General features: G+C 42.9%; 1 protein-coding gene and 1 long non-coding RNA gene across 4 annotated transcripts; one reads left to right on the top strand and one right to left on the bottom strand.

Moving 5' to 3' along the window:
* Window positions 1-16,882: 16,882 nt before the first annotated feature.
* On the top strand, window positions 16,883-30,718 carry LOC134808959 (uncharacterized). Of its 2 annotated transcripts, none has more exons than XR_010153256.1 (4): window positions 16,883-17,045; window positions 18,896-19,048; window positions 21,256-21,347; window positions 27,425-30,718. It is a non-coding gene; the product is annotated as an uncharacterized LOC134808959 (long non-coding RNA). The 2 variants fall into 2 exon arrangements; XR_010153255.1 differs by having other exon boundaries at window positions 16,913-17,831.
* A 1,124-nt stretch (window positions 30,719-31,842) lies between these two features.
* Window positions 31,843-52,912, bottom strand: ZNF287 (zinc finger protein 287). Of its 2 annotated transcripts, XM_054670427.2 has the most exons (7): window positions 52,609-52,871; window positions 51,700-51,811; window positions 50,986-51,586; window positions 50,182-50,279; window positions 47,349-47,475; window positions 46,796-46,882; window positions 31,843-34,962 (listed from the first exon to the last, which is right to left on the bottom strand). In XM_054670427.2, exons 3-7 carry the CDS (start codon window positions 51,386-51,388, stop codon window positions 33,392-33,394), a joined length of 2,286 nt encoding a protein of 761 aa, XP_054526402.1. In that variant the 5' UTR covers window positions 51,389-51,586; window positions 51,700-51,811; window positions 52,609-52,871; the 3' UTR covers window positions 31,843-33,391. The 2 variants fall into 2 exon arrangements, with proteins under 2 accessions (XP_054526402.1, XP_003318148.1); XM_003318100.6 differs by lacking the exon at window positions 51,700-51,811 and having other exon boundaries at window positions 52,609-52,912.
* Between the last annotated feature and the right edge of the window lie 19,177 nt (window positions 52,913-72,089).

Genomic DNA, 72,089 nt, shown 5'->3' with positions numbered 1-72,089 from the left:
CTCCCCAAGCCCTGGTAACAAGCTTTCAGCTTTCAGCTTCTATGAGGTTTTTTTTTTTGTTTTTTTTTTTTTTTTGCTTTAGATTCCATATAAATGGAATCATGCAGTATTTGTCCTTGTGTGACTGGCTTATTTGACAACAAATGTCTTCAAGGTCCATTCATGCTATAGTATGTGTCAGAATTTTTTTCCTTTTTAAGGCTGAATGATATTCCTTTGTATGCATGAACCACACTTTCTTTGCCCATTCATCTATTAATGCACTCTTGGGTTGCTTCTGCCTTTTGTCTACTGTGAATGATCCTATTATGAATGTGGATATACAAATGTTTCATTGAGACTTTGCTTTCTATTCTTTTGGGTATATACTCAGAAGTGGGAATGCTAGATCATTTGATAATTCTATTTTTAATTTTTTGAAGAGTCTCCGTTTATCTATTTATGAGACAAGATCTTGCTCTGTTGCCCAATGGCTTGATCATAGCTCAATGTAGCCTTAAATTCCCAGGCTCAAGCCATCCTCCTACCTCAGATCCCCAGGTAGCTGGAACTACAGGTGTGTGCCATCACGTCTGACTAATTTTTTATTTTTTGTAAAGATAGGGTCTCACTGTGTTGTCCAAGCTGGTCCTGAACTTCTGGGCTCAAGCAATCCTCCCGCCTTAGCCTCCCAAAGTGCTGGGATTATTGGCTGAGCCACTGTGCCCAGCCCATACTGTTTTTATAGTGGCTGGGCCATATTGCAGTCTTACCAATGGTGCACAAGGGCTTTGATTTCTCCACATCCTCATCAACCCTCGTTTTATGATTTTTGTTTTGTTTTTCAATAATGGCTATCCTAACAGGTATGAGGTGATTTCTCATTGTGGTCTTGATTTGCATTTCCCTGGTGATTAGTGATGTTGAGTACATTTTCATGTGCTTGTTGGCCACTTGTATATCTTCTTTGGAGAAATGTCTGTTAAAGGTCTTTCCTCTTTTTTCTTTTTTTTTTGAGAGGAAGTTTGACTCTTGTTGCCCAGGCTGGAGTGCAGTGGCGCGATCTCGGCTCACTGCAAGCTCCGCCTCCCAGGTTCTAGCTATTCCTCTGCCTCAGTCTCCTGAGTACCTGGGACTACAGGCACACACTACCACACTTGGCTTATTTTTTTTGTATTTCAGAGGAGACTGTGTTTCACCCTGCTGGCCAGGATGGTCTTGATCGCCTGACTTCGTGATCTGCCCGCCTCGGCCTCCCAAAGTGCTGGGATTACAGGCGTGAGCCACTGCGCCCGGCCAGGTCTTTCCTCATTTTTAGGTTGGGTTGTTTGTTTTTGTGGCTATGTATTAAATTTTCGATCCAACTTTTGATTCTGCCATTTACAGAGCACTGTATGTCAGGTATTGTGGGAAGCCCTTAACACACACAATCTCATTTTATCCTTACAAGAGCCTTGAAACATAGATACAATAAGAATTCACATGTTACAGATGAGGCATCAAAGCACAGACAGGTTAAACTACATGCCCAAGGTCACATAGCTAGTAAGTGTCCGAGAGGGTCATCAGACCAGACCAATCTGATCCTAGTCCGGATCATAATCTAGAAGCCCTCACTGCATCTCACCACTGTGCAGGTTGATAGGGAGGCTGGGGCAGGGTCCTGTAGCAAATCACAAGGGTGTCTTCTCTATAGTCCAGTGTGCTGGGAAGACAACAGGTTGGGAGGTAGGATCCTGGGATCTGCTGATCTCAGTGCTGCTCCGACTGGCTGGGGAGCTTCTGGCACAGTCACCTCGTGGCGCTTGGCCTTAGTGAGAGCATTGAGTCAAGGGGTGGGATGATGTTTTGAAAAAATAGTGTGTCAGAAAGGAAGTACTGCTAGGAGTCCCAAGGCTGGTGCATACATCATGCCGTCGTCTTCCCTCATCTCAGAACCCAGAGCCTGTCTCCTGGCTGGGGGCTCACAGAGGGTCCTGGCTGGTAGAAGTCTTGCTTTTGGTGTGTTAAACACCCACAGAGTTGGAGCAGAGAGGATGGGGAGCCTAGTGCTGGCCTCCTTGTTGGGACTGGCCTCTGCTGTTCAGGGGTCTTCAGGAGGCAGAGGGATGGGGTGGAGGGGTTATATGGGTATAGAGAGTTGAGGCTTCCAGGCCCCACTTTGCCATACTAACCCATCAGACTGCAGGCAAGTTAAGCTCCAGGACATCTGATTATCACCAATTCTTTCCCTTCCCTGGTTCCCTCTCCGCTTTGCCCCGTCTCACTCCACATGAGTACAACCCTAATGGCACCTCAGGAGAACACCTGTCTGCCTTGGAGGAGGCTCAGCCTGAATCTGAGCCTGTCTGCTCTCTGAGTCCAAACTAATGTTTAACCAGGAAGTACATTTCTGTTAGGAAGACTCTTCACTAAAGATGCGGACATCGAAGTTCAGGCAGGGCAGAGAGATTTGCCAGACTGGACTGTCCTGCCATCTAGTGGTGGGATAAGAGGATTAGCTAGCGTCCCCTCCAGCTGTGGCTGCCCTGGAGAGAACAGCAATTTTTTTGGAGGTAAGAGAGGGAAGAGTGGTTTGGTAAATGCACCGTCATTACTTTAAGGCAAAATCCATGGCAGTACGCTCTTAGTTGCTTGAGATATCTAACCAACTGTTGGGCAGAAAGCCGCATAAATTTTGGCACCTGCGAGAACACTATAAGTTTTCTCTAAGGGGTCACCTACAAATGCCATCAGAGGTGGGACTTTGGAAATGTTGAAGTTTGGAACTCATATACTCAGAAGTCACTGGTTCTTGCTAACTTATATTGACACATCACATAGAGATGGATTCTAAAGATTCACTCTAGGCCAGGCACAGTAGTTCACACCTGTAATCCTAGCAGTCTGGGAGGCCAAAGTGGGAGGATAACGTGAGTCCAGGAGTTTGAGACCAGCCTGAGCAACATAGTGACACCTCCTCTGTACTATTAAATAAAATTAGCTTGATGTGGTGGCATGCACCTGTAGTCCCAGCTACTTAGAAGCCTGGGTGCTTGAGCCCAGGAGTTCAAGGTTTCAGTGAGCAGTGATTGTGCCACTGCACTCCAGCTGGGGTAACAGTGAGAGACCCTGTCTTAAAAAAAAATTAATTCTAGAGATGTGCTTTCTCTGATTTGATTTATTTTGGGAAACAAGTAGCTCTGAAACTAAAAAATAGTTACAGTGAAGACTCTAGAAATTCTGAAAATGATTACTGAAATTGTCCTACTGTTTCCATTTATTGGGAGCTGTATTCCTGAAATTGATGCAATAACGGAGATGTAGTGGAGAAGGGAAGCTGGGAGAGGGGGAAAGAGAAAGAGCTCAGGCTCCTCCAGAAATCATCACCTTCGGCAATAATAATAAAAAGAGTAAGAATGACAGCTAACTATCAGTCAGGAGAGGTTAGGTTTTGTTATGACACTATCCCAGATAAACGATGCCGACCGACACTGGTCAAGATGGTGAACACAGGTTTTATTCAGCAATACTATGGCAGCAAGGAAGAGAGACCAGTGTGGATTGAACTCAACTTCTCCAAAACAAAAGGCTGGAGACTTTTAAAGGTGGGGTGTGCTCAGGGAAAGGCACTAAAGGTGTGAATGGGGTTAGGCCGTGTCAGGCCACCTGGGTTTGTTGACTGCTGTCTATCTGAAGGACACACACACTTCTCATGTCTTTGTGACGGGGCAGTAGTGCAGGTTGGAGCAAGGTGCCCACAGTTAGGCCCTCAGCCTCCCCTACAGACTAGGAGAGACAGAATTATCTCCCTGAAGCCTTGCATTTTAAAGAGAAGACTCTCAGGTCCTGGAGGAAACAGTTTTGGGTGGTAGTTTTACATCCCAAAGAGCAAAGAAAGGCTTTATAATTGCAAGCTTTCTAAAGTGATGGCTCTACAGGGAGTTGAGGGGTGATGGTGCAGAGCTCTATCTGCCTATCTCTTGGTATTGGCTGGAACAAACAGTCAATTCTCCTGGCAGCCTTGAGCTTTCTCGGGAAGGCCTTTATTTTAATTTTCAAAAATTTTTTTGAGACAAGGTCTCACTCTGTTACCCAGCCTGAAGTGCAGTGGCATGATCATAGCTCACTGAAGCCTCGACCTCCCAGATTCAAGTGATCCTCCCACCTCAGTCTCCCAAGCAGCTGAGACTAAAGTTGTGCTGTGCATCACCACAGCCATCTGATTAATTAATTTTTTTTTTTTTTTTTTTTTTTTTTTTTTGTAGAGATAAGCTCTCCCTATGTTGCCCAGGCTGGTCTTGAACTCCCGGGCTCAATGGCTCCTCCCACCTCAGCCTCACAAAGTGTTCAGATTAGAGGTGTGAGCCACCATGCACGGCCATACGCAGGCCTTTAGCTGGGGTTAGGGTCATCCTAGAGACAGGGCCTTATGCTTCTAGAAGCCATGCTAGAGTTCAGTTGTCTATTAGTGCAGAAGTTAGGATGGAGCCATTATATGCTGTGAGTTCTGCAGTTTTTATTTGTTTCTGGGAAAACTTTAAAAAATTGTTGAAAACATACATATCATAAAATTTATCATTTTAACAATTTTTAAATATACAGTTCAGTGGCATTAAGTGCATTCACATTGTTGGGCAACCAACACCACCCTCCACCTTCAGAATATTTTCATCTTCTCCAGCTGAAACTCTACCCCTCAAATAATAACTCCCCATTCCTCTCTCCTGCCAGCCCCTGGTAAATAACATTTTACTTTCTGTTTTTATAAATTTGATTCCTCTGTCTACCTTGTGTAAGTGGAATTATACAATATTTGTCCTTTTGCAACTGGTTTATTGAACTCAGCATTACGTCCTCAAGTTTCATTCTTGTAGCACTTTCTTCAGTAGGCTAAGATTCCACTATATGGGCTGGGCTCACGCCTGTAATCCCAGAACCTTGGGAGGCTGAGGTGGGCGAATTGCCTGTGGTCAGGAGTTTGAGACCAGCCTGGCCAACACGGTGAAACCCCAACTCTATTAAAAATACAAAAATTAGCCAGGTGTGGCGGTGGGCGCCTGTAGCCCCAGCTACTTGGGAGACTGAGGCAGAATTGCTTGAACCCGGGAGGCGGAGGTTGTGATGAGCCGAGATTGTGCCACTGCAAGGAGATATGACAGTTTCAGATTTGACCGTGTTGGGATGATTGGGCACCCAAGTGGCTGGTTGTAGAGAACCGATCTCAAGAATGCAGGGAACCCACACAGGAAGATTAGATGATAAAAATTACCAACAAGGTAATCATCAGAGGGACAGTGTTATAAGGAAATACAGACTAGATAGAATAACAGAAGGAAAAGGTAAGGAATTAGGCCAGAAAACAAGCTCTCATCACTCTAAGCTTTGATTAATGGGTCAAAACCCTAATGAGCATCTTGCCTTTCAGTTGCTTTCCCGATTCTTTTGTGCATTGCACACTGCTATAAAACCATTCTTTCTAGAGTACCAATTTCATTCCCAGTCGCAGGGGGTCATGCTTGTAATCCAAGCTACTTGGGAGGCCAAGGCAGGAGGATCGTTTGAGGCCAGGGGTTAGAGACCAGTGTTGGTAACTTAGTGAGACTCTGTGTCTTAAAAAAAAAAAAAAAAAAAAAGTGAAAAAAAGATTGCCATGTCTTTAGCTAAAACTTAAAGATTTTTTAGGATAAAAAGTACTATATGTTGCATAAAGAAACAGTCATGGCCGGGCGCGGTGGCTCACGCCTGTAATCCCAGCATTTTGGGAGGCCAAGGTGAGTGGATCACCTGAGGTTGGGAATTTGAGACCATCCTGGCCAACATGGTGAAACCCCATCTCTACTAAAAAATACAAAAATTAGCCAGGCGTGGTGGCATGCGCCTAGTCCCAGCTACTTGGGAGGCTGAGGCAGGAGACTCGCTTGAACCCTAGAGGTGGGGTTGCAGTGAGCCGCGATTACGCCACTGCATTCCAGCCTGGGCGACAGAGCAAGACTCTGTCTCAAAAAAAAAAAAAAAAAGAAAAAGAAAAAGAAAGAAAGAAAGAGTCATACTACTTGAATAGACATCCCTCCAAGGCATACAAATGGCCAAGAAACACATGAAAAGATGCCCAACGTTATTAGTCATTAGAGAAAATGCAAATCAAAACCACAATGAGAAACCACTTCACGCCCACGAGGATGGCTATAATAATTTTTTTAAAACAGTGCAAAATAACAAGTGTTGGCAAGGTTGTTGAGAAATTGGAACTCTCATGCATTGCTGGTGAGAATGTAAAATGGTGCAGCCACTGTGGAAATCAGTTTGGCATTTCCCCAGTAAGTTAAGCATAGTTATATGTCCCAGCAATTCTACTTGTAGGTATGTACCCAACAGAATTGAAAACAGGTATCCAAACTAATTTTTTTTTTTTGAGATAGAATCTCATTCTGTCCACCAGGCTGGAGTACAGTGGCATGATCACTGTTCACTGCAGCCTCGACCTCCTAGTCTTCTTCTTCTTCTTCTTCTTCTTCTTTTGAGACAGAGTTTCATTCTTGTTGCCCAGGCTGGAGTGCAATGGCGCGATCTCAGCTCGCTACAACCTCCACCTCCCGGGTTCAAGCGATTCTCCTGCCTCAGCCCCCCACGTAGCTTGGGATTACAGGCATGCACCACCATGCCCGGCTAATTTTGTATTTTTAGTAGAGACGAGGTTTCTCCATGTTGGTCAGGCTGGTCTCCAACTCCCAACCTCAGGCGATCCGCCCACTTTGGCCTCCCAAAGTGCTGGGATTACAGGCGCAAGCTCCAAGTCTTAAGCTATCCTTCCATCTCAGTCCCCCAAGTACTTGGGACTACAGGCAGGTGGCACCATTTCTGGCTAATTAATTTTTTTTTTTTTTTTTTTTTTTTTTGTAGATACAAGATCTTGCTATATTGCTAGGACTGGTCTCAAACTTCTGGGCTCAAGCAATCCTCCTGCCTCGGCCTCCCAGAGTACTGAGATTACAGACATGAGCCACCATGCCCTGCCTGAACAAAAATTTGAATGTGAATTTTCATAGCAACATTATTCATGATAGCCAAAAGGTGGAAAAAATCCAAATGCTCATGAATGGATGAATAGGTAAGTAAAACATGGTGTATTCATACAATGGAATATTATTCAGCAATAAAAAGGAATGAAGTGCTGATACAGTGTCACAACATGGATGAAGCTAAAAAATGTGCTAAGAGAATTAAGCTGGTCACAAAAAGCCACGTATTATATGATTCCATTTATATGAGATTCCCAGAATGGGTAAATCCATAGCGACAGAAAGCAGATTAATGGTTGCCAAGGTCTGGGGGAGGGGAGAGTAGGGAGTGACTCTGTAGTGTTTACGAGGCTTCTTTATGGGGTAATGAAAATGCTGTGGGACTAAGTAGTGGCAATGGTTGCTCAATATTGCGAATACACCAAAAACCACTTCATGGTATACCATTAAAATAGTTAAAGTGATGCATTTTATGCTATATGTGTGTAAACACACACACACACACCCACACACACACAAAGAAACACTCATAATAGGTTTTTTTGGGCAGTTGTCACCTGATAGATGATATCAGAAGAAATTAACATCACAGTATCATGGAAACTGGGACATTTTCCTATTCTGGTTGATTGATTTCTGAGCACAGTTTTGATTACAAAACATTTCAAACATACTGAAACCTATAGAAAATAAGACACCCACACATCTGTCACATAGATGTAGCAGAGGATAACATTTTGTCAGATTTGTTTTTGGTTAAAAAAATCGAACATTACAAATACAAATTTAATCTGACACAGATACACACACATATAATAGATGCTAACAACAGGATTATTTGTCATAGTAAACTAAACAGCTGGGGACAACCTAAGCATCCACGGGTAGGAGACGGGAGTCTGTGTTCCAAGTTGTTAAATAGGTTTCCTTAAGTGGGGGTGACAAGAAGCTGTGATGGTGAAATCACCGAGGGACTTTTATCTCTGCTTTTTTTTTTCCTTTGCTTTCTTTCTTTTTTCTTTTTTCTTTTTTTTTTTTTTTTTGAGATGGAGTCTTACTTTGTCACCCAGGCTAGAGTGCAGTGGTGCAATCTTGGCTCACTGCAACCTCCGCCTCCAGGTTTCAAGCAATTCTCCTGCCTCAGCCTCCCAAGTAGCTGGGATTACAGGTGTCCGCCACCACTCCTGGCTAATTTTTTGTATTTTTAGTAGAGATGGGGTTTCTCCATGCTGTCCAGGCTGGTCTTGAACTCCTGACCTTAGGTAATCTGCCTGCCTCAGCTTCCCAAAGTGCTGGGATTACGGGCGTGAGGCACCGCGCCCAGCCTGTCACTGTTTTGCTTTAAAAATTTCAATGATCATCCTTGACTATAAACTCCCACTTGCATTGGTTTTCTAGGGCTGCAGCAACAAAGTACCATAAACTGGGTGACTTAAAACAATAGAAATTCTTCTCTCACTGTTTGGAAGCCGGAAGTCTGAAATCAAGGCGTCAGCAGGGTTGGTTCTTCTGGAGGCTCCGAGGGAGAGGCGCTCCATTCTTCCCTTCCAGCTTCTGGGGCTGCCAGCAACCCTTGGTGTGCCCCAGGCTTGCTCCCTGGTCTTTGATCTCTGCTTCCATCCTTGCCTGGCCTTCTTCCTGCATGTCTTCATAGGGTGTTCTCATCTCTGTGTGTCTCCGTCCAAGTTCCCCTCATCTTACAAAGACACTAGCCATTGGATTAGAGCCCACCCTAATTCAGCAAGACCTCATCTTAACTGGATTACATCTCAAAGACCTGATTTCCAAGTAATATCTGATTCACAGGTATGGGGATCAGGACTGCAACATCATGTATCTTTTTGGGAGGACACAATTCAACCCACAACAATCAGGTACAATCAAAAACAATAAAGATACTTCCGGTGATTAAATGGTAAAAAAAAATTAGAAAATAAAGAGAAAAGAGAACGTAAGCAAAGCCAATTCAAAGGAAGAAATAAAAATGGAGAGGAGATGAAATGGGGAGATGTCGGTCACAGCGTGCAAACTGAGTTACAAAAGGAACCAGCTCTGGATCTCAGGTGCAGCAAGGGCAGTGAGGGGTGTGTTCATTAATTGGATTCTGGTAATCATGACACAATGTATACCAATCATCACGTTGTACACCTTGAATATATGCAACCTTCATTTGACAATTAAATATTTTAAAATTAAAAAATTAAAAAAACAAGGCACATTCTGGACACTAAAATCCTGCTCCAGTGGGTACCATTCTTCCTGAATCCAGCTCCTTGATTATCCAGGAATGCCATGATTACAAGGTAAATTTTCCTGCAAATTTTTTTTTGTTAAACTGATATGTGCCGTTTAAAGTTTCTCAAACTAGTCCTTCCTTGCTCGAAAGTCTCTTGTACTTAAAACACTGGGAGGAGAGGGGCTATGGGTAATGAGAAAGGGGAGGGGAAAATATATTAAAGGTGAGACAGTTCTTTCTACATTAGATGGACTATCAGGTGACGCCATCCCATAGGCAGGTGGGAAAGACGGGAGTAGAGCCTAGAAGAGGCCACAGGACCAACACCGGGAGCTGCCCGCAGAGAATTGAGGACTGAAGTGGCCATAAACGCCAAGCTCTGCAAGGGAGTGACCACAGAGAGAAAAGAGCAGAGGGTGGACCATGAAATCCTCAGGAGAACCTTGGAAAGGGGAACAGGGAAGAACTGATGTGAAGATGCCAGATGGGGGGTGGGGACCTGAGCTGGGCAGGTCTCCAAAGTGAGTGGAGGCAGGAGTGTCAGGGGAAGGGAAGTCCACACCACATCCTACACACGCGATGTCAACAAAGTCAGAGAAGAGGTGAGGAGCCAAAGACCCTACAATGTCACTGGGTTCAGCTGGGAAGTTGGTGTTGATTAGAAGAGAGTACTTTGGCGGACTGAGGGAATTAGTGTTGACAAGTAGAAAGAACTCCTATAATTTGATAAAGACTCTGCTTGACCAAACTTTAGTCAGGCTCCTGAACCTTGTCCTGGGCTCATCTGTGCGGTTACTTGTAAATCTAGTTTTAGCAAAGAACCCGGCCAAGTCCGTTCAGCCAGTGCCGCCAGCCTCTACGCTCTGATCACCTGGATATCTGATCAGATTCCTCACTCTCCACCATCTCCCAGGTAATGTTGGGTCACCCTGGACTGTCTTCAGCCAGAGTCCCATTAGGTGTGTTTAGCCTGAATACTCCTTACCTGTAATGTTTCCTTTTAGTAATTTTCCACCCACTGACTGCCACCCTGCTCCTTGGTTATAAACTCCCACTTGCCCAGGCAGTATTCAGAGTTGAGCCCAATCTCTGTCTCTCACCCACTCCAAGACCCCGTTGAGCGGTCCCTATGCCCATCCACATGGTCCTGAATAAAGTCTTCCTTACTGTGCTTTAACAAGTGTCGTTGAATTATTTTTTCCTTAACAAATTCAATATGAAAAAGAAGACTCAATAGAAAGATGGGCAAAGTATATAAAATGACACCTACAATAGACTTCTTTCCAGAAGTTACAGTGAATAAACAGGAGCTATAGGAATCCACATGGATAAATCTGAAAAAGACGAGATAAGACAAATTGCAGAAAGAAATGCACAATCTGGTACTTAAAGTTTTTAAATTTTCATTTTTTACTTAACAGGTGAAATTTCACATATTATTTGTACATACATGCACATATAAAAGTGTAAAGACATTTAAAAAGTGGTTACACATACAGAAAAAGACAAGGGAATGAGATTCAGGCAGGAGAGGTTCATAGGGGATTTTAATTGTATCTATCATGTTTTAAAAACATTTTACATTTGATTAAGGATATTAGACATCATAAAATAAGCCAGCCTGCTATTTTTGGTATCTAATGAAAATCTCTTTCTTGGTCAGGCATTGTGGCTCACGCCTGTAATCCCAGCACTTTGGGAGGCCGAGGCGGGCGGATCACTTGAGGCCAGGAGTTTGAGACTAGCCTGGCCAACATGGCAAAAAGTGAAAATTGTATTTTTTCTCTTCTTGGGGACCTTCAGCTGTAACAGAAGAGAGAAGAGCTGACTTCTGGAATTAACCAAATGTGAGAGGTCCAGGTTTAGATGCATCTGGGAAGGTGGGGGGCTGCGCAGAGGGACACTGTGTTTAAATTTGTCTTGTTACATCTGGCTGACGGCCTGGCCAAAGCTACAACATTCTTGATCACACAGGTCCATTGTGACTGCATTACTGTCTCATTGCAATTTCCGCAGCCCTGAGGGCCGGCTGGAATTGCCACCAGGGAAGTTAGAGAAACTAGAAGGTGCTTTGTTCCTGGGGCTGGACTTTTCTACTGGAGTTAATATTCAGAAACTCTGGAAATGATACTGAATCAAATTTCCAAATCCAAATCAAGTTAATTGTACTCCCTATTCTCTTTTACAAATTATCAGCAGCATGCATTAGAGCTGTCAAATCTTTACCCACTTGATGGAAAAGACCAACAAAGCTGCTCTTTTTGAACATTGCTGATTTTTATTTGCTTTTACTTTTTCTAGCCATAACAAGACATTTTCTCAGAACGCCTTATACTTGGTAAAAAGATTTTTACAGACTTACAGATGTGCTTTTCTCTTAGATGAAGTGTGATTGGATAAACAGTGAACTACTCCATTTTATTTCAATTCTCCAGCATGAAGCCATTGAAAAATACAAAAATTGCATTTTTTTATTTTTTTGAGATGGAATCTCGCCCTGTCGCCCAGGCTGGAGTGGAGTGGCACGATCTCGGCTCACTGCAAGCTCCGCCTCCCGGGTTCACGCCATTCTCCTGCCTCAGCCTCCCAAGTAGCTGGGACTACAGGCACCCACCACCACGCTCGGCTAATTTTTTGTATTTTTAGTAGAGACGGGATTTCAGGATTTCACTGTGTTAACCAGGATGGTCTTGATCTCTTGACCTCATGATCCACCAGCCTTGGCCTCCCAAGGTGCTGGGATTATACAGGCGTGAGCCACCGCGCCCAGCTGAAAATTTCATTTTAAACATTCCCTTAATTTTCTTACAAGTTTAAATATCTGAAACATGAAAAGCTGCAAATATCTACATTCATTGTACATCATAAATATTTTATTACTCCTTCGAGCTGCCATTTCTATGATGTACATAAGAGGAATTCCCGGAGCACAGAAAATGACGAGAAAGTTTAAGCCAAGTTCAACATGAAAATGATTGGCTTATTTTCCTTTAAACCTCATGGCACCCAGGATGCAGCTTCATGCGCACCTTGTTATTGTTGCTCACAAACCCACCGGTCACTCTGCTTCCCACTTATCTTCTAGAGACTTTTGTTCACAAACCCCAAGCCTTAGCTTCATGCTCCATGAAGTCAATGTCCACAGGATGATAGTTCCACTTACCCTGCTGTTCTTTGAACCTCTTATCTCCACCCCCCGCCCCCCCCTCCCCACACACACTGGCATCCCCATGCCTCACCAGCACCAGCACCTCTACCTCTGGAACATTCACCCCAGACATCTCCTCTCACCACCACCAGTACGTCAGCTACTTGCTCGAGAACTCATAATGTTCAAATCCTTTTACCCCTGGGAGAGCTCTGTCCTGAGTGCACATGTTCCTGTTGCCAGAAAAGAGGGTCCCGATCCAGACCCCAAGAGCAGGTTCTTGGATTTCACGTAGGAAAGAATTCAGAGTGAATCACAGAGCACGGTGAAAGAAGCAAGTTTATTGGAAACTACCCTGTTACAGAGTAGGGCATCCTCAGGAAGCAGGAGGAGGAATGCATCGTCCTTTGTTAGTGCTTCTACTTGTAAGAAACTTCAAGGAAGCCAGGCGCAGTGGCTCACACCTGTAATCCCAGCACTTTGGGAGACCAAGGCGGATCACCTGAGGTCAGGAGTTCGAGACCAGGCTGGGCAACATGGTGAAACTCCATTTCTACTAAAAATACAACAATATAGCCGGGTGTGGTGGCGTGAGCCTGTAGTCCCAGCTACTCCGGAGGCTGAGGCAGTTGAATCGCTTGAACCTGGGAGATGGAAGTTGCAGTGAGCCGAGATCATGCCACTGCACTCCAGCCTGGGCAACAGAGCAAGACTCTGTCTCAAAAATAAAAAGAAACTACAAGGAGCTATGACTAAACTTGGGACGTGCCTACGTACTCACTAAAGGTAGGGGCTATAGGCATTATCGATTTTACATGACCATTATAATCCTTCAACCTAAGCCTGTTCATTGGCATTATCTCCAAGTAAAGAGTGCTGCATTCCGGCCGGGCGCAGTGGCTCACGCCTGTAATCACAACACTTTGGGAGGCCGAGGTGGGCGGATCATGAGGTCAGGAGATTGAAACATGGTGAAACCCTGTCTCTACTAAAAATACAAAAAATTAGCTGGGCGTGGTGGCATGAACCTGTAGTCCCAGCTACTGGGGAGGCTGAGGCAGGAGAATCGCTTGAATCCGGGAGGTGGAGGTTGCAGTGAGCTGAGATTGCGCCACTGCACTCCAGCCTGGGCGACAGAGCAAGACTCCATCTCAAAAAACAAACAAACAAAAAGAGTGCTGCATTCTGAGGACATCTGGCAAGCTTGTCCAACCCATTTGATTTTGTTGTTGTGTTGTTCTGTTTGTTTTATTTTGTTTTAGGCTTTTAGCAGCCTGAAGCCATGGTTTTTAGTTTCTGTCTCTAGTGATAAGCGGAAAAGAATGAGGAAGGGGCTTTACTGGCCCAACCAGAAACAGAAACTAAGAACCCATGACTGGGCCGGGAGAGGTGGCTCACGCCTATAATCCCAGTACTTTGGGAGGCCAAGGCGGGCAGATCATGAGGTCAGGAGATTGAGACCAGCCTGGCCAATATGGAAACCCATCTCTAATAAAAATACAAAAATTAGCTGTGTGTGGTGGCGGGCACCTGTAGTCTCAGTTACTCTGGAGGCTGAGGCAGAAGAATTGCTCAAACCCAGGAGGTGGAGTTTGCAGTGAGCCGAGATCGTGCCACTGCCCTCTAGCCTCGGCAATAGAGCAAGACCCTGTGCAAGACCCAGGCTGGAGTGCAGTGGTGTGATCATGGCTCACTGCAGCCTCAAACTCCTGGCTCAAGGGATTCTCCTGCCTCAGCCTTTCAAGTAGCTAGGACTACAAGTGTAGGCCTGCATACTCAGCTAATTTTTATTTTTCTATTTTTTTTTGTAGATATGGGGTCTTGCTGTGTTACCCAGGCTGGTCATGAACTCCTGGCCTCAAGGGACCCTCCCACCTTGGCCTCCCAAAGTGCTGGGATTACAGATGTGAGCCACCATGCGTGCCCTAATCACATTCTTTAAACTGTGTATACTTTTACTGATTTTTTAAATCTGTTTATTTTACCAGTTACTGACAGAGGTATGTTATCATATTATGATTCAGGATTTACTTTTCCTTTCAATTCTGACAGTTTCTGCTTTATATATTTTGAGATTAAGTTATTGGGTACATTTTAAAGGTGCAGTTATGATTATCTAGTGGATTAATGCTTGTATCATTATATTATTCTTCATTTCTAGTAATACTTCTTGCCTTAAAATGTCTTTTGCGTGATATTAATATAGCAACATTAACTTTCGATTAGGGTTAGTGTGGTATACCTTTTCTCCAGGCTTTCACTTTCTACTTTTTGTGCCCTGAAATTTACAGTGCATCTTTTATAAACAAAGTAAGTTTTAAAAAATTCAGTCTGACAGTCTTTGATCTTCTCTTATTTATCCATTTATGTTTAATGTAATTACAAATGTGTTTGGGTTTAAGTCTACCTTCTTGCTATTTGTTTTCTATTTGTCCCACCTTATCTATGTTTCTTTCTCTCTCCTTATTTTCCACCTTTTGGAAATTCTCCAAATGTTTGTCATTAAAGGACTGCTTGGATACACTGTAGAACAACCAAACAATATGGTAATATGCAACTGTAAAAAGGAATGAGAAATATCTCTGTGATCCTTAGGATTTATTTTTATGTGGGAAAAACAAGATGGATGGATGCGTGAATAGTATGCTACAGTTTAAGAGAGAATGGAAGGGATAGAAATATATATGTACACATTTGTTTATGCTAAAAAGTGGAAGAATAAACCATAAAATTTAAAAGTGATTAGCTACAGGAGAGGGAATGAACTGGGTAGAGGGCATAGGAATAGAAGTTGGGTTTCTCTAATGTACTTTGTTTTGTGGATTCTACTTTGATAGCATAAAAAACTTTTCCTAGTTTTAAAACCAAAATATATTAAGGAAAAAACAATCCATAAACCTTGAAAGTACAATGAAACAAAGGAACTTGTGTGTATTAGTTTCTTGTGGCCACTGTACAAAGCACCACAAACTTGGTGTCTTGGAACACTTTCTCAGTTTGGGAGGCAAGAAATCTGCAATCAGTTTCACTGGGCCAAAATCAAAACGTTGTCAGGGCCGTGCTCCCTCCAAAGGCTCTAGGGTAAAATCCATTCCTTGCCTCTTCCGGTTTCTGATTACTGGCATTTCTTGGTTAATGACTGCATCACTCCAATATGTGCCTCTGTGGTCACATTATCATCTTCTCCCCTGTTAAATTTTCTTCTGCCTGTCTCTTATAAGGCATTTGTAATTTCATACAGAGCTCCCCAGGAAAAACAGGATAACCTCCCCATCTCAAGATCCCTAATTATGCACACCTAAAATCCATTCTGACATTATAAAGTAACATTCACAAGTTCTAAGGATTAGGACCTGGATATCTCTGGGGGCCATCATATGGTCTACTACACTGTGGAGTTGGTGTTATAACACCCAGAGAAAAATTATTCCAAGTTACTTTAAGTTTCATTGACTTGACTGTACATCTCTAGTAGGGTATACTCTAAGGACAAAAATAATTTTTAAAAAATCTTGAACTTTTCCATAATAATGGTGGTGGTACTATTATAATTGTTCTGAAATTTTTAAAAATGTGTGTATTGTTTGATAAAGTAAATGAGTAATTATATTGGCATAACTGATAATATTTGGGTTTCCAACATTGGAGAATAGAGATACAGATATAAGACTGATGAGGTTAAGTAAAAATCCTGTTGTTTGAATTTGAATTGGGAGTATCGGTTTGAACTGTAGCTCTATTTGGGAGAGGTCTAGACACATCACTATTCAACAGTGATGAGTAGCCCTTGCACCTAGATTGTGGTTTGTAAATACCATCTCCCACCAAAAGGAACCAGGGCCTCCTGAAGAAATCATTAAATCTAGGTATGGGGAAAGAAGTGTGCCAGTTGAACCTGGTATACCTTATCATTTCAGAAAACAAAGAAGTATTGACAACTAGGGTGATGTTAAAGGCCTCAGGAATCAACCTAAAAAGGCTTCCACAGGTCAAAGACGGAACAATTTGAGTATCAATAGGAATAATAACTACAAGGATTTGAAACACACGTCACATGAATTTGTTATATAACAACACTTAAGAAGCAAGCAAATAAACAACTAAATAAACAAAACCTCATTGGTCAGTTTGAGTATCCTAGGGAACAAATTATTAATTTGAAAGATGTTAAATAAAGGAATAAAGCAAGCATTTATTATTGCCAGTGTGTGGGTGCGCACCCAAGGCAGCGCGCGACACATTCCGCTGCCGATCTCCCCCTTGGGGTGGGAAGATCTTACAAACTGCATGTCTCTCCCACTTAAATTCGTAGTCAGCCTTAAATAAACCCGGCCGCCTTCACCACAACACCGCCACCGAGACCGGTAGGGCCTGCCTCAGCATCCGCCACGCCTTCTCGTACCCCGGCAGGGTGCGTGCGCGCTCTCGGGGATAGGGGTCTTCAGCCGAGCGCGCGTGGAGCAGGGCCACGGCGCCTGCGCAGCGGAGGCTGTGGACCACATTTCCCAAGAACACTGCGTTCCTGGGCCCGCCCAGTGTCCCAGAGTCCCTTTCGAGGCGGAAGCTGGGCTCCTCCCTGCGTCTCTTTCTGGGCCGTGGAGCTGTCCGCTCTGAAACCTGAGGAAGTCGTAGTTCGGGGAGGGGTAGCTCTTGCACCTAGGCCGTTAGGAACGAGTTTTAGGTTCGAATCCCATCTTACGGAAGGTGGTATTGGTCCCTTGGGTGTCCCACCCGTCTCAGCCAAACTGCGGGCCAATTCCCGGGGCGAGCAAGGGGAGTTACCGCGCCAGTGGGTGGACTCGCCGCCTCTCGGAGTCGGGAGGAAGTCGAGCTGGGGTGCAGTTACGAATCTCAGTTAATAATGAATAGGGTGGCCAATGGTGGGCTAGGCACAGTGGCTCACGTCTGTAATCCCAGCACTTTGGGAGGCCGAGGCGGGCGGATCACGAGGTTAGGAGATAAGAGACCAGCCTGGCTAATATGGTGAAACCTCGTCTTTACTAAAAATAAAAAAATTAGCTGGGCATGATGGCGGGCGCCTGTAGTCCCGGCTACTCGGGAGGCTGTGGCAGGATAATCGCTTGAACCGAGGAGGCAGAGGTTGCAGTGAGCCGACATCGCGCCACTGCACTCCAGCATGGCGACAAAGCGAGACTACGTCTCAAACAAACAAACAAACAAAAAAACAAAAAGAAAAGGAAAAAAAAGGGTGGCCAATATAGTGAAACCCCCTCTCTACTAAAAATACAAAAATTAGCTGGGCGTGGTGGCGCGCGCCTGTAGTCCCAGCTACTCGGGAGGCTGAGGCAGAAGAATCGCTTGAAGCCGGGAGGCAAAGGTTGCAGTGACCCGAGATTGCGCTACTGCACTCCAGCCTGGGTGACAGAGCGAGGTTCCGTCTCGAAAAAAAAAACAACGAAAAGGGGACTCACTTCGGAGAAGCTGTCCTCTCTGCAAACTTATCTGAGTAAGGGACTGAAGACTGAAGTTAGGGAGAGGAAAGGGATACACGTCTGTTAGTGCGAGTTGCGTGTCTTGTTAGTGCGAACTGGAACCCAAGTTTCCTTTGGGAAGACTTTGGCGAAAGAGTACAGGAACACCAGCCACTCCAGAAAGAGAGACCGCTCCTCTTCAACCCGCCCACTTAACTCCTCCCGCAGGCTCTACGTTCGAATGCTTCCACCCTGATTTTATAAGGTTATAGGCGCACAATCAAGGAAATGTCGACAGAGGGCGTCCTTGCTCTAAGCAGCATTGTCCACCTGCTTCCTGAGCCGGGTTGAATGATTATTCTCTGAACCTGGACTTCTGGCGTTGTGCCTCTATACTCCATTTCCCTGCTTCAAAGCTCTCCTAATTGACTTTATTTTCTGACACTCCCCCACTTTACCCCCCAGGAGTGTTGCTTCTTTTATTTCTTTGCCTGGATGGTTGTTTGGCTTAGTAAATAGACCTAGACCCCACCCCATGGTGTAGAAGCAGTTGGTGAACTTCTATAAAGGGCCAGATAGTACACATTTTAGGCTTTGCGATCTCCTTATGGTTGAAAGTTCTGCTGTTGTAGCACAAAATCAGCCTTGGACAGTAAGCAAATAGGTGTGGCTGTGTTTCAAAAAAAACTTCACTGAAATTTGAATTTCACTGTAATTTTCACGTGTCACGAAATATTTTTTTTAACCATTTAAAAATGTAAAAATGTGTGTGTGTGCGCGTGCTAGCTTGGGCCGCCAGCTAGCAGTAGTTTGCCAATTCTTGGTAGAGAAAGAGAGCAGTCTCCACCTAGGTCTGGGAATTCAGGGAGAGAGGTGCTGGCCAAAATAACAGTTCATGGCCTGCTTTTCTAGATCTGGGAGTGAGTAGGAATACTACTAGACTCTCATTTGACCTCTCCTTTGGGAATCGCAGGGTATATAGTGCCCACTGATTGGTGGGAATTTTGTCAAGGTGGGTCTGATAAACTGGCTTCTTTCCCTTCCCAGCTCTTTATAGTCTTTCTTTCTTTTTTATCGTTCTCTCCCTCTCTCTTTCTAGAGATGTGGTCTTGCTATGTTGCCCGGGCTGAGTGCAGTGACTATTCACAGGCCGGATCTAGTGCACTGCAGTCTTGAACTCCTGGCTTACAGTCCTGCTGGTTCTGAGAGGCAGGGGAAGAAACGGCCACCATGCTCTGCAGCTAGGTCTCAGGTAGGTTTGGGCCATCTCTCTTCTCTGGTTTCTAGGCACATCTCAACTCAGGATGCACCTTTCCAGGGAGAGGTGCATCCTGAGTTGAGATAAGTATTCATCCTGGTTGCAAGATGAATACTTTTCATTCTTCCACTACACAATCATTTTAAAGTTAAGTTTCATCTATGATGGATATTCTGGGTCCTAGAAGAGAGGTGGTACCTGGGTCAGTCCCTTTCCAGTCTGCAGTCTAACACATACAGATTAAATTAATGTGAAAATATATAAATGCTTTGTAATTACAAAGCACTCTGCAAATACAAATGTTGCAGTAAAGAAAAAAAGTATGGTTGACATCTTTCTTTATTCTAGAAAGTGCAAATCTATCTTTTTTGAATACTTGGCACTTCTCTGAACTACTGTATCTTGCCAGCACTTTGCACAGTGCATATTAGAATACCACATTCAGTTAATATTTATTGAGTGCCTACTTGCCTATTATGCATCTCTTAGTGCCTTTCTGGTTTTTATTTTTATTTTTATTTTTTTGAGACGGAGTCTCACTGTGTCACCCCAGGCTGGAGTGCGGTGGCGTGATCTCAGCTCACTGCAACCTCCTCCTCCCGGGTTCAAGTGATTCTCCTGCCTCAGCCTCCTGAGTAGCTGGGACTACAGGTGCGTTCCACTGTGCCCGGCTAATTTTTGTATTTTTAGTAGAGATGGGTTTCGCCATTTTGGCCAGGCTGGTCTTGAACTTCTGACTTCAGGTGATCCACCCGCCTTGGCCTTCAAAAGTGCTGGGATTACAGGCATGAGCCACCACACCCGCCCCCTTTCTGGTTCTTAAGTGAATCTTTTCCATTACTGCTTTCTTTTGGTTCGAGAAAGGGCAGGACCAGAAATTGGCCTTCTCAGCATCCTTGATCACCTCTATTTTAGTGGTATTAGAGTCTCCTTAGCAGGTGGGACTTCCCAGGACCCTAGGGTAAGGTATTATAGAGTTGGCTCTTGTCCCTTGGTATGCAAATGTTCTGCTTTTTTTTTTTTTTTTTTTTTTTTTGAGACGGAGTCTTGCTCTGTTGCCAGGATGGAGTGCAGTGGCATGATCTTGGCTCACTGCAACCTCCGCCTCCCGAGTTCAAGCAATTCCCCTGCCTCGGCCTTCCGAGTAGCTAGCACTACAGGCACGTGTGCCACCATGTCCGGCTAATTTTTTGTATTTTAGTAGAGACGGGGTTTCACCATGTTGGCCAGGATGGTCTCGATCTCCTGACCTCGTGATCCGCCCACCTCGGCCTTCCAAAGTGCTGGGATTACAAGCGTGAGCCATGGTACCTGGCCATGTTCTGCATTTCACCCAACCACAGATTGGAAATATTGAGCAGAAAACCCTCAAAATAATGCAATAAAAAATGTAAAACTATCTACATGGTATTTACATTGTATTAGGTATTATAAGTAATCTAGAGATGATTTAAAGTATTTGGGAGAATGTACATCAGTTATTTGCAAATACTATGCCATTTTTATATCAGCTACTTGAGCATCCAAGGATTTTGGTATCCATGGGAGTCCTAGAACCAATCCTGGAACCAATACTGAGGGATGACTCTAATGTAAAATATAGTGCTCAGCATGAATATTCCAGGTATAGTTTAAAATCAGTTTACAGTGGAGATCATTACTTTTCAACTTCTGGATGCAGATCTTATTTTGATATGGCCCAAAATTGTTCTTCAAGAAAAAACCTCTACTCTTGTAGGCATGAAACAGCCAACTTTCTTGTAAGACCAATAGGACTAAGATGATTATTGGTGAATAAGAGAGTGGCTCCTAGCTCCCCTGTCAAAGTTATAATGAATTTAGAAAGAAGAGGTTTGGGGATGAAAACAATTTAGTTTTAGGTTAAACCACATAAAGTACTTATGAGATAGTTTTGGGTGATCACTGACTATATGGCTTTGAAACTTGGGATAGATCTGAGTGAAAAATTGGTAGGAGGAGGTGCATCCTGAATTGAGATGTTCTCATTTAAACATTTGAATTTAAGAAACTGTATGGGAGGGGGACCTCTTTTGGCTTTGGAGCCTCCCACCACCCCCGTCTCTGTACAAGGGAGGTGCTTATTTCTTCCTTCTCCCTTCTTTCTTTCCTCTTCTTGCCTATTAAACTATCTGCCCCTTAAAACCACTCCACATATGTCCATGTTGTTTTATCTAAACCAGCATGAGGACCAAGAACCCTGGTGTTCCTCCCCTCATCGGAGCCGTATCATTTTGGTGCATTGGCCGGGAAAGGAAATTCAATCATGAGACTGGTGAGTATGGAGCGGATTTCAACTTTAAATCTGTTCTTTAGTCTCAAGGCTCTCTTCCAGCTACCCTGTCGCCAAAACTTTCTTTCTATCTGTGGTCTCTCTGTGTGTCTAATGTGCAGGATTCTGTCTGTTAGAAAAGATCGTGAATCACGGCAGGCAGTAACTCAATAAGTGTCTCTCTCTCTACGTTTTCTCTGGCAAGCACATGTAATTTCTAAGCCACCTAGTAGAAATCAGGCTGTAGGCCTCTTCTAAGAATGGGAAGTTTCTGCTTTTAACAGTTAGGAGTAGGATGTCTTCCACGGCCAAATTTTAGTCTCAATATTGTCCCACTGGCAGGAAAACGGCCATTCAGTTCCTATGTTCCTTTAAGCCATCTATTCTGGCTCCTACTAAGACGGTGCTTAATTAGTAAGGGGATTTTAAGTTCAGAAGTCAACCGGAACCATTCTTCTATGGGTAAATGCTTTAGCATGGGCTATAATGGCAGGATATAGAGTTCAATCTATCACATCCCCTCCCTTAAAGGGTCTCTTCCCAATTACATGGTTTTTCTTCAAATCCATTTTTTGGGAGGCACACAGGCCACCCAAGTCTAGGAGGTCAAAGGTAAATAAAAGGCAGATAACTGATTGCTTGGGAACAGCGTGACTATGGCCCCAAACTCAGATCCTCTGGTGCCATGGCTTGGAGGGTCACACCTGCAGTCATGGGTGGAACATTCAAATGAGTGCTGGGAATCCAGGAACAAAGGAGAGAAAATAGTTGGGGGACGCCTCCTACTGCTTTCTTCTCCATCCTGGATTTCATACCAAAAGGAAGGAGACTAAAAGGACGCTTTTATTCTCACTTCTCTTTCTAGATGGGTAACAGACCGTCTTCAACATGCACTCCTCTTGAGTGTATTTTGAAGCACTGGGACTCTTTTGACCTTGAAACTTTGAAGAAAAAGTGGATTATTTTCTTTTGCAGTCATATCAGGCAGGCCCAGGGAAAACAGTTCCCCAAAATTAAAAAAGTAACTTTCAGGGAAGTCATCTGAGGGTCCCCCTTATTTGGGGCCCCTTCAAGTTCCCTTCTCATTGCAGGACCTTTGGCAAGTAAAGGGAGACTTAGGCTGGTTTTCTGATGACCTTAATAAGTATATAGAAGCTTTCCAAAATTTAACTCAGGTATTTAACCTCTCATGAAGGGATGTTATGTTGCTGCTAAGTCAAACCCTTACTGTACGTAAAATAAGCAGCTCTGCAAGCAGGAGAAAATTTTGGAGATAAGTAATGTCTCCTATAGAGGCCAAAAGGGAAAAGAAAAAAATAGGGAAGGCAAAGGGAAAACACCATTCCCAATAGGAAAAGAGGCAATACCTCCTGACAACCCTAACTGGAACTCCTTTCTGTGGTGTTTTTCCTTGTCTTGCAGTTTAAAATGGCTTCTCTTTTATAATGTTCTTCCAACATGGAAAAGGTTAATTTTCCAAACCTTAAAATGTTTGGCATAGAGTTGAGCTAGGGGGAAGGAAACCCAGCCCAGAAGCCTGATATGCTGGCAAAAGGGTAAAAATTTCTTACCAGTCAGGCTTTTGGCTTCTCTCTTCCTGTGGAAACCGGCAAAAGGGATAATAAAGATCGTTGTTTATGTTTTCTTTAAATTTATAGTTAATGAAAAAGGATTTGTGAGGTTGGTCTTAAGCTGTAAACAATCTGCTCTTCTTTGTATGTCTTTCTGTATGGTTCTGTTAAAGAAAAGGTATCTTAGGTCAGGATGCAGGCCCAGAACCCCATAAGCCTGCTGTTCAAACCAGCCCAGCAAAGTATCCAGTGGCAAACTTGGCTACAGGCCTCCATCTTGTTTCATGTCATGGGAACATAATCTGTAACCGTGTGGCAATACTTTGTTTTTGTCTCCGCCATTTTACAATGGTGGCTGTCTTCTTGTGCGAAATCAGATAAGCCAGTTTGTCAGTCTGGGCTGCGTCAGCTGATCCACCAAGGGCAGGGTTTACAAAACATCTTAAGCACTGATCATAACAGCCGTTTAGTGAGGGTCAAAATCTTGTAGCCTCCAATTGCATGGCTCTTGGGCCATGGTTTCTAATCCTGTAGCTAGTTTCTTGGTCTGGTCCCCAGGCAAAAGGGAAGTATATCTTGAGAAGCAGCTGCTATCTTCTTTGTTTTAGACTATAAACTGTAAACCAAGCTCCTCCCAAAGTTGGTTCAGCCTGTGCCCGGGGATGGGCAAGGACAGTTTGGGGGCTGGAAACAAAATGGAGTTGTTTGGGTGAGATCTCTTCCACTGTCTCAGTCACAATTTTGCAGTGACAGTTTCAAAAGCTGCCTGTCCGGGTGGATCACGAGGTCAGGAGTTCAAGACCAGCCTAATCAACATGACGAAACCCTGTCTCTATTAAAAAAACAAAAATTAGCCAGGCGTGGTGGCATGCACCTGTAGTCCTGGCTACTCGGGAAGCTGAGGCAGAGGACTTGCTTGAACCCAGGAGGCAGAGGTTGCAGTGAGCCAAGATCATGCCACTGCACTCCAGCCTGGGTGACAGAGCGAGACTCTGTCTCAGGAAAAAAAAAAAAAAAACTGCCTGTCACTCCTTTAAAAATACCTTTTACACTCCTGGTTAAGTCATAACCTAATTAAAGCTCTTTAGTTTTACCTGTGAGGTTACTTATTGTAAAGTTCAAAAGCCAAAAATCTTAACTGCTTGGCATGGCTAAGTTCAAGTGACAAAGGATTTAAAAGAATTTTCTTAAAGAGTGCTCAGCTTAATTAAAAGTGGAAAATCAAGTTATAGGTATATTAAAAGGCCTTTATGTTTTTTCTTGAATCTTGTTTTTCTGGAAAAAGGCTCATCTCAGCCGACTGAATTATTTTTCTCCATTTTTTGTCTTACTACTCTTAATGCATGTATAAAAGGCCCTAAGATAACTTCTGGTAGCATGGGACTCCTCAGGAAACACAGAGGAGGCGCCACAGACCCCGTTTTGGGAAAAAACCCTCTGTTTTCCTCATGAAACCCCAGGAATTAAAAGCAAATAGTTCCCTCTCAAAATCAAAGGCTCTGTTCTGTTTTGCACTGTGTTATCTGATGGTTTTGAGTTTTGGGGGTATCAGAAATTACTTCGCATTTTTACAAGAAAGCTTTGGTGTGTAATAATCAAGTAGAAAATACACTGTAAGGGCTGGCTAATAGTTATAAATCAGGGATGCTCTTGGCCACCTGGAAGATAAGGAAACATCCTCACCCTGCACTGGGAGATGAGACTCCCATCAGGGATGGGCTAATTACAAAATAAGCCAATTGGCTTTGGGCTGCCTTGCAATGCAATGCATGGTAGAAGCACTACACCATCCTCTCCCATAGTATCTATATGGTCTTTTCATAAATTAAGCATTAAAATAAAAGCATAGCAAGGAGGTCTTAAGACACTAATCTGCCCCTTAGTAAAAGGGTTATAAAAGGTTTGTAAAGATTTCACCTTGGCCGGGTGCGGTGGCTCACACCTGTAACCCCAGCACTTTGGGAGGCCGAGGCGGGCAGATCACCTGAGGTCGGGAGTTCGAGACCAGGCTGACAAACATGGAGAAGCCCTGTTTCTACTAAAAATACAAAATTAGCCAGGGATGGTGGCACATGCCTGTAATCCCAGCTACTTGGGAGGCTGAGGCAGGAGAATCGCTTGAACCTGGGAGGCGGAGGTTGCAGTGAGCTGAGATCATGCCCTTGCACTCTAGCCTGTGCAACAAGAATGAAACTCCATCTCAAAAAAAAAAAAAACAAAACAAAACGATTTCGCCTCATGGTCAAATTGGTTAGGATTTGATGGAATAATCTATAAGGTTTCATGTAAACGAATTGGGGTTAACATTAATAAACTAATGCAAGGGTAAAATTTTGCTTTGAACAAGATTTTCATTTCATAATAAAGGCTAATGAAAGGATTTTGCCTTTTGAGTCATCATTTTGGCAAAATAATTTATGGCAATCTGGAAATTGTCCTTCCTGATACCTAGTTTTTTGAATGGTTCAGAGGGCCCCTGAAACATTCAGAAAAGAGGTAAACAGGATTATTTGACATGTTTAGTCACATGAGATTGCCAAAATGATGTCCAATCTTATTTAAGTTATAGTTTGGTGAATAATACTAATATATGTTTCAGAATTGTATGGGATTTCTAAGATTCTAATGTCTAAGTATATGCTATCAATCATAATTAAGGGTAAAGTTATTGTAAACCACGAAGATAAATAAACTTCTTTGTCAGTCATGTTTTTAACTATCCTGAAAAATTTGTCATTCACAGACAATTGTTGTCCTGCTTTGTTCCTTTTCAAAAAATGGTTTATAATCAAGCTCTATTAAGGAGTTTAACAGGTGTTCTCAAATGCAGGTTTTTAATAGCTTTAAAGATTGTAACATTGGGATAGAGAATGTATGGGACTCATAAAGAACTAATATGTTCATAAATATCAAGCAAAACAAGAGTTAAGTAAATGGACTGCACTCAGAAAGTTAAAGCAGACTTTTTAACTTTGCTTGGAATATTGCTGATCCTTGTTTTGTTTTTCAGAGTCAAGAAAAGTTTTAAACTATTTATGGCCTTTAATAATTGAGTAAGGTATACTCCTGTGAACAAAATTTGGAGCATATTTATTTGTCTCTGCCTGGTTCCTCTAGAATTTGGAGACTAGCTGTACTCTTAACTTACGGCAATATAGCTCTTTGCATCAGTGCAATAAGAATCCATTTTTCTTTGTCAACAGGACACATTGGAAAAACTGGTTATTTTAACCAAGGCTTGAGGGTGTGTTTCCTTTTAAGGAATCAAGCTTGACATGCAGAGCAAATAAAAGCCCCTTGGGGAGAACTGGCCTCATACCTTGTCTGCACAGTCCCCGCACAAGATTCCTAACCTGTGGTCAGTAAAGAGTGTCACTTTCTAACAGGTCTGGGAGCTCCGAGTTTATCTTGGGGCCTCAAGAGGAGAGGATCACCCAACTCACAGGTATTTGAGGATACAAACCCATGGCTGGGCTTGGCTTTAAAAGGTCTTATCTGAGATTCCTTGTAGAACAGTTTCATCGAAGCCAATCCAAAAGGCCTGTGTAGAAATAACCTTTCTTGCTGCACTTTATGCAAACAATGAGGCCATGTATAGGACTAAAGTTTATTCTACGGACAACACACACGGGCCTATCATAATTTGTTTTTATCAAAAATGAGGACTGGAGAGAAAAACTGTGCTCCAAAGCTTATCATACATTTCTCCAAAACTTGCCATACATTTCTCATTAAATCCTAGTCTCATCAATTGTTTTTAAGCTTTTTGCCTACATATTATACTAACCCTGCTTATTCCTGTGAATCAAGTGGTAATCCCCTACAGTTTGGAAGAAATAAAAAGGGATGGGTAATGTAAAAATCTGAATCAATATGCTAGTTCTGGGCAGTTATCCTGCAAATTCTGCCAGTTAATGAAAGTGAGTATGATGCCCATTAACTCAGGTTTTTTTTTTGTTTGGGAAAATAAAACCAAGGCTTCATAGACCACCAAAGGAAAATTCTGTATCTTGGCAAGTAAAATTTTACATGGAAATTATCTACTACATCACACTTGTGGAAGTTGCTATACTCACTCTGCTATTTGCAAGAGGGTTATACATGGTAGCACCTTCTAACTGAAATATTGGACAGAGTTTCCATTGCTGTTGTATTTTGCTTAATTATTATCCTTATAGCAGGGATAATAGTTACTGACAAAAAGGAAGCATGAAAGTTTTACTATCACCGAGTCTGCTAGCACTTTTTATTGGGTTTAGTAATGATTAACACCTCTAGTAGAGGAAAATCTACAGGTACTTAAGAATGAAATCAAAATTATTAACAGGCTCAGGGAAAATGCTGGCTTCAGCCCTGGATGGCTACAGTCCCTCTTTAATGAATTCCAATCTTCTTTATGGAATTGGTCAGCCCCTTTATCAAGCCCTCTCTTGCTTATATGTCTTGTATTGATATTTGGACCCTGTATACTCAGTACTATAACTTGAACTGTTTCTTCTCGCCTCAAAGCAAACTCCAAATGGTGCTGCAAACTGAACCACATATGGACACGCCATTCTCCTGAGGACCCTAAGTTGACCCTAGGAGGAGCCCTCACTGCTGTTCCCCATTTGATGCCCCTTTTCAGCAGGAAGTAGCCAGAAAGAGTCGTCACCCAAAACCCCCTAACAGCAGTTAGTGTGATATCACCACAGGGAGGAATGTGGTAGGAGTTATTAAGAAATTATTTTAGGCAGAGAGGCAAAGGGGTCCTTGGGAAGTTTTAGTTTTTTAAAGCATCTCCAGAAAAGTTTCTTGTAAAGCCCCGACTCTTACAGTCAGGCCATCAACCTTTGATATGCAAATGCAGGCCATTAGAAACTGGGTCCACCCAACATGTCAATTCCCACAGCCTTCTTGCCCTTGCCCCACATGTTCCTGGCAACATGGCCACCCCCACCTATCCTCACGTGTGTAGAACATCATGGCGCCCCATATTTGCATATGGGTGGGAGGGCCAGCTCTTTCTCTGGCTATTTGAAGACATGCCTAGTCAAACCAATCCCCTGAGCCCTATGCAAATCAAACACTGCCTTCTCCAGCCTCTGTATATATACCTAGCTGGTATCCGTGGCAGGTGGGGACCTTCTCTTTCGGCTTTGGAGCCCCCTCTCCTGTCTCTGTACAGGTGAGCTGCTTCTTTCTTCCTTCTCCCTTCCTTCTAGCCCCTTCTTGCCTATTAAACTCTCTGCTCCTTAAAACAAAAAACAAAACAACAAAAAAGAAACTCTATGGGAAAGAAGACAAAAACAGATTTAAAAAACTTTCAGTGCTCTAATCTCATAAAAATACATAATTCTATAAAATTGTAGGTACATACTCTTTGTACTCAGAATTTCCATTTAACATTATTTTACAAGAAGAACTCAACTAAGTGCTGGAGCTATGCGGTTCCAATCCTTATTCTGTCATTATATGACATATGACCTCAAGCATGACATTTCAGCATCATGGGCTTCACTTTCCCCATTCATACACAGTGCAGTGCTCGATGCTGTTTACACACTTACGCATTTGTACATATCACTGTAGTGCACATGCTTGCCATTTTTAATGGTTATAGTGTTCTAAGGGGCTAATAATTGTGAAAGATAGAGCCATGGGGAGAACAGAAACAGAGGAGTAAGAATACATTTTCGGGCACATGCAAGTGAACTGACACCAGAAGACAAAGAATGAAACATAACAGCCTTAAAGTTTTAGAGACCAAATAAAGGTTTAGTAAGAAAAACTAGTACTTAGATTTGCATGAAACAGATCCTTAGGATTAATATTTAGATCTTACCAGAAATCTGCCTTAAGAGATGTGATGGGAAAGGAGGGCTATTAGCTTATAAACACCATAAGTTATAAAGACATATAATAGTTAAAACACAACGTATTAGGTATACATCTAGTTGCTTTCTTAATTGCCCTCTACTTAACCCGCTTGGCAGATTAACTGACAAGTTCTATTCCCTTGTAAATTTCCTGATGGCATTGTCACAGGCCTTTTGCAGCTAATTTGCTGCTTTCTAGTGTACATAACATGGAAGTGTTCTCTCCAATTTAGGTGCATGCTTAACAAGATTTAGTTGTTTGCACCCGAAAGTTTATCCCAGTTATGTAATTATATCCCTCATTACACAGATTATTAGGTAACTGATGGCATGAGTGAAGAGTTGTCTTTATGAAAACCAACTTGAATGGTTGGAAAGAATTGCCAGTGACACTCCGGGAGCAGTGATAATCCCTAGTGCCCAGATCTTGGTTTCTAAATAGCTACCTATTAAAAGGAGCCAGGGATTCTTGGAAAAAGGTTTCATTCCAGGCCTGGGGCATTGAAAATGCAAGGTCAACTTGAGATATCTTATGTTAGAAGGCAATCAAGTGTCCAAAGACTAGAGAGTGAATGTCAAAAGGACATAAGAGATACTTGAAGGGCTCCACCTGGCCAAATTTGGGACAATCTGAACATCAGAAACAATGATCATAAATGACTTAACACATTGAATCATGTGTTATCACTGCAGATGAAAGCATCAAACTCTTTACTGGTAATTAAACTCCTACACTGGTAATTAAGGTAAAATAATTGCTGACTGTGCCTCTAGTGCATTCCTAGTTGATGAGGGAACGTTATACAAGAATGCCACTCGACAAGTGTAGAGTGATAGAATTAGAAAATTGTCATTTTGCAAACATTGATGAGACAATGGATTCAGGCAACGATCACCATTGGTTACTTTTTACCAGGTAAAAAGTTGTTGGCAATCAAAATATCCATGTGCTGCCAGTGTCAGTCCACAGATTAATTGCAATAGGAAAAACTACCTTTATATTGGGAAGATCTGGTGACCTCAAATGAGTGATCCATTGATAATGAGTCAACCTGATATTAATGAGACTTTTGATATGATGCACTATGAAATACATCTGTGAGGTGTTATCATTAAAAATGTTTAAACAACCCAATCAAGCCTTTTGCCCTAACTTCTAATTTATGCAAACTACAGGGGGTACCGGAACAACCCACATGTAAATAATCAGTTGAATCCTGAACATGAGACATTTTTCAAGACAACTGACCTGCTCTCTTAAAGAGGAAAAACTGTCCGGGCGCGGTGGTTCACGCCTGTAATCCCAGTACTTTGGGAGGCTGAGGCGGGTGGATCACGAGGTCAGGAGATCGAGACAAGCCTGGCTAACACAGTGAAACCCCGTCTCTACTAAAAAAATACAAAGAAATTAGCCGGGCGTGGTGGCGGGTGCCTGTAGTCCCAGCTATTCGGGAGGCTGAGGCAGGAGAATGGGGTGAACCTGGGAGGCGGAGCTTGCGGTAAGCCGAGATTGCGCCACTGCACTCTGGCCTGGGTGACAGAGTGAGACTCCCTCTCAAAAAAAAAAAAAAAAAGGAAAAACCAAAGTGGGGACTGTTCTAGATAGATGAAACAGATAATCAAATACTATGTGTGAAAACTGACTGGATCAACAGAGGAAATTTAAACACAGACTAGGTCTTCAGATATTAGGGAATCACTGTTTTTTTTTTAAAGATATGTAAATGTATTGTGGTTATGTAAAAGACCATCCTTATTTTTGTAAGATGCATGCTTAAGTATTTAGAGATGAAATGTCATGTCTGTAAGTTACTTTCCAATGTTTGATTAAAAAAAATACGGCAAAATGTTAGTTTTTAAATTTAGGTGGGTATACAGTTAATTTTATGATTTTTAAAACTTTCTGTATATTTGAAAACTCATAATAAAAAGTTCTGGAAAATAAGGCTATTTGCTAAAAACTGTTGAATAATTTGCGGGTCAGACAACTGTAAAAGTGGGAAAAATACACAAAGATCTAGGGTTCTCCACTATTACTAGTCTGTTATTTTATAAGGGCATCAATTGCCTCTGTTTATCAGTGGAAGACTTTATAAATGCATTATTTACATAAAACATACAAAGGCAGGAAATACAGAGTAATGCAAAGGAAGGCGCTATGGACTGTCACATGCCACATGCTCAACCAAGGGAAATAAGTGCTGTGTGAGGGATGAAGCAGCATCAAAAAAATAAGATTTTCAAACAACTGTTATTTTAAAAAACATAGCTATATAAGCACAGTTTGAGTATTCTGCAACCTGTACTTTGTGCAGGATGATACTATGAAATCAAGGTTAACTAATGTAAGGGAAATGGAAATCAAGTTTTTTAAAGAAAACACTCAATAATATAGCCTTTAGGATGCTAGCATCCTGGGTCTTTCCTTCAGTACCTGTTTGTAGGATGGTTTTATAAACAGTAATGTCCAAAGGAAGTTGCATGGTTAATACATGCTTAAATTGATATTTATAGTACCAGAATTGATACCAATTTCCCCTCATTTAGCTCAGGAAAACTTCCTGTACAAAGATGTCCCAGGAAACCTGATTCACGATTTTAAGCAGTTCCCAAGTAAATGTTATTTGTTGAACATTTCTTTGATATATGCACAAAAATATTTTTAGTTATACCAATTTTCACTCCATGCCAGTCAATTCTACTTTATTACTGAAATCTAATTTATATAATTTATTCATTAATTCAACCATGTATTGACCATGCACTATTATGCAAGGGACTGGAGAAACAAGTATGAGCACAATGAAATCTCAGTTCTCAGAATATGACCTTACATTCTGGTAGTGGAATGCTGTAAATATGAAATACAGTAGTATTTTTATCTATTTCTATTTGCATTTCTGCCAGTTTTCCTTTTGAGACCCACAAACCCAGTTATCATTGTTTAATGATTACTGCATCAATGCTTTTTCCAATTAAATTTTTTCCTGACATGTTAAGAGTAATCTCTGTTTTACTTGTATGTATGAAGGAGTGTCAGGCTTCCACTTATTCTTTAAAAATCAGTCATTTTGTTTTTAGTTTCTTCTAATAACCAGGCTGAATTCTTTTTTATTTAGCCACTCTCATTTCATAGGCAAAGCAAGTCCAATTACATTTCATGTTATAGCAATTATCTATATGTTTTCCTCACTCCATTAAAATTTCACCTTTTCCCCTGACCCACATTCTGCAGTGAACTCAAATCTATTTTCCATTATTTTTTTCTCACATTATTTATATAGCTACACTATTACTTCCACTTCCTTCTCTTGGGATATAGGTAGCATTTGGCAAACCATTTTAGCAGGTTGCTTACGCTCAACCCATGACAAAATATCACATCCTCACTTTCTCATCACTCTAGAAATCTTTCTGTTGTGTAAACCACCTGTGATTTTCAGCACTGTAACAAGCTTGAGAGGATCCAATTAGGAAGTTTGGGACCTGAGCATAGTAGACACTCAAGAAACGTGTTTCAGTGGAAGAAATGAACTTTCCATAGTAAAACAGTCACAGAGAAACCTAAAGTATAAATTTAGGAGTCAGGTGAAAAAAATGGGAACTGTATACTTTATACCTGCTTTTTTCCTTCAGGATGACCTTGAATGTCAAAACCTAGTGAAATCAAGGCTAATGTGTATTGAAAATTCATTTAAGCTTGAGGCATTTAATTTTTGCCTGTTTAACTAAATCTCTACACATCTAATGTTATATACACATTAGTTTCTATCATAACATATCTTTCATTAAGCTTCTCTTTAATATTTCCATATCTGAGGGAAGGTGTAACCAGTGGTCACATAGAAATCTTTAAGATACTTCCAACTGTTTTTTTTCAAACCTACTGGCTCCATATGGCAGTTATGGCATAACAGGAGAAGGGGAAGTAAAACAGGGAAGGGAGTCCTTTACATATTTTAAGGCTTCAAAGCTGGGAATAAAAGGCCTGAAAGCAGCTTTCTCTTTTCTGTAATTTTAAGATCACTCTCTAGTGTGAAATCTCTATTTGATGGACACCTTCCTAAGTTACACTCATAAGGCCTCATTAGGATGTACAGTTGACCCTTGAACAACACGTTTGAACTGTACAGATCCATTTATACTGGAATTTTTTTTTCAACTGAACAGAGTTTGAAAGCACATTATTCAGGGATGGGAAACCTGCATAGATGTAGGGCTTTTCATATACACAGGTTCCACCAGGCTGACCGTGCAACTTGAGTATGGGTAGATTTTCGTATACATGGGTGGTCCTGGAACCAATCCCCCGAGTATACCAAAGGATAAGTGTACTTGAAATAGAGAGTTGATGAGTTACATTTTTGAATACCCTTCACAGGGTTTCTTTCTGTAATGAATTAAACTCATATCAAATTAAGGTTAAGAAGTCAAGTTTCCTTCTTAAATTTCACATTAAATCTAAATAGGTTATATCCATACCACTACTTCTGATACTTCTGCTGAGTATTTAACATATTGCACTTCTTCAGACTTCTTCTGAATGTTCTGACACATAGAATGCACAAAATAAAATTGAAACAAAGTTGTAAAACCGAATTGAAGTTTCCTTTACCCATTAATTACGATGTTTGGCACCTGTATGAACACGTTGATGCTGAATAAGGTTTGTACTCTGGGTGAAGGTTTTACCACATATACGACATGCATAGGGTTTCTCTCCTGTGTGAATTCTCTGGTGTTGAATAAGGCATGTTCTCTGGCTAAAATCCTTATCACATTCATTACATTTATAGGGTCTCTCTCCAGTATGAGTTCTCTGATGTTGATTAAGTGATGAGGAATAAATGAAAGCTTTCCCACATTCATTACATTTATAGGGTTTTTCTCCAGTATGAATCCTTTGATGCTGAGTAAGATTTGCACCTTGTCTATATGCTTTCCCACATATATTGCATTTAAAGGGTTTTTCTCCATTATGAATCCTCTGATGTTGAGTAAGGTGCACACTCTGGCTGAATGCTTTCCCACACACACTGCATTTATATGGTTTCTCTCCAGTATGTGTTCTATGATGTTGAGTAAGATTTGCACTCTGGCTGAAGGCTTTCCCACATATATTACATATATAGGATTTCTCTCCAGTGTGAGTGGTTTGATGTTGAATAAGGGTTGAGGAATGAGCAAAGGCTTTTCCACATTCATTACATTTATAACACTTCTCTCCAGAATGAATTCTCTGATGTCGAATAAGGTAAGTACTCTGACTAAACACTTTCCAACATTCATTGCATTTATATGGTTTCTTCCCAGTATGTATTTTTTGATGCTGAAGAAGGTGTGTACTCTGACTGAAAGTCTTCCCACATTCATTGCATATATAAGGTTTTTCTCCAGTATGAACTCTCTGATGGTTAATCAGTGATGAACTATGACTGAAGGTTTTACCACATTCCAAGCATTTATATGGTTTCTCTCCAGTATGTGTCCTTTGATGGATGGTAAGGTGTGCACGCTGACTGAAGTCTTTCCCACAGTCATCACACTTATAGGGTTTCTCTCCAGTATGAATTCTCTGATGTATAGTAAGGTGTGCACGCTGGCTGAAGGCTTTACCACACTGGTGGCATTCATATGGTTTTTCTCCAGTGTGCATTCTCTGATGTGCAATAAGGGATGAGATATGCCTAAACTCTTTCCCACATTCTTCACATTCATACGATTTCTCTTTGGCATGGGTACTTTGGTGTTTCAGGAGGGATGGGTATTTCCTAAATTTTTTCCCACACACATTACACTTGTAAGGCTTCTCTCCAGGAAGTATTTTCCTATGTACAATACCATATGAGACATGATTGAAGGTTGCCCTGCCTTCATTATACACAGAAGTTTTATTATCTAATTGGGTATCAAACTGTACAATTAGGTTTGAATGCTTTTCAAAATTATTTCTATATATATCATATTTACTAAGACATTCTTCTGTAGGATCATATTCTTGTGAAAGGACTGACTTCAAACTGAAACCTCTTTCATTAGTGTGAATTTTCCAAAAGCCACCTGTTCCTCGCCTCTCTAGTCTATCATCGTAGTCATATGAGTCTTCTAATTTGATGGTATGGGTTTCTTCCTTTGTGAGTTTAGACATATCCTCCACTGGAGTACATGCTTGGGCTTTAGTTTCCCATTCTGAAATAAAAAATATATTTAAAAATCTTCATTTATTTGGAGAAAGGAAACTGCCAAAATAGAAACCAAAGAATAAACATAGATAAAATGCCCAAAGACAACAGCTCTGAAAACCTCATCATCATGGTCTTTAAAACTTGGGAAAGGAGACTAAAGGGGCAAAAAAAGGGAGACTAAGTTGTTGAAAACAGACAGGTTCTTCATATTCAACATGGACACAGAGGGAATAAAACAGATTAAGTCAGGTGACAGAGCTAAGAGAAGTCAAAACAGTGATAACACTGTGTGGGATAACTTGGGATGGCCTCATGGATTAATTTATGTAATGTGTTCATAAAGTAGACATGCTGACTCTCATCACTCTCTCTTCCAATCTGCTCCACACAATCCCACATAATATTCCTAAAGCAATTTCACCGAGTGCTTTCTATGCTCAAATATCTCTAGTAAATCTCCCACAGCCTAAAACAATGGTTCTCAAGGCAGTCCTCCCACTAGCAGCATAAGCATCACTATCATCTAGAAATGTGTTAACATTATTGGGTCTCACCCGGACATACTGAATCAGAAACTCTGGCAGTAGAGCTGAGTAATCTGTTTTATTAAACCCAGCAGTTTTGCTACATACCAAAGTTTAAGGACTAGTGGCTTAAAGTATAAAAGTTAAAAAGTTTAAAATACCTCCACTTGGCACTCAGTCCCAAAATAATTCAGCCCTTTCTATTCTATTGTCTCCTACTACAACTCATGTTCAGCTTAATTTAGTTATCCACTACCTTTTTTTTTTTTTTGAGACAGACTGTGCCATCTTGGCTCACTGCAACCTCTGCCTCCCAGGTTCAAGTGATTCTTGTGCCTCAGACTCCCGAGTAACTGGGATTACAGGCAGGAACCACCATGCCCAGCTAATATTTCTATTTTTAATAGAGACATGGTTTCACCATGTTGGCCAGGCTGGCCTCAAACTCCTGGCCTCAGGTGGTCTGCCTGCCTCAGCCTCTCAAAGTGTTAGGGTTACAGATATGAGCCGTCACACCTGGCCTAAAGTTATCCACTACTTCTTCATAATCTTCTCTAGATGCCATGCTAATCCTAGACTCTAGGCCTTCTTTTACGATGCCTTCTCCACCTATTAAAAAAGATGTTTATAGTCCAGCTCATATTTCTCTCTACAATGCTTCTTTGAATTTAAAATACAGATTAGAGGCCAAGCTCTGTGGCTTACTCCTGTAATCCCAGCACTTTGGGAGGCCAAGGTGGGTGGATCACTTCAGGTCAGGAGTTTGAGAGCAGCCTGGCCATCATGGCAAAACGCTGTCTCTACTAAAAATATAAAAATTTAGACAGATGTGGTGGTGTGCACCTGTAGTCCCAGCTACCTGGGAGGCTGAGGCATGAGAATTGCTTGAACCCAGTAGGCGGAGGTTGCAGTGAGCCATGATCGCCCCACTGCACTCTAGCCTGGATGACAGAGCAAGATCCTGTCTCCAAAAAAATAAAATAAAATACAGATTAGGTTGAATTATGTAGGAAATTGCCTTTTTTTATAGGTCAAAATGGCTGAATGTCAGCAACCTTATATGGTTCAACCCAATATAGTATTGGGCTCATGACAGAATTTGGCTTTATATGAGTACAGTCATGGATTTCTTAACAATGAGGATACGTTCTAAGAAATGTGGTGTTGGTCGACTTCATCATTGTGTGAGCATCATAGAGTATACTTACATGAACCTAGATTATATATATGTATATATATATTTTTCCTTTTTTAAATATGGAAAGCTAAATGTACCAGCACTATTACTGAATATCAATCATTTCCCCTACTTGATCTGCAATACAAATATTAAGTGCTTATGCATCAGGCTTCTATATATGCTCCATTGTTGTCTTATGGGACCACTGTCATACATGCAGTTTGTTGTTGACCAAAACATCATTATACAGCACATGACTGTAATTCACAATTCTGTACATTTCTTATATTTCCAACCTAGATGCAAATTCTGGAAATAGCTTATCCTTCTTTCACATTTCGTTTAGAAAAAGACTCTGGATATGGTGGCGACTCAACTGAAATGGTAAAATAAATGACATTAACATTTAAAAAGGAGAACTCAGATGAAAGCATACACAGATGTGCATGCATACACAACCACACACACACACACACCCCAAACCAAACCAAAAAGGTTGACCCTCAATCTAACCTGGCTGTAATAAGGCAGCCAAATATGTATTTGTTGGTGCCTATTATTACGTTTCTCGTATAATTACTTAACACAAAATTTAAGTTACAACCTCTTTCTCCTTTGAAACCAGGTGGGAAACATATAACTTGCAAATATCAAGAATTACATAATGTAGGGGCAGGCTGATCTCCGACTCCTGACCTCAGGTGATCCGCCTGCCTCAGCCCCGCAAAGTGCTGGGATTACAGATGTAAGCCACCATGCCCGGCTCAAGAGCCTTTAAAATTTCATGTTCCCCTCTCCCCTCTCCCCTCTCCCCACGGTCTCCCTCTCCCTCTCCCTCTTTCCACGGTCTCCCTCTCCCTCTCCCTCTTTCCACGGTCTCCCTCTGATGCCAAGCCAAAGCTGGACTGTACTGCTGCCATCTCGGCTCACTGCAACCTCCCTGCCTGATTCTCCTGCCTCAGCCTGTCCAGTGCCTGCGATTGCAGGCGCGCGCCGCCACGCCTGACTGGTTTTTGTATTTTTTTGGTGGAGAGGGGGTTTCTCTGTGTTGGCCGGGCTGGTCTCCAGCTCCTAACCGCGAGTGATCCGCCAGCCTCGGCCTCCCGAGGTGCCGGGATTGCAGACGGAGTCTGGCTCACTCAGTGCTCAATGGTGCCCAGGCTGGAGTGCAGTGGCGTGATCTCGGCTCGCTACAACCTCCACCACCCAGCCGCCTGCCTTGGCCTCCCAAAGTGCCGAGATTGCAGCCTCTGCCCAGCCGCCACCCCATCTGGGAAGTGAGGAGCGTCTCTGCCTGGCCGCCCATCGTCTGGGACGTGAGGAGCCCCTCTGCCTGGCTGCCCAGTCTGGAAAGTGAGGAGCATCTCTGCCGGGCCGCCATCCCATCTAGGAAGTGAGGAGCGCCTCTTCCCGGCCGCCATCCCATCTAGGAAGTGAGGAGCGTCTCTGCCCGGCCGCCCATCGTCTGAGATGTGGGGAGCGCCTCTGCCCTGCCGCCCCATCTGGGATGTGAGGAGTGCCTCTACTCGGCCGCGACCCCGTCCGGGAGGTGAGGAGCGTCTCTGCCCGGCCGCCCCGTCTGAGAAGTGAGGAGACCCTCCGCCTGGCAACCGCCCCATCTGAGAAGTGAGGAGCCCCTCCGCCCGGCAGCCGCCCCGTCTGAGAAGTGAGGAGCCTCTCCACCCGGCAGCCACCCCGTCTGGGAAGTGAGGAGCGTCTCCGCCCGGCAGCCACCCCGTCTGGGAGGGAGGTGGGGGTCAGCCCCCGCCAGGCCGGCCGCCCCGTCCGGGAGGGAGGTGGGGGGGTCAGCCCCCCGCCAGGCCGGCCGCCCCGTCCGGGAGGGAGGTGGGGGGGTCGGCCCCCTGCCCGGCCAGCCGCCCCGTCTGGGAGGTGAGGGGTGCCTCTGCCCGGCCGCCCCTACTGGGAGGTGAGGAGCCCCTCTGCCTGGCCAGCCGCCCCGTCCAGGAGGGAGGTGGCGGGGTCAGCCCCCCAGCCGGCCAGCCACCCCGTCCAGGAGGGAGGTGGGGGGGTCAGCCCCCCGCCCGGCCAGCCGCCCCGTCCGGGAGGTGAGGGGCGCCTCTGCCCGGCCGCCCCTACTGGGAAGTGAGGAGCCCCTCTGCCCGGCCAGCCGCCCCATCCGGGAGGGAGGTGGGGGAGTCAGCCCCCCGCCCGGCCAGCCGCCCCGCTCGGGAGGTGAGGGGCGCCTCTGCCCGGCCGCTCCTACTGGGAAGTGAGGAGCCCCTCTGCCCGGCCACCACCCCGTCTGGGAGGTGTACCCAACAGCTCATTGAGAACTGGCCATGATGACAATGGTGGTTTTGTGGAATAGAAGGGGGGGAAAGGTGGGGAAAACATTGAGAAATCGGATGGTTGCCGTGTCTGTGTAGAAAGACGTAGACATGGGAGTCTTTTCATTTTGTTCTGTACTAAGAAAAATTCTAATCCTGTTGATCTGTGACCTTACCCCCAACCCTGTGCTCTCTGAAACATGTGCTGTGTCCACTCAGGGTTAAATGGATTAAGGGCGGTGCAAGATGTGCTTTGTTAAACAGATGCTTGAAGGCAGCATGCTCGTTAAGAGTCATCACCACTCCCTAATCTCAAATACCCAGGGACACAAACACTGCGGAAGGCCGCAGGGTCCTCTGCCTAGGAAAACCAGAGACCTTTGTTCACTTGTTTATCTGCTGACCTTCTCTCCACTATTGTCCTATGACCCTGCCAAATCCCCCTCTGCGAGAAACACCCAAGAATGATCAATAAAATAAATAAATAAATAAATAAATAAATAAAAATAAAATAAAAATAAAAAAATAAAATTTCAAAAAAAAGAATTACATAATGTAATTTAATCAAATATGGAATTTATAATATAGCAAAAATGGTACTAAATACTTCAGAAACTTTCTAAGAGGCAGATCATAGTATAATACCTTTACAAATATATCTATTCAATTGAGTAATATGCAGTAATTGAAAATGACAGCTACATCATCAGTAAGAGACTAGTTACTAATAGAATAAGGGATAACAGAATATTGATAACTGATAGGTAGGTCTAGTTTAAGGACTAGTGGCAGGACACATTAAGTGAAAAAAAAAGCAGGTGTATAAAAAAATGTAGAGCAAGATCCTAGCTGTGTAAAGATATGCTATTTGTGTTACAGACAGACACAGACACACACACACACACACACACACACAAATAATCTAAGGGGAGAAGGTCCTGGTCATGACTGAGGGGAGAGGGACACTTAATATTTGCTTCCTTGTACTACTTGAATTTACAAATAACTTTTTTTACTTTTATTCAAATACAAAATCACAGTTTACGTAAGAAAATGTTTAGGAGTAATGTTAAATGAAAAAAGAGCATCATAACAAGCATGAAAACACATCAGAAGTGGAAAAAGATTACCAAAATGCTAATAATGATATTATAAGTTTCCTAGTTTCTAATTTTCAATAAATTTGCTATATTACTTTTGTTGCTATTTAGTACTAGTAAGTAGTTATATTCCACTCCAGTAGGTGTAGCAAAATAAAAAGTAATAAAAAAGAAAAATAGAAAATAGTTATATTACTTTTATGAAAGAAAAAAATTTATAAACCAACTTTCTCAAGCTAGGATTTGTTATTCCCCTCCCCAGAAGAAAATGAGAATGTGGATGGACTATACAAGTAGGTGTGTATATACACAAAAAAGAGATGAGATGATACCAGAAGTTGAGTTCAACTTCTATGCAATCAGTATCAGTCTATGACAGATTGTACATACAACTGAAAAGTACTAAAGTTATAATTAACAAACTTAAAGTGACAAGGCTGAATAATGATCATGAATAAATTGGTACTATAAACGCACTTTTTTTTTTTTGAGATGGAGTTTCGCTTTTGTTGCCCAGGCTGGAGTGCAATGGCACGATCTCGGCTCACCACAACCTCTGCCTCCCAAGTGCAAGGGATTCTCTTGCCTCAGCCTCCCGAGTAGCTGAGATTACAGGCATGTGCCACCACGCCCGGCTAATTTTGTATTTTTAGTAGAGACAGGGTTTCTCCATGTTGGTCAGGCTGGTCTCGAACTCCTGACCTCAGGTGATCGCCCACCTCAGCCTCCCAAAGTGCTGAGATTACAGGCATGAGCTACTGCACCCGACCGATAAACGCACATTTTAAACAAATTAGTTTACTAAAACTTCTGAAACAGATCATTAAGCAGGGTTTAAATACGTGTTTATCACTAAAAGCAGAAAGGATTGGTTAGAAGTGTTATCTGTTGGTTAATAAGGACAAACAGTGGTATAATATTTCTAAACAGAGGAGATTAATGTTGACTCGGGTAATCAAGGAAAGCTTCAGTGGAGGAAGTGTGATTTGAATTGAACCTCAAAGAATGGCAAAGTACTGTATAAAGAACAATAAACCATAAAATATAATAAAGAACTATAAAAGATCTGAGACAGTAATGGCCATCAAACCAATACTACTATCCTGTTTGTTAATTACCAAAGTTTCCATTTCCTGAAGTGTGACTAACCTACTTCCTGAAGTACCCTAACCAAAGGTAGATTCAACTTACTATATCTCTGAGCTGGCAAGAAAGCAAAATCCTCACAGGCCAAAAATTAAGTAAAAGCAGGAAGGCAAGAAGTCAGTAATAGTTGAAGTTGACTGCCTGAGACAGCTCCTCAATCATGTTTGATGACCTTAAACTTCCATTTTGAGGGTACAAGGGACTCTGGGGCTAGAAGACAAAGGCTGGGGCCCAGCCAAGGAGAGGAGGCTGACAGGAGTCCCTTGAACAGAGGACTACACACTATGTAAGAACAGGCTAGGCTAGAAAAACAAAACCCCAAAACCTCACCTCTACAGGATGAAAAAAGGAACTGTCTTTCTCAGTCTTGGTGCTCTTTGGAGGGAGAAAAATCCCCCCTCTCCAAATGCATAACTATACATTGCCCTTTCTTGAGTATTCAGAGCCCAAATTTGTGCTCTCTGATGATCTAAAAAACTCCTCATGTTGAGAAGTTAAAGTGACTTCAGACTGCGAGTATCTCCCAGAAGACTATCCTGACTCTAATCCAGGCTTATTTCCATTACACTATGTATGTTTTCTCCGTGCCTAGAGTGTGCAGAATTTGTTCCCCAGAGAATTTAGTGTGCTGTAGGCGTATTTTGTATTTTGCCAACTAAGGCATATAAGGCCATAAATTATAGAGAAGAATTAGCTTTTAAAGTTTATGACCCTTAAAATACCTAATGACCAAAGTTAGTTTTTTAAAAAAGTGAAACAATTCACTCTAAGGTAGCATATCTTTTTTTTTTCTTTGAGACAGTCTTACTCTGTCACCCAGTGGGAGTGCAGTGGTGTGATCTTGGCTCACTGCAGCCTTGCTCTCCCGGGATCAAGTTATCCTCTCACTTCAGCCTCCCTGGTAGCTGGGACTACAGTCATGCATCACCACAACCAGTTAATTAAAAAAAAATTTTTTAGTAGAGACAGGTCTCACTATGTTGCCCAGGGTGGTCTCAAATTCCTGAGTTCAAGCGATCTGCCTGCCTCAGCCTCCCAAAGTGCTGGGGTTACAGGTGTGAGCCACTGTGCCTGGCCATATCATATTTGTCATTATTGTTTAATTCATTGTTGTATACTAGCATCCATATTGGTGGACATACAAGAAGTCAGTGTCTTAGATTTAAAAAATGGAATGTCTGGGTGCTATGGCTCACACCTGTAGTCTCAGCACTGGAGGCCAAGGCAGGTGGATCACTTGAGCCCAGAAATTGAGACCAGTCTGGGAAACATGGCAAGACCCTGCCTCTGCAAAAAATACAAAAATTATCTGGGTGTGGTGGCACACACCTGTAGTCCTAGCTACTCAGGAGGCTGAGGAGGAAGGATCACTTGAATGCAGAAGATGGAGGTTGCAGTGAGCCATGATCACACCATTGCACTCCAGCTTGGGTGACAGAGTGAGACTCTGTCTCAACAACAGCAATAAAATAAAATAAAATAATAAAATAAAATAAAAAATGGAACAAAAGCAAGATGCAAGAATATACATAGTATACTTCTTTCATATACAAAAGAAGATAATATATTAATAATGTATTTTTGCAAAGAGAAACATGGGAAGGATACACCAGAAACCAATGATCATGGTTACCTATAGGGAGCAGGTGGGAAGAGAGCAGAAGGAAAGGAAATGTATACCTTTCTATATAGTTTTTGAGTTCTCAGCCATGTTACTGTTTTTGCATACTCAAAAATGTAAATTAAAAATAATTTTAAAAAGCAAAAAAACACTATCCTTAGCGGTATATATTCTAAGGACAAAAAGGACTTCAAAGAAATCTTGAACTTTCTAGACTGTTTGTTATACTAATGTGAATTTGAAACTATTTTTGTGTGTAACATATGATATAGCAAATAAGTAAATATACTGATGTTGTTGGAAACCAGGTTATTCACTGTATAAGAAAGGAGATACAAAATGGAATATGGGAATATAAAAAATGGAATATCCTTGTGGTGTCAGATTTGAATTGGAATTTAAGTATGAACTCCTGACTTAAAAGAACACACACACACACACACACACACTTCCTAGCTCTATCCACTGAACAGAAGCAATGATACCCATAAACAGTGAATACGCTTATGGCCCAGATCTTGGTTTCTAAGTACCACTCCTTACTAAAATGAATCAGGGTTCCTTAGAGAAATCCCAAGTCTAAGGTGAGCATAAGGTGAGCCTAAAGAACATCTGGCTGTGCCAGAAAGCAAGGAAATGGTTGAAGACAAATTGGGACATGTCAAAAAGATGCTGGACTTTTGTTTGATGCTAGAGTGCCCAAATTTGGGACAATTGAGCATCAAAAACACAAAATAAAATGTAAAAACTGGAATTAATGGACTGATAATAAATAAATACACATCCATATATATATATTTTTTTCTTTTTTCTGAGATGGAGTCTTTCTCTGTTGCCCAGGCTGGAGTGCAATGGCACAATCTTGGCTCACTGCAATCTCCACCTCCCGAGTTCAAGCGATTCTTCTGCCTCAGCCTCCCAAGTAGCTAGGACTACAGGCACGTGCCACCATGCCCAGCTAATTTTTGTATTATTATTATTTTTAGTAGAGACAGGGTTTTACCATGTTGGCCAGGCTGGTCTCAAACTCCCGACCTCAAGTGATCCACCTATCTTGGCCTCCTAAAGTGCTGGGATTACAGGAGTAAGCCACCATGCCTGGCCGGCTAATAATATATTGAATTTTTAAAATATATCATTAGTCAACAGTGATATATATATATATATATGGGGTGGGGGAGGGAGAGCTCTTCTTTTTTTTTTTGAGGTGGAGTCTAGCTCTGTTGCCCAGGCTGGAGTGCAGTGGCACAATCTTGGCTCACTGCAATCCCCGCCTCCCGGGTTCAAGTGATTCTCCTGCCTCAGCCTCCCGAGTAGCTGGGATTACAGGCACCCACCACCACGCCCAGCTAATTTTTGTATTTTCAGTAGAGACAGAGTTTCACTGTGTTGGCCAGGCTGGTCTCAAACTCCTGACTTCGTGATCTGCCCACCTTGGCCTCCCAAAGTGCTGGGATTACAAGCGTGAGCCACTGTACCCGGCTGAAAGGGCTATTCTTTAATGAAGAATGGTATTAATCATTTAGAAAAGATGACTGCATTAGAAAATCACCATTTTGGCTGGGTGTGGTGGCTCACACCTGTAATCCCAGCACTCTGGGAGGCCGAGGTGGGTGGATCACAAGGTCAGGAGATTGAGACCATCTTGGTTAACATGGTGAAACCCCGTTTCTACTAAAAATACGAAAAATTAGCTGGGTGTAGTGGCGGGTGCCTGTCGTCCCAGCTACTTGGGAGGCTGAGGCAGGAGAATGGCGTGAACGTGGAAGGTGGAGCTTGCAGTGAGCCAAGGTCCCCCCACTGCACTCCAACCTGAGCAACAGACCGAGACTCCGTCTCAAAAAAAAAAAAAAAAAAAAAGAAAGAAAATCACCATTTTGCAGCTGGGCACGGTGGCTCACGCCTGTAATCTCAGCACTTTGGGAGGCCAAGGCGGGTGGATCACCTGAGGTCAGGAGTTTGAGACCAGCCTGGCCAACATGGTGACACCGTCTCTACTAAAAATACAAAAACTAGCTGGGTGTGGTGGCACATGCCTCTAATCCCAGCTACTGTGGAAGCTGAGGCAGGAGAATTGCTTGAACTCAGGATGCAGAGGTTGCAGTGAGAGGAGATCACGCCACTGCACTCCAGCCTGGGCGACAAGAGTGAAACTCCATCTCAAAAACAACAACAAAAAAGAAAATCACCATTTTGCAACCAGCAATATAATAACACAAAGATCATCAAATGGATGCTAAAAATTTTAAGTAAAAGATTATCAAGGAATAGTCATGTGACCTCAAAGTATCACTCCACAGATGACTTATTAATCACAAAGAATGCACCTTTAAAAAGGACAGATCCTGTACACACCACCTTAACCAAACTGAGCATCACCAATGATGAGATGAATTACCATTATGTACCTCCTGAAGAAATGCAATGGAAGATACACATCACCTTTCAAATATTCTTGGCAAAATGTTTAAACTGACTAATCTTTAGGAAACAATGAGGCAAATCTAAACTGTAGGTCATTAAAAAAAAAAACTGGCTTGGAACCTTTAAAAAATGTCAATATCATGAAAGACTTTTTTTAAAAAAGAAAAAAGGCTGGGGAACATTTCTCTGTTAAAAGGGACTAAAGATAGGAGACATTCAAGTAGAACACGTGATTCCTGACTGGATTCTGTACTGGGGAGAAAAATATCTATAAAGGATGTTTTTAGGACAGTTGGGAAAATCTGAATATTTGACTAAATAAATGTTAATTATCTAGAGTGAGAGAATGGTATCATGCTTATGTAGAAGAATGTTCACGTTCTTAGGAGGTATTTAGGGGTTGTCTTGATGTCTATAACTAACTGTAAAACGGCTCAGTGCAAAAACCTTTGTATAGAGATATAGCAAAAGTGGGTAAATGATGATAATTAGTGATTCCCAGTAGACAGTACATAAGTGATGAATGTAATGTGCCTGTGTAGGTTTAAAACCTTTTAAAATCAAGTTATTGTGGAGGGAATGAGCAAGGAATGAGAATGAAAAAGTCCATGAATAAGGAACAAGTTCAATAATAAAAATATGATGCAGATATAAAAAAAGAAATGAGGAAGCTCTTTACATACTCATTTGGAAGGCTTTTCAAGATATACTTTTAAGTTAAAAAAGCAAGGTACAAAACAGTATGTATTGTATGCTACCATTCACATTAAAAATGGACAAAAACTATTTTTATATTGACTTTATATGCAAAAAACCCAAAGCAAAATAAACATCTCAAATAACTGTTTATTGCCACGCTTTTATCCTGGAGACAACAGTTGTTCAAACTTTATTACCTGACTTCTACTTATGTGGAACTTTATTACAGACTTCTACAGGAAAACAGTGGTTCATTGACATGCTGTTATGACAGCGGTCACATGCTGGGGAGATGTAGGAACTGGGTGAATGTGGTATTCAGGTGGGACATTTATATATATTTATATATTTTTTTGCTTTATATACTTTTAAACATTTTGAAACTTGTGAATATATTATCTTTTTAAATAATTAGAAAATAAAAAAGAAAGGGATGATTTAGAAAAGTGAAGGCAGGGGGATGTAGGGATTTGTCAGTGAACAGAATAAAAGAAACTCAAAAAGAAGAAGGTTTAACATTTAAATTTTTAGGGGGCATTCATACATGTTTCAATCTAGAGGAAGGGGAAAGTGGCACAGTGAAAGCCCTAGACAAAGCTCTTAAGAGATGGGACCTAGAGGTCATGTAGAAGGATAAAATGAGAAGAGACACGGGAAAAGTGTGTTAACAGTGATGTTAGGAAGCTCTTCCTGAAGAGGCCTCTGTAAGGAAGCAATGCCAAACAGCTCAGTGTTCTTCACAGGCTAGAATGCCTTTGCAAAAGGTGACCTGGTCATATTTAAAATGCATTTCTCACCACATTTAGGATATAGATTCTTAAATACAAAGAAGCTCATGTGCTTTTTGTTTCTCACCTGGACTAGGGCCTTCTAAAATTTCTTTTATCACCATCCATGGTTCTTCCAATATGGGAATCACAGTTGGTCTGTACACTGTAAGTCCTGTTCAGGAGGAATATAAAGAATTTTATCCTGGAGATAAATGGTTGCTCAAAGTTTCATTACCAGACTTCTACCTATCTGGGAGAACAGACCTCTGTAGGAAAACAATAGTTCATGGACATGATCTAATAAGAGAATTAGGCTGTTGATTGTTATCCTTTCAGAGACAGGATAACAATTTCCTGCCACTGAAGAGGATATGTGAAGGAAGAAAACTTCCCTTAGAGTAGCAAAGGCTGGGCAAGGCAGCATCAGGTGGCAGCACTATGAAGCTGTGCATCAGTTGCCAATGTTCTCTCACTTAAGAAGCTTTCATTTGGAAAACGGGAGTAAAACAGTCACTTTCGTGCTTGAATGAGATAAGAACATTTATTTCTGGACCCCATTTTTAGCCAAGCATGTCTGAGGACCAACCCATTTTTAATGGGAACAGGCTGGGAGGAGGAGGGATGCAGATGATCCTTACCCAGAGAAACCATGTTCCAATAGTTCTGTAACGTCACAGTCTTGTATAATTCCTTCTGCACAGGACGCATTAACTCCCAGTCCTCCTGGGTGATGTCTACAGCCACATCTTTGAATGTCATCGATTCCTAAAATATCAAATGTAACTTAACTCAGTTCAAGAACTGATGGCAAAGGGGACACTGATAACACTGGGTATACGTATGGTGGGGGACTGTCACAGAATTTTAAGCTTTAGTAGGATCCTAGAAGTTGTCTAGTCAAAACCCTCCCCTGACATATGGACAGCCCCACAGCATCTCTCCATGACCCTAAACGGAAGTTTGAAAATAGATCAGAATTTATTTTCACTTAGCACTCATGCATGCATTGGTGGCAGCTCCATTTTAAACAGAAAAGGTTTATCATTACTATTTTTAAAAGAGACAGAGTCTCGCTCTGTTGCCTGTGCTGGACTAGTGCATGCATTGCTGGCAGCTCCATTTTTAAAAGGAAAAGGTTTATTATCATTATTTTTAAAAGAGACAGGGTCTTGCCTGGTCACCTGGACTGGAGTGCGATGGTATAATCATTGTTCACTGCAGCCTCAAACTCCTGGGCAGAAGTGATCCTCTCACCTCACCCTCCTGAGTAGCTAGGACTACAGGCACACACCACCACATCTGGCTAATTTTTAATTTTTTTTTGTAGAGATGGGGTTTTGCTATGCCACCCAGGCTGGTCTCAAACTCCTGAACTCAAGCGATCCTTCACCTCAGCTCCCCAAAGTGTTGGGATTACAGGAGTGATCCACCATGCCTGACTTGAGTTTTAAATTTTAAACACAGATGACACAGAGTTGAATGGTTTTGCTTTTCAAGCTATGCTTTAAGAATAAATCCAACATGTTATAATTAAAATGTTAAGATATTTTTATGTGTTCTATGGTTAAATTCAGTCTTTCTTTTTAAAAATATAACAGATACCAATAATCACAGTGTTGAACTGCTGCACTGTTAAATACATTTCACAATCTGGTAAGGTTAGTGCTTTTCTTGTTTGCTCTTCTTTTGTTAAAAATATAGTATTATCTTACATGTTTCTTTTTTCTCTTTTTTTGTTTGAGAAAGAGTCTTGCTCTGTCACCCAGGCTGGAGTGCAGTGGCCTCCTGAGTAGCTGGGATTACAGGTGCACACCACCATGCCCAGCTAATTTTTGTATTTTTAGTAGAGACAGGGTTTTGCCATGTTGGCCAGGCTGGTCTCCAAACTCCTGACCTCAGGTGATCCAGCTGCCTTGGCCTCCCAAAGTGATAGGATGACAGGTGTGAGCCACTGCGCCTGGCCACGTGTTTATTTTTTCATATAATTGTCAGTATCTTTAAAAAAGTCATATTGGAGGCCAGGCGCAGTGGCTCATACCTGTAATCCCAGCACTTTGGGAAGCCAAGGCAGGAGGATCACTTTGAGGCCAGAAGTTTAAGACCAGCCTGGGCGACATAGTGAGATCCCATCTCTTAAAAAATTTTTTCTTTTAAATCATACTGGGATTTAAAAATTGTATTAAGTTTATAACTTAGGGAGAACTGATGACTTTATAATATTCAAGGTTTCTTTCATGTTCTACAAAATATTAGACATGAAAGTACTGCGATATTTATATTATGCTTAGTTTTAGATATTTTAAATTTTTTTCGGGGGTGTGATACTGGAGGCATTTTTTTCATTTTATCATTTATCTCATTTTTATATGTATATGTAGATATATATATATATAAGTATATATATGTAAGTGATTGATTTTTGCATGTCATTTTCTGTAGTCATTTTATCCAATTTTTCTATTAGTGTTTCTAACACTTTTTCCCTTGATTTTGTTAGGCTTTCCAGGTAAATGTTCACACTATCAATGAATAATCATTTTAACTTGGTTACCAAAGGCTTTCCAATTTCAGAAAAACCAGTTATATTTTTACAGTAAATCTTTCTCTTAAGGTATCTTGAGTTACTATTCTTTAAAATAATATAGACTCATGGCCGGGCGCGGTGGCTCACACGTGTAATCCCAGCACTTTGGGAGGCCAACACGGGTGGATCACCTGAGGTCAGGAGTTCAAGACCAGCATGACCAACATGGCGAAACCCTGTCTCTACTAAAAATACAAAAATTAGCCAGGCATGGTGGCATGCACCTGTAACCCCAGCTACTCCAGAGGCTGTGGCATGAGAATCACTGGAACCCAGGAGGTGGAGGCTGCCGTGGACCAAGATCGCACCACTGCACTCCAGCCTGGGCAACAGAGTGCGACTCTGTCTCAAAAAATATATATAAATTCATGACCAACAGTAATATGACAGAATGCATGGCCTTTAACTACTTGTTAATGAGGAAAAATAATAGTAACAATCATCTATTAATTGCTTAACTGTAATCCAGGCTAACTACAAGTCTCATAATATTTAATACTCACAACCTAAGAGGTAAATTCTATTTATGAGAGTAGAATAACTCAGGCTAAGAGAGGTTAAGTATCTTGTCCCACATTGCAGTTCCAATGGTAGAGCCGGGAAACAAAACCTAAATCTATCTGGCTGTGGAGGTCAATCTCGTATTCTCTATGTGATATTGCTGACAAAGTCAAAGTAAGGAAAGACATATCAAGGGAAGGCAATGGAAACACCTTTTCTTTATAGTACATTCACCTACCTTAACAGACCAAGATAACGTAGGAGAGAAACTGGGGCTTAAGTCCTCGATAGAGCTTCTGGGGGCACAGTAGTTATAGGGCCAGGTCAGAAAATGTCCTCACACACTAAGAAGGCATTTTAAAATCAGAAAAGACAGTCACACTCACTTTGGTCACCAAGTCATTTAGCCATCCTGTCTGGAAAGCATGTTTTCCTCTGGGGTCTTCCTCTGGGGTATCTTGGGAAAGGGTAGAGTTTTGAGGAGCTAGAGAAGAGAAAGAGGTCATGAGGGAGATTAGTCCTTTCTGAATAGCTTACGAAACCCCTCACCAAATAGATGCCTACACTTTCTTAAATCGAGAAGTAAGAAGGAAATCAAAAACAGCACTCCTACTTCAAAGCATCAGAGGAAAGGGCCAATGACTTGTCCTAAGACATCAAAACAGACTTCAAAAACAAGCTCGCTCTAAAAATCTTAAAGAGTATGAACAAAATTCACATTTTAACTAAATCCTTATGTGATATTAATTTTGTGAGTTATCTCTTAACAAGGGAATGTTCTCTAGACCCTTTCTTCCTTTTTTGGAAGTATTTTATTGTAAAATTCAATTCACAAAGCAAATGATTTATTAGTAGAATGGTGCAAACCTCTGAAGGTACTTTCTGAGGGCTCACACAGTGGTAATTTGGTTGCGTCTGGTCATTCTTTCAAGACATTTTTCTTGGGGGTTTAGATAATGTGTGTTTGCTCCCAAGCAATCTGGAAGGAGAACACCATGCAGGATGGAGCTCATGTTAAAGCCTTGTTCTCACTCACTAACCTTTGTTCTCCCCAGTTTCTTTCTTTTTAAAAAATGCATCCTGGACCTCTCAGTGTTCTCCCTGATTTCTTTAAAGGAGCTGCTCAGATGTGCTAGTTGTCTTCTTTAACCACCCAGGGATTCCTCCCCTCTCTGCTCTATGATTCTCACCTTCCTCTTCTAGAATCTGAGTCAAATCCTCCACCAGAGTCACTGCTTCCTCGCTGCTCTCTGGATACTGGGACTTTACCCAAGTCCTAACCTCACCAGGCAGGATGGTCAGGAATTGCTCCAGCACCAGCAGCTCCAAAATTTGTTCCTTTGAGTGAATCTCAGGTCTCAGCCACTTAAGGCAGAGCTCTCGGAGTTGACTCAATGCCTTTCGAGGACCAGCCAGGTCTGGGTATGGAAAATTCCTAAAATTCTGTCGACAGGTCTCAGTGTCACGCAAGAATCTTGAAGTAAGGATTTCCTTCTCGACATTGTAGGGTCCACTCTGAGCCTTGTCTGACTTCCACCTTAGAAGGATTTGAGAACGTGAAGAACTGTTCATCCTCTTGCTTGAGGCTAACATTGCTACAGACAGGAGAGTCAATCTGGCAATATCCTTTATTTCTCCAGTAGTGAGCCAACTGCTTGAAGTCTCATGCTAGAGTCACAAGGACACTATATCAAAGGCTGCTGCAGCCGAGGGCAGAACAGAATCAAGGTAGAGTTAGCAGCCTTAGTGACAAATTCTGAGCCCAGAACTTGCAGGGATGGATAAGAGACCCTGAAACACAAGGATGGACCACAAGGTCAAGAATCCCTGGTGTACTCTACTATACATATACACACACAGAAACAGACTCGCAGTGTGCATAGATGAACACACATAAGCTTTACCTTGTCTTCCTCCCCTATATCCTTAGACTTGTAAGGGAACTGCCATCTGCTTGGGGTTGGTGGGGGATGGAGCCGCTATTAAAAAGGTAGTGTCAGAGGCAATGACTCGAATCTAAGCAAAACAACAGATTAAACCTCTAACCTGTTGTAACAAAAATTAAACATTTTTATAGAGAAAATAGTTTCATTATTTTAGTCACTGATGTTACAGAAGCTGTAATGACTGAACGGACTCTCAACAATAACAAAGTGAATCTGTTACTTGGAAGAAACTAGGAGAATTTCTTCTTAATACAGTGCTCAAGGTTCCCAAGGGAACTGTCAGGGAAAAGGGCGAGCCATTTATCTGCGTTGCATGTTAATGCCAGCCGATTCTAGCCTTTCACTATCAGAGGGTTGGGAAGACCAGCGGGTTGGACTGGAAAAGAGTGAAGAGGTTGGTGTGACTTCAAGTCCTTTAAGTGCTTCTATAGGAGACAGTTCTTTAGGGATATATTCGAAACCAGGATTCTCGAAGGAAACCTTAGAACCGGCTTGATCTGGAGGAGAACCGACACCACCTCTCCCCAGGCTCCGGCTCCGAGCCCTGCTGAGGCACAGTCGTGCCACCAAAGACAACTGTTTACAAGGCCCTGCGGAGGTGATGCGACAGCCTTGCCTTGCCTCCTGTCGCCTCCCCTTCCCGGCCAAGTCCCTCTGCCTCTTACTCCTCTTCAGCCGCAGGGTCGAGGGCGAGGGCAGCGGGGGAGTCGGGGACCGTGCGACGCGCAACGCTGGGACTGGGCCCACAGCAGCCTCCACCCCGTCTTTGCCCTCCCGCAAGCCACGAGCACGGGAGCCCGCGCGTGGAAGGGCTCGGGCTGTCACTGATCGCGCGGACACTCGGGCGCTGCGCCCGGACATCAATACCTGTCGCTGGGACCCGGCCGACGGGCAGCCGGAGCGGCCCTAAGGCCACAGGCAACAATGGCGACGCTGGCACAGGCGCCTGCGTGGCGGGCTCAGTCCCGAGCGGCAGCGGGTCCTCGGGCTCCGCCACTTCCCTTCCCCGCAAAGCACAGAGTGTCCCGGCCAGGAGCTGCACGTTCCAGCCCGGTCCTGAGAAGCCCGGCCCAGAAACCCCGGCGCCTCTGCTTAGCCGCGACCTCGCCTCGGCGTCACTGCGCATGTGCGCCAGAAGAACGCTGCGCGCCCGCAGAGCCAATCGGAGCCCAAGCTGCGGCCTCCCCCTCCCGCGCCTCTGGCCCTGGACCTGTCTCCATGGCAACCTCCTCCACCCATCGCTCTGACTTGCTTGTCGGCCTGCGAGGTTCCGAAGGGAACTTCAAAGTTTTCCCGGGCAGACGCAGGTCTGGTAGACGTCTTGGAGGCCAGGGAGGTGCCAGTAGCTGGAGGAGCGCCGGGAGTTGAAGCCCCGCGCCAACTACCCAGAGAAAACTGGGCGCCAGATTTCCTAGAGGAAGAATGGGCAGGGAAGATGTGGGTCTAAAGGCAGAAAGACTTAATGTGCGGTTTCGGGCTTTACTGTGCATACATACTAACTGTTAAAGGTTTTCACTTCCTCCTCAGGAATTAGATTCTGAGACTCTCAGATTGGGGGAAAAAACCCATGTTCTTTCTTTCTTTTCTTTTTTCTTTTGAGACGGAGTCTCGCTCTGTCGCCCAGGCTGGAGTGCAATGGTGCGAGCTCGGCTCACTGCAACCTCCGCCTCCTGGGTTCAAGCGATTCTCCTGTGTTCAAGTGATTCTCACTTGAACCTCCTGGGTTCAGCCTCCCGAGTAGCTGTTATTTCTAAGAGACACAAAACAAAAATACATAAAACACTGGAAAAATAAAAGCATAGAAAAACATATTCAAGGTGTTCCCGTTATCTACTGTTCTATTAACAAACCACCCCAAAACTTAGTGGTTTTGAAGAACAATCACCGTATTATGCTCATAAATTTCATGGTGAGGAATTTGAAAGGGGAACTGAGTGGGTGGGCCTTTGCCTCATTATGTCTGTAGCCTCTGCTGGGATGATTTGATGGCTGGGAGGGCCCGCTTCCAAGATGGCTTTTCCACTCACATGTCTACTGCTTGGGAGGAGATGGGCTAAAAGATGAACTCGGCTTGTGTTTGACCAGAGTGCCTCAATGTGGTCTCTCCAGCATAAAGGACTGAGGGCAGCTGGACTTATTACATGGTGGCTCTGGGCTCCAAGAGTGAGCATTCCAGTGAACAAGAGAGAAGCGCCACGGCCAATTATAACATGGCCTTGGAAGTCACCTAACACCAATTCTGTCAGACTCTTGGTCAAAGCAATCACAAGCCTACAGAGAATCAAATGGAGGCAGAATCCTGTGAGGGTGGAGGAGGACTGTCAAAGACTCTTAATATCACCACACCAGGAAAATTTTAACAAAAAGAAAGTTGGACCGGGCACGGTGGCTCACGCCTGTAATTCCAGCACTTTGGGAGGCCCAGGCAGGTGGATCACCTGAGGTCCGGAGTTTGAGACCAGCCTGGCCAACATGGTGAAACTCCGTCTCTACTAAAAGAACAAAAATTAGCCTGGTGTGGTGGCGCACGCCTGTAATCCCAGCTACTCAAGAGGCTGAGGCAGGAGAATCACTTGAACCCGGGAAGCGGAGGTTGCAATGAGCTGAGATTTTGCCACTGCACTCCATGTACTCCAGCCTGGGCGACACGAGCAAGACTCTATCTCAAAAAAAAAAAAAAAAAAACTTTGGGAGTGTGATGGTCTTTTGATGTGTCAACTTGGCTAGGCTACAGTCTCTTGCTATTTAAGTAAACATGAATCTAGGTGTTGCTGTAAAGGCATTTTGTAGATGAGATTGAAGCCCATAAACCCAGTTGGACTAAGTAGCATGGGAGATTATCCTAGATAATTTGGGTGGGCCTGATTCAATCAGTTAAAAGCTTTCAAAAAAGAACCAACGTTTCCCTGATGGAGAAGAAACTCCATCAGCGTACCACAGCTTCCAGCCTGCCCTTCCTGATGGGGTGCTCTTATGGACTTTGGACTCACCTAGTCACCCCCTCAATCGAGTAAGCCAACTCTTTGCCACAAGTATCTTAAATATCTACTGGTTCCGCTTTTTTGATTGAACCCTGACTGATACAAGTAATAATTCTAATATCTGATAAGCTAGAATTTGAGAAGATTACAAGGGAATAAATAAGAGTGCTTGATGGAAAAGATATATTTATCATAAATATACAGTATGTCCCTAACACTAAGGCCTCAAAATATACAAAGCAATAGCTGACATACCTGTAGGGAGGAAAACATAAACCAACAACCAAAGCTGGAAATTTAATACACCCTATAGTGCACACTGTGGTGCTGCCAGGATCCTCCTTCAGGGTTGGGGCATCCATCCCAGCAGCTGCTGGGTGAGTGGCTGCTGATGGCTCACAGCAAAATACTTCCTTGGGAGTTGTCCTAACTGCAGGGGGCTGCCTCTCACAAGTCACGTCTTCTCCCCGGGGGAAGTCCATATCGAAAGACTGCTCAGTGCAGGCCTCAAAGACCTGGCCCCCTGTCTTCAACTTGCAGCCTCTATAAAGGGCCATCTTGGCTTAAGAGTTCCCTGTGAGACCAACTGAGGCCTCTGTTGCAGTCATACAGCATTTAAACCTATTGCTCTGTCCAGTTATCCTTATATCACTCCTGTACAGGCATTTTTTCTAGAGAACACTACCCAGTAATTACCTTGTATGCAATTCTCCATCTCAGAATCTATTTATAGGGAATCTGCCCTACACCAGTTGGTACCAGCAGTTGTTCCAAGAACGCAAACTCTAAAATGGAATTTTTTTCTTTTTGAGGTGGGGTCTTGCTCTGTCGCACAGGCTGGAGTGTAGTGGTGCAATCTCAGCTTACTGAAACCTTTGCCTCCCGGGTTCAGGCAATTCTCTCTGCCTCAGCCTCCTGAGTAGCTGGGATTACAGGCACCCACCACCACACCCGGCTAATTTTTGTATTTTTTAGTAGACACTGGGTTTCGCCATGTTGTCCAGGCTGGTCTTGAACTCCTGACCTCAGGTGATCTGCCTGCCTTGGCCTCCCAAAGTGCTGGGATTACAGGCATTAGCCATAAAATGGAATTTTGAAACTGTGTTACCTGCCACCTAGCTGACAATGAGGGAGGGCCCTATGACTTGTGATTGGCAGAGTAGTGATAAAGCATATGTCAGGTTGTAGCAAAGTAATTGTTAAAATTGTCAGTGGTGTTGAACTGGGATGGAATGTTGACAGAAGGGAATGCACAGGTGGGTGCTATATCTCAGATCTTTATAACACTGGGGGAAGTGGTAATTCTAGAGATGATGGAATTGAATGGCTATTACCAGGAGCTATTGACAATGATGGTGATTAGTGACAAATTAATTGAAAATGTGAGCGTCAGAAGACTTCTTGAAGCCTGACAGCAAAACAGCTGAGAATCAGGCCCTAACTTCAGCTAAGTTTGAATTCTAAATCCCAGGAAGTTTGCTATGCCAAGGTCAGGATCCTGCTGGGAAGGAGTAGAACTCTGAGATTTGGGATGGGGACATTTTGATTTATGCATGCAAACACCTTCAAACACCAATCACTCTGAATTTCTCGGGCTTGCTAAAGTGGCCCACTCCTCCAAGTCTAAAGCTAGGGCTCTGCCTTGCTTGAAGATGATGCAGACTGAGGCCTCTACATTGCAATACAACCCGTGCCCCTCAGGATCTACCTACCCTTTCCTCTCCCTACCCCATCCACTAGACCAATAACTAGAATTAAGTCACCAAAAAAACCCAACAGGGGAAATTCTGGGCATGATAAGAGAGGAAAAGAACCATCCTCTGAAGTTACTACAGGCCCTAGTTTATATGTATCTGTAGGAACCAGGACAGTATGTATGAGACTGGACCCTGAGGATGCTGGATCAAGAAGGTAAAACATATATTTGAGTACCAGAGAGTTTATTGAAAAGGAGCACATTCCTGGCCAGGCACAGTGGCTCATGCCTGTAATCCGAGCACTTTGGGAGGCTGAGGCAGGCGGCTCACCTGAGGTCAGGAGTTCGAGACCAGCCTGGCCAGCATGGTGAAACCCTGTCTCTAGTAGAAATACAAAAAATTAGCCAGGCGTGGTGGCAGGTGCCTGTAATCTCAGCGACTCAGGAGGCTGAGGCAGGGGAATCGCTTGAACCCGGGAGGTGCAGGTTGCAGTGAGCCGAGATTGCACTGTTGTACTCCAGCCGGGGCAACAAGAGCGAGGTTCTGTCTCAAAAAAAAAAAAAAAAAAGAAAAGAAAAAAGAAAAAAGAAAAAGAAAAGAAAAAGAAAAGAAAGAAAGAAAGCACACTCCTGTGATACGGGATTTAAACACTCTGGCAAGGATGCTAGGAGATGGGGATTAGAGAAATTTAGAGAAATACATGGCTCATGTTAAGCAGAAAATGTCAGAATTGCTTGACAAAAGGTAAAATAAGAAGTTAAAAGGTTCAGGGAACTGGGCATACTAGAATAGGTAGAGTATGTAAGGCTGAAATACCAGCTGTCTATGTTTCATCAGAAAGTCTGGAAAATCATCTGCTGCGATAAAGAATGTGCTAGAGAGAGGCACCAGCATCATTGAGAAACTCTGTGGTAGCTGTCCTCTGCAGGCTGAGGCTGACAGTAGGGGATTTGTTACAAGACTGGGCCTCCCTGAGGATGGCTCCAGAAATAAGGTGAGCTCAATTCACATAATGAGCAGTAAGATTAAAGTGGAAGATGGGGAGAGGGAAAGGGGAAGAGGGGCTTTATCTTCAGAGAACTTTCGAGGAGATTAATAGAACATAGTGTCTCTAAAGACAAGAAATATGGGCAAACAACAGGGGAAGTAATCAGTTTATACGGTCAAGTGAAATAAAGGATGGATAATCAAGAAACTGAGGCTAATATAATGTAATGATCACTGCCATTTTCAAACCCAGAACCCATGACTGAAGAAGCCAAATCTTCAGAAGTCAGGACCCTATCTCACCACCATGAATATATGCGGTAATGATTTTCCCAGCCCCCTCCCACCCAAAGGGACCTATGGCCATTTACTCAGGTATACAGGGAAAAGGGAGTCCCCAGAAGTTTCAAGGCTGCTGGACAAAGTTTCTGAGTTGGCCGGGCGTGGTGGCTCATGCCTGTAATCCCAGCACTTTGAGAGGCCAAGGCAGGCAGATCACGAGGTCAGGAGATCGAGACCATCCTGGCTAACAAGGTGAAACCCAGTCTCTATTAAAAAAACAAAAAAATTAACCAGGTGTGGTGGCGGGCGCCTGTAGTCCCAGCTACTTGGGAGGCTGAGGCAGGAGAGTGGTGTGAACCCGGGAGGCAGAGCTTGCAATGAGCCGAGATTGGGCCACTGCACTCCAGCCTGGGCGACAGAGCGAGACTCTGTCTCAAAAAAAAAAAAAAAGAAAAAGGTTCTGAGTTGACATTGATACTTAGGGACCTTAGGCAACATGATGGCCTCTATGTTAGAATGGAGAAGTGTGGCAGCCAGGTAGTCCATGAAAGTCTGTCTCATGGCAGGCCCCCAGGATTCATTGCCCCATTCAGTGGTAATTTCCAAAGACCTTGAATGTATAACTGGAATGGATGTACTTACTGTTGGCAAACCAAATTAGTTCCTTGGCCTATAGGGTAAGAGCTACCAAAAAGGCCAAGTGGAATACTCTGAAACTACTTCCCTACCCCTTCCTTGGCCAAGACATAAGTCAAAAAGTGTCACTTCCAGAGGGAATGGCAGAGATTCATGCCTCTCTTAATGACCTAAAAGGTACAGGGTGGCAGTCCTCATTGTATCCCCACTTGATTTAACAGTCAGGCCCTTCCCAAACCCATATGGATTATGAGGATGACAGTGGATTATTATAAAAGATCGAACAAGAATTTGCTCCAATTGTTTTGCTAGAACAGAGACATCCTCAATTACATGGCATCCAGGCTTTGCTCTGGCAAGTGTGTTCATCTGCCAGGTGAGCAAGACATGGCAGGTAAGTTGGAGGCCTTGGTAAAAGACAAGCACTACAGAGGGTGGAGATGGATCCTACACAATTTCAGGGGCCTACTACAGCAGTAACATTTTAGGGGCATGACAGCAATGGTCTCCAATACAGAGGGTGGATTATTGTGTTTCACATTCCTACCTCTTTTTTTTTTTTTTTTTTTTTGAGACTGAGTCTCACTTTGTCACCCAGGCTGGAGTGCAATGGCATGATCTCAGCTCACTGCAACCTCTGCCTCCTGGGTTCAAGCGATTCTCCTGTCTCAGCCTCCCGAGTAGCTGGGACTACAGGTGTGTGCCACCATGCCCGCTAATTTTTTTGTATTTTTGGTAGAGACAGGGTTTCACTGTGTTAGCCAGGATAGTCTCGAACTCCTGACCTCGTGATCCACCCACCTCGGCCTCCCAAAGTCCTGGGACTACAGGCATGAGCCACCATGCCTGGCCTACACTCCTACCTCTTAACAAGGAAGCACAATCCTTGATAAGACCTTTTGGGTTTCAAAGGCAGAACATTCTAACTTGAGCAAGAATCATGACATGGAATGCTGTCAGCTCTGAGTGGGGCACAGAGCAGGAAAAGGCTAGGCAGCAGGTCCAGGCTGTAGTTCAAGCAGTACTTCCACCTGGGCCATATGACCCAGCAGCTGTTATAGTAGTAGAGGTATCTGGGCTGCAAAAGACACCATGTGGAGTTTATGGCAAGCCCCACCATGTGAATCACAATATAGACCCCTCGGATTATAGAACAGGTCTTGTCATCTTCAGCAGAGAATTATATGCCATTCAAAGATCAGCTCCTAGCATGACACTGGGTAAAGAACTTGACCATGGAACATCATGTGACCTTGACCAGACCTGTTTATCATGAGCTAGGTTCCATCGGATGCTTTAAGTCATGAGGTCAAGCAAGTCTAGCAGTAATTCATAAGTAAAATGGAAGTGGTGTATGTGAGTTTGGGCATGTTTTAATATAGGTGTTATTATTATTTAAGTATAGTAAGTCCAATAGATCAGAAGATGACTGGCATTGAAAAGATAGTTTGTAATACAGATCCCAACAGAAGGGGGTATTCCATGCCATGGGGATCTCCATGAAGAAGCACTGGGTTGGTCAGGAGGCAGAGGGTGGGGAGCTGTGGCCAAGAGCATTTATTGTGGTTTCCATGGGAAGGAATGATGAGGCATGGTAAGTGGATTCAGAATTGGCTAGTTTGAATAATTTTTTTTTTTTTTGAGACTGAGTCTTGCTCTGTCACCCAGGCTGGAGTACAGTGGCACAATCTCAGCTCACTGCAACCTCTGCCTCCTTGGTTCAAGACATTCTCCTGCCTCAGCCTCCCCGGTAGCTGGGATTACAGGCACGCACCACCACGCCCAGCTAATTTTTGTATTTTTAGTAGAGACAAGAGTTTCACCATGTTGGCCAGGCTGGTCTCGAACTCCTGACCTTGTGATCTGCCTGACTTGGCCTCCCAAAGTATTGGGATTACAGGTGTGAGCCACCACGCCTGGCCAGTTTGAATAATTTTAGTGTGCCCTGGGGCATAAGTCTGTGCACAGTTGTCTGTTACTTAGGTACGATGTGCGTGGAGTGAAGAAAAAGTGGGAGAGAGGAGTAATTCTTTTTATTTTGTTGGTGCTGGAGTGATTAGAATAGGGGGATAGTGGCCCAGAGATAAGAAGGTGCCTGCGGGTGTGGGCTCTGGACTGGTTGGTTTGCATTTGAAAAGTGCACTCACAGGCAAATTGTTAATGATCTCTAGGAACTGACTAACCCTGGTAAGGGCAGTCCCTCAGCAAGGCTTCAGATGTCAAAGCATCAGAATACATAAAATAAAAGACATGGTTAACACAGGGCACAAGCAAGACCAAAGCGGATAAGCTGCACAGGCAGATGGCTCGGCCTTTTATGGCATGATAACATGACACCTTCCCTCAGTGCACACCTATGATTGTGGGGGAACCAGCTAATGGAGGAAGAAAAAGTCCAACCCTGGTTCATGGATGAGTTTGCTCAATATGTGGGTACCAGCTGAAAATGTGGGTACCAGCTCCTATATCATAGCCCTATTTAAGAGTGGCCTTGAAAGAAACTGATGAGAGAATGTCCTTGCAATGGACAGAGCTGGTGAACACCTGGGCGTTTATTTTATGTAGAAAGAGAAGTGGACAGAAGTAAGGATACACACGAAAAAAGATGGCTGGCTTGGATGGTTGGTCAAGGGACTTAGAAGATGGAAAGACTGGAGGCAAGGAGGTCTGGGGGAAAATGCAAGTGGATAGAGCCACACTAGGGGGCATGAAGTGTGTCTTAGTCTGTTTTGTGCTGCTATAACAGAAAATCGCAGAGTGCCTAATTTATAATGAACAGAACTTTACTGACTCACGGTTCTAGAGGCTTGGAAGTCCAATATCAAGAAGCCAGCATCTGGTGAGGGCCTTCTTGCTGCATCATTCCATGTCAGAAGCACAAAGAGGGGGAGAAAGGGAGTAAAAGGGGCTGAACTTCCCCTTTGATAACAAACCCACATTCATGATAACAGCATTAATCCATTCACTCTGCTCTCAAGTCTAATCACTTCTCATTAGGCCTCACCTCCCAACACTGTTGATACTGGGGATTAATTTTCCAACATCATGCTTTCTGGGGGACACATTCAAACCATGGCAGGGTGTGACAGTCTTTGTGTCATATGTTAATGTTCACCAGAGAGGATCCACTACAGAAGAAGCATGAAACTACCAAGTAGACGAAAGACTTGTCCAGTTGTCATCATCCATTCTCTGCCATTAGCTACTCCAGTGCTGGCACAGTGCATGATAGAGTACCCACGGAAGCAGGCATGGAGGCTGTGCATGGGTAGATGTCCATATGCTCCCATTCTCCAAGGCTGATCTAACTATTGATGCTTTGAACACCCAACCTACTAGCAAGAGAACAATGCCAAATGCCTGGTGCAGTATAATCACTGGAGGAGCCCATCAAGCTCGGTAGCAAGTTAATTACATAGGCCACTTTCCACTCTGGAAGGATCAGAGATGGATCTTGACTGGAAAAGACACATGTTTGGGATTCAAGTTTATCTGTCCTATTTGCAAAATCTTGGAGAGCAGAACTCTCTAAGAGTTCCAACCCAGGGTTCCAGGTAGCATTCCTGTTATCTGGAGGGTTTCAAAAGTCCAGGAATGGAGATTCCTAAACAAGAGAAAGACCATGATTTGAGTACCAGTTCTGCTACATGCTCCTCATATGTTCTCAAATGAATGATTTAACCACTGCCCCACCTCTGTTTTCTTCCCTTTTTTAATTAAAAATTTTAATTTTTAATTTGACAAATCATAATTGTATATATTTTATGGGGTACAAAATGATGCTTTGATATATGTATACATTGTGAAATGATTATATCAAGCTCATTAACATATACCTTATCTCACATATTTATCATTTTTTGTGTGTGGTGGAAATATTTAAAATATATTATTTTAACAACTTGAAATATATAAGATGTTATTATTGTCTATGGTCACTGTGTTGCACAACAGATCTTGAAAACTTATTTCTCCTGTCTAACTGAAACTTTGTACCCTTTAGTCAACATCTCCCCATTCTCCACACACCCCCACCACCAGCAACTGGAAGCCACCATTCTACTCTCTACTTCTATATGTTTGGCTTTTTTATATTCCACAAATAAGCGAGTTCATGCAGTATTTGTCTTTCTGTGCCTGCCTTATTTCACTTAATGTAATGTCCTCCAGGTTCATCCATGTTGTTGCAAAGGTTATAATTTCCTTCTTTCAAATGGATGAACAGTATTCCATTGTGTATATATACCACTTTTTTTTTTTTTTTTTTTTTTTTATGGAGTCTCACTCTGTCGCCAGGCTGAAGTGCAGTGGCATCATCTCAGCTCACTGCAACCTCCACCTCCCAGGTTCAAGCGATTCTTCTGTCTCAGCCTCCCAAGTAGCTGGGACTACAGGCGCATGCCACCATGCCCAGCTAATTTTTGTATTTTTAGTACAGATGGGGTTTCACCATGTTGGCCAGTATGGTCTCAATCTCTTCACCTTCTGATTCACCCGCCTTGGCCTCCCAAAGTGCAGGGATTACAGGTGTGAGCGACCGCGCCTGGCCACCACATTTTCTTTATCCATTTATTTGTTGATGAACGCTAAGGTTGATTCCCTATCTTGGCTATAATGAATAATGCTTCAATGACCATGGGAATGCAGATATCTCTTCAACATGCTAATTTCAATTCTTTTGTATGCATACCCAGAAATGAAATTGCTGGATCATATGCTAATTCTAGTTTTGGTTTTTTGAGGAACCTCCATACTGTTTTCTATAATGGCTGTACTAATTTACATTCCCACCAACAGTGTACAAGGGTTTCTTTTTCTTCACATCCTCACCAACATTTGCTATCTTTTGTCTTTTTGATCATCGCCATTCTAACAGGTATGAGATGATATCTCATTGTGAATTTAATTTGCATTTTCTTGATGATTAATGACATTGAGTATATTTTCCTAAATCTGTTGGTCATTGGTGTATCTTCTTTTGAGAAATGTCTGTTCATGTCCTTTGCCCATTTTTAAGTTTTTTTTTTTTTCTTGCTATTGAGTTGTTTGAGTTACTTATACATTTTGGATACTAACCCCTTATCAGATGTATCGTTTGCAAATACTTTCTCCCACTCGGTGGGTTGTCTCTTCACTCTGTTAATTTTTTCCTTTGCTGTGCCGAGCTTTTTAGTTTGATGTAATCCAATTTGTCTGTTTTTGCTTTTGTTGTCTGTACTTTCTGGGTCATAGCCAAAAAAAAAATCATTGCCAGGCCAATGTCATGGAACTTTTCTTCTATGTTTTCTTCTAGTAGCTTTACAGCTTTAGGTCTTACATTTAAGTCTTTAATCCACTTTGAGTTGATTTTTGATTATGGTATAAGATAAGGAGACCCCCATTTTCTAAACTGTAAATGAAGAGAGAAATATTGTCCATGCTGCCTAATCTCACAGGTGTCTTAGGAAGATCAAATGGGATTCTGAAATCAAGCAGTTATGTTTCAGAGAGTAACAGAGTTGTAAAACCATTGTTTTGCCACCATTATAGTAAAGACAGACCAGGCAATAATCATCTATGGATGGGAAACATTAGTGAGGTAGGAGGAAATTTTGTTGCAGAGCAGAATGTTTTCATGGGCTTAAAGTGTTTCTCCACAGACAGCTTATTAGTTACAGGGAAGGAAACAGTGATTAAATAACCTAGAAATCAGAGAAAACCTTGGTTGGTTGATCAAAATTGATATTAACAGTATGAGACTGTCTTTGTATTGTTATAAAGTAATTTATAAAGAAAAGAGATTTATTTGGCTCACAGTTCTGCAGGCTGTACAATAAGCATGGTGCCAACATCTGCTTCTGGTGAGGACCTCAGGCTGATTTCACAAATGGCGGAGGGGAAAGGAAGCTAACATGTGCAGAGATCATATGGCCAGAGAGGAAGTGAGAGAGAGAGAGGAGGAGGTGTCAGGCTCTCTTAAAAACCAGCTGTTGGCCGGGCGTGGTGGCTCACGCCTGTAATCCCAGCACTTTGGGAGGCCGAGGCGGGTGGATCACAAGGTCAGGAGATCGAGACCATCCTGGCTAAAACGGTGAAACCCCATCTCTACTAAAAAATACAAAAAACTAGCCGGGCGTGGTGGCAGGCGCCTGTAGTCCCAGCTACTCGTGAGGCTGAGGCAGGAGAATAGCGTGAACCCGGGAGGCGGAGCTTGCAGTGAGCCAAGATCGCACCACTGCACTCCAGCCTGGGCGACAGAGCGAGACTCCGTCTCAAAAAAAAAAAAAAAAAAAAAAAAAAAAAAAAAATACGGGGAGAAAAAGCAAGACTCTGTCTCAAAAAAAAAAAGGGGGAGAATGAGAAAACTGTATACTAACAAAATGCAAGTATCAGACAGTAAATGGAAAAACTGAAAATATTCCAGACAAAAGGAGGCAAAGATACTTTGTAATTAAATGTCATAACTGCCTATAGGCTAGATCCTATAATTGAGGGGGTTAAAAAGGACATTTTGAGTCATTTGGAAAATTACAAAAGGGCAGTAGGATAGTTGAAAGTATCGTATCAAGATTAAAGTTATAGATGTTGATAACAGTACTGTGGTTATGTAAGAGAATATTTCAATTCTTAGGAAAACCCCTCAGATGTTATTATGTATTTAGGGGTAAATGGCCATAACATATGTAACTCAAATAATTCAGGGGAAAATACTATATGTATATATATGTGTGTGTGTGTGTGTGTGTGTGTGTATCACCTGAGAAAGGAGAGAGGAAGAGAGAGCAAGAACACAAGCGAGTGACAGCGCACAAACTATTAAGTGGCCACAAAAATGGAGAAAATATTAAAAATATGTGAATCTAGGTATGGAGTATATTGATGTTCTTTGCACTATTCTGATTCTTGCAAAGTCTACAGTGCATAATATCTTCATAATGCGTTCTTAGGTGCCTTAATTTTTTCGCTCTTTAAATTTTCCTGGGAAATAATTTCAATCTTATATTCAAAAAGGAAAAGTTAAGGAATGAAAACAGACCAGGCGTGGTGGCTCACGCCTGTAATCCTAACACTTTGGGAGGCTGAGGTGGGCAGATCACAAGATCAAGAGATCAAGACCATCCTGGCCAACATGATGAAACCCCATCTCTACCAAAAATACAAAAATTAGCTGGGCGTGGTGGCACATGCCTGTAGTCCCAGCTACTTGGATGCTGAGGCAGGAAAATTGCTTGAACCCGGGAGGCAGAGGTTGCACGAGCCGAGATCGTGCCACTGCACTCCAGCCTAGCGACAGAGCGAGACTGTCTCAAAAAAAAAAAAAAAAAAAGGAATGAAAACAAAAATAAACACCTAAAGATACATTAACAAGATACTGTATATGCAAATATTTTATTAAGGAAATTAGACAATTTTGAAAAACATTAAACTTTCCTTAAGTAATGGACAGCAGAGCCTATATGGGAAAAATTTTGATGAGACCCTTAGTTCATAAAAACAACACAAAGGTGTGATAATGAAAATCATCTCATGCTCACGCAAAGGCTGTGAATAGAAGGTTTTAGGGTAGGACAGGGCAATGTTTCTCCAGTAAGAAGGATGTCATTCAGTCCCTTCACTCTGTAGTTCTTGTCTTCAGGGACTAGGTATGCTGTGAACTGAATACGTGTGTCCCTCTAAGTTCATATGTTGAAATCCTAAACCCCAATGTGATGATGTTAGAGAGGTGATTAGGTCTTGGGGAGGTGACAACCTTATGAATGGGATTAATGTTCTTATAGGAAGGGACAGGGGAGCCTTCTCTTTCTTTTTCCCTCCCTTCCTCTCTGCCATTGAAGATACAAGGAGAAAATGGCTGCCTGCAAATCAGGAAGAATATACTTACCTGACACCTGATCTGCTGGCACTTTGATCTTGGACTTCTCAGCCTCCAGATTGTGAGAAGTAAATGTTTATTGCCTAAGCTAGCCCGTCTTTGGTAATTTCCTAAAGCAGCTGGAGCTGGCTAGGACAATGTGCATGTACTCCAGGGGGGACTTCATATGATAAAATCGGATGGAGGCCCAAGAAGGGACAGATGTAGCCTTAGCCTAGCTCTTGAGAGCACCAGGGCGCAAGGCTACCTTCCAGAAGAAAAGCGAGAGAACTGAGAGGTGAGGATACATGGGCTCAAAATATTCTCTAGCCTGTGCTGAGGTGTGAGGTCCCCAAAGTCATGAGACTGATTCAATCAATGCATTTTCTTCTATGTTATAGGTTGAGGGCATTAGTCTTGTTTATAGATGAGGAAATAGAGGCTCAGAGAGATGTCGTGACTTAGCCAAAGTCAGTGAGTAGAGGCAGAGTCAGGACCTGAACTCTGGGGGTCTACCGCCAAGGTAACCCTGTTTTTATGTTTTAGTTACTCATACTTGAAGCAAACATGGTGGTCTTGGAACCTGTTTCTCAGCTAGAACCTGTTTCTCAGCTGGCAATAATTTCTTCAGTTGGAAACGGAGGTAAATTAATAGAACTAATTAAAAGAAGGGTCCTGCCGGGCGCAGTGGCTCACGCCTGTAATCCCAGCATTTTGGGAGGCCAAGGAAGGTGGATCACCTGAGGTCAGCAGTTCGAGACCAGCCTGGCCAACATGGTGAAACCCCGTTTCTACTAAAGATACAAAAATAAGCCGGGCGTGGCGACGGGCGCCTGTAATCCCAGCTACTCGGGAGGATGAGGCAGGAGAATCGTTTGAACCCGGGAAGCGGAGGTTGCGGTGAGCCGTGATCGCACCCATTGTACTCCAGCTGGGCAAAAAGAGAGAAACTCTGTCTAAAAAAAAAAAAAAAAAAAAAGGTCAGTGGAAATGCTAGATGCTTAGCAGATTTTAAAATTCAAAGGGGCTTCTGGAAAATTCCCGCTGTAACGGTGAAAAATGTAGAATGCAACCGGAAGCTGGTGTAGAAGCGGGGGTTCTCCAGTCCCCAGCAGAGGCAGGGCCTCACTTGTCCCATCTCAAGTCCTGTTCATTCCCTGTGGCCTCCTAGGCTTCGCCTCCTACCCTCCACTGCGGGAGTTAGAAGAAGGAAAGAAAGAATAAAGATTAAAGTGTAGATAAACGAAACAGACAATTGAAAAACAGTAGACAGATTTCATAAAATCAAAAGTTCTTTTTTTGAAAAGATAAAATTGACAAACATTTACCTAGACTGACCAAGAAAAAGAGGGAAGTTTCAAAATAACGAAATTAGAGTTGAGAGTGGGAACATTACTATAGGTGTTACAGAAAGAAAAGAGATCATAATAGAATACTGCGAACAATGTACGCCAGCAAATCAGCCCACATGAAAGGGACAGCGTCAATTTCAGAGAATTGGCGCCGGGAGGGGCACGGGATCACCGTGCACAGTGAGTGCTGTACAAAGTGTCTGTGCTGCTTCCCGAAGCCGCAGGAGAGCGCCCGACTAAGCCTTTTCTGCCCTGCGTGAGGCGCATGAGTGTTCCGTCTGCAGCTGCAGACGCCCATCCTGGGAGCGGACACCACCTTCGTTCCCTCTCAGCCCACTCGGGAAGCGCCACACGGCTTCGGCTTCGGACGATCCAGGGCCGCGTCCTCTGTGAGGAAACAGCTCCGACGGCTGAGGAGGGAGGGACCAGCTCTAACTGATTGCTTAAGTTGTTACAGATGGTACAGAGCCAGTGGCTGAGTTTTGTAAATCTGGTGTGTTCATTGAGCGAACTTTCCACTTCGGAATATTCAGCATCCGAGGAGGTTCAGTTTGATTTTGTCTATCGCTGGCGGGGCGCGGGCTGACGCCTGGGACCCCTGCACCTGGGGAAGCCGAGGAAGATCGCTTGAGCCCAGGAGTTCCAGACAAGCCTGGGCAACACAGCGAGACCCCGTCTCCACAAAAAAGAAAGAAAAATGTGTCTATCTCCAACCCAATGGTGAAATTAGGATGTCTGTAATCTCCTCGTAACATCCCGGATTATACATTATTACTTTCTTTACATTTCTTTTTTGTTCATTTTCAAAATTGGAAAATACATTCACTTGTCTTGTAAAAGTTTGTCGTTAAACATACTTGCAAATTATGTTTTGCAAGAGAAAAAAAACTTTTATTTTTGTTTTTCTTTGTTGTAAGCAAGGGCATTGCAGGCCTTCTTTTTTGTCAGAATTTTTTGTTGGAAAGCTTATTTAATTTTCCACTTGTTTCAAAATATTATCCCATATTGATGAGTTGCACAGAATTTTTTTTTTTTTTTTTTTTTTGAGACAAAAGTCTTACTCTGTCTCCCAGGCTGGAGTGCAGTGGCGTGATCTCGGCTCACTGCAACCTCCAACTTCCGGGTTCAAGCAATTCTCCTGCCTCAGCCCCCTGAATACCTGGGATTACAGGCGCCCGCCACCACACCCAGCTAATTTTTGTATTTTTAGTAGAGACGGGGGTTTCACCACGTTGGTCAGGCTGGTCTCGAACCCCTGACCTCGTGATCCACCCGCCTCTACCTCCCAAAGTGCTGGGATTACAGGTGTGAGCCACCGCGCCCGGCGAGTTGCATAGAAATTTCTAATCTATTTGCACGACAATGCTTTTGATTTTGGCCTAGTGTATCTCCTCATTCAATATGATATACATTGTATTATATATACATTAAAAACTATAAATATAAATGCATTACTTATATATGGGTATATGATCAGTGTTGTTAGTTTGGGCTGGAAGTGGTCCAATTGCAGTTGCTCTGCCTGTCAGTGCTACACAGATGGGAAAATCCCAGCTCATAATTCCTGAGCACTCTCTACTCTGTATGTCCCTGCCACAATCAAGTGAGTCCCTTCTGCCTCTATAGACACTAAAACATCCCCATAGGATCCCAGAGGGCAAGAGTCAGAGAGCGGACACGCACACTGTCCAAGCATCTCTTTGCCTGACTTCTGAAGAACACGTGTGGACAGACTCCAATTAGTACAAACACAGAAAATCACAGCTGACACTACAGCCATCTTCTGGCGTTATGAGAGTGAACTGAAGCAGAGATTCCAGGGCAGCATGCCACTTATTTGGAAGAGGAAGTTGTGCAAGTAAGTGCACTTTTCCATGGAGTTTGACATGGGGCAAAAAAGGGCAGACAGTTTCAGGGTACTCAGTGGAGGAAGTGGTTTATGTAGAAAAGTGGAAATCAACTCCATGTTTCCACAGCTGAGATGTCAGAGAAGCCTAGGAAAAAGCAAATTCCCCAAAAGAGGTCACGTTTCAATTGTGTTTTAGTCCCAAGAAAATGACTTAAAATACTCATTGGATTAAAATATCTGGGAAGTGCCAGGCGTGGTAGCTCATGCCTGTAATCTCAGCACTTTGGGAGGTTGAAGTGGGTGGATCACTTGAGTTCGGGAGTTTGAGACCAGCCTGGCTGATATGTTGAAACCTTGTCTCTACTAAAAATACAAAAATTAGCCGGGCGTGGTGGCAGGCGCCTGTAGTCCCAGCTACTTGGGAGGCTGAGGCAGAAGAATCGCTTGAACCCAGGAGGCGAGGTTTCAGTGAGCTGAGATCCCGCCACCACACTCCAGCCTGGGTGACAAAGCAAGAGTCCGTCTCAAAAACAAACAAACAAACAAAGACTAATTTGACCACGGCCTCCTTTTGAGATCATTCTTTTGCCAGACTCCTCTGACATCTCAGGCTGACTGTCTTCAAACCTAGTCCACGAACACTCCTTGCTGGTGTCCTGTGCAAAGCCCCCCTGAAGAGTATCAGGGAACATTCTGAGACCCAGTCCCCACCCGTGTGCCCCTTTCACTATAGCTGCCTTGGAAACCTCCTGCATGTCCTCACTTGCTGCAGCAATTTCTCCCATCATTACCTTGATGATGATGACATCTGAAAGCTCAGTCTAGATTTCATTTGAGGCACAGTCTCTGCGTGTTATAGGCACTTAAGATGTAATACATTTCAAACTGAGGCCCTCAACTTCCTCCCCAAATAAAAGTGACTTGTCCTCTAATCTCTAATCTCAGATAATGGCTCCACTAGTACCCAGTCATGAATCTGACACGGCCTCTCAAAACCACTGTCAAGCATAGCTGTGATCTCTACACGGAGCTCCACAATCGCCATTCACTTCCACACCAATACCCAGACAGTATTCCCACCCCACACTCACACTGCTCAGTGCCAGTTTAAATGTCAGTTCCTCAGATGATACAATAGTTGGCATTTAAAAAACCAAACCAAACAGTAATGTTTCAATGTCCAAAACTGATGAACACATTTTGCTTAGTTCTTTCCTAAATGTGGAAGTGGATCTGATATATAATTATTTTCTCCCTCTGCTTCCCAACATGTTCTAATTAATACATAATTTTTAGCGATACCAGTCATAATGAGGGTCCCGCAAAAGAAGTTTTTGTAAGCGGAAATTAATTGCCAGCTATTTAAGACCGTCACTGTGTCATGAGGAATTGTTGGACATGTTCAAATGAAAATGAGATAAGCTAAGAAGTATATTTTTAAAATGTTATTGATATGTTTGCTTTCATTAAAGCCAGGAAGGCAAATGTATTAAAACTTTCCTTTGATATAAACTATTTAAAGTTAAAATGATGTGAGTTTTTTTTTCATTTTTAAAATAGATCAGTTTTATTCTGCTAGTTCCATAAAACAATGTAAACACAAGCGTTCTGTACATCTTGCTGGTGAATTCACATAATGCTTAGTTCCCTGATCCTTTGACCTCCTTGTCTTCTCCAGTTATTTCCTGTCTGGACCACTGGCCACAGGAGTGGAGTGGGGTTGGGGCTTAGGAGAGAGCAATGTGGCTTTTTGGTATGACTTGTTTTATTGCTTGCCCTCTCAGCACACTCCTGTTTCTCCTAACACAAAGTCTGAGATTTAAGCCCTTAAACCTGTAGGTTTCACCGTCAGCTTTTTCTTTTTCTTTCTTTCTTTTTTCTTTTTCTTTTTCTTTTTTTTTTCTTTTTTTTTTTCTTTTTTTCTTTTTTTTTGCATAGGCATTACTAGGGACGTGAATGGGAGACTGGTATAGAAAGTGGTGAGGAGCCGAAGCCAAGAAATTGCTTTAAACACAAGATGAAAATGCTCTGTTCTGTCCACACAAAGAATCACCTAATACTGGTGTGAGGCACCTCACTTAGCTGTGGAGAAGTCCTTGGAATTAGATCTCAGAAAGACAGTTCCAGCTTTAAGACAGTAAAACCTTTTGGCAATGGGCTAATTGCCTTAAAGGAAAGAAGGGTTCTACTTGAAAGAACTTGCAGGTGGAGAAATTGTCCTACAAAGATTCTTGGAAATGATAATGGAGATAACTGACATAGGTAGCTGTGGGCCAACCAGGAGCTGTCAACAGCCCGATCTCAGCAAAACCAGGACGGCCAGTTAATAGTTCCTTCAGTTCTCTGATGGTCACAAATGTAATTTTATTTTATTTCGCCTTGTGGAGGTTCTGCAACAAATGTAATTTTAAAGGAATTGGGAGCCAGAAAGATAAATGCAACTCCTTCAACTATGTGACAGGGCAGACTGGTGAATCTGGGTTCCCAGAGTGTGGAGCAAGTGCCCTGCATCAGAGGACGGCCCAGGGGAAACGTGCATGATGCCGAACCCCACAGGACAGAATTACTTCAATCGCCTGGTCCTGACTACTACAAGGAGGAAGTCTCAGTGTCTCAGTTTGCATCTACGCTCAGATTTCTTTTTCTTTTGGAGACAGGGTCTCCCTCTGTCGCTCAGGCTGGAGTGCAGTGGTGTGATCTTGGCTCACTGCTACCTCCACCTCCTGGGTTCCG

This window comes from Pan troglodytes, chromosome 19 (assembly GCF_028858775.2).
Source record: "Pan troglodytes isolate AG18354 chromosome 19, NHGRI_mPanTro3-v2.0_pri, whole genome shotgun sequence".
Lineage (NCBI taxonomy): Eukaryota > Metazoa > Chordata > Mammalia > Primates > Hominidae > Pan > Pan troglodytes.
The sequence above is the reverse complement of the archived record's forward strand: the minus strand, read 5'-3'. Positions and strand labels throughout refer to the sequence as shown.

Excerpts from the sequence above, each read along its gene's own strand:
- ZNF287 (XM_003318100.6), bottom strand. The coding sequence starts at position 51,388 with ATGTTAGCCTCAAGCAAGAGGATGAACAGTTCTTCACGTTCTCAAATC. Across the intron at positions 47,476-50,181 it reads TAAATGACTTGGTGACCAAA|GAATCGATGACATTCAAAGA; the intron begins GTGAGTGTGACT and ends TTGATATTTTAG. Across the intron at positions 34,963-46,795 it reads TTTAGAAGGCCCTAGTCCAG|AATGGGAAACTAAAGCCCAA; the intron begins GTGAGAAACAAA and ends TTTTTATTTCAG.